At 44.1% G+C, this 72089-nt stretch overlaps 4 protein-coding genes across 4 annotated transcripts; all 4 read left to right on the forward strand.

The window, feature by feature from the left end:
• Window positions 1-3907: 3907 nt before the first annotated feature.
• bdkrb2 (bradykinin receptor B2) lies at window positions 3908-10935 on the forward strand (the record flags this gene model as incomplete). The annotated part of the gene is made up of 4 exons (XM_083634272.1): window positions 3908-3927; window positions 4891-5923; window positions 9382-9743; window positions 10287-10935. The coding sequence occupies 4 exons, from the start codon at window positions 3908-3910 to the stop codon at window positions 10933-10935; spliced, it is 2064 nt and encodes a 687-aa protein (XP_083490398.1).
• Window positions 10936-14832: 3897 nt separating this feature from the next.
• On the forward strand, window positions 14833-15930 carry bdkrb1 (bradykinin receptor B1; the record flags this gene model as incomplete). Its single annotated transcript, XM_083634273.1, has 1 exon — window positions 14833-15930. One exon carries the CDS (start codon window positions 14833-14835, stop codon window positions 15928-15930), a length of 1098 nt encoding a protein of 365 aa, XP_083490399.1.
• Window positions 15931-41376: 25446 nt separating this feature from the next.
• On the forward strand, window positions 41377-42261 carry LOC310773129 (G-protein coupled receptor 4-like; the record flags this gene model as incomplete). Its single annotated transcript, XM_083633044.1, has 1 exon — window positions 41377-42261. One exon carries the CDS (start codon window positions 41377-41379, stop codon window positions 42259-42261), a length of 885 nt encoding a protein of 294 aa, XP_083489170.1.
• On the forward strand, window positions 42223-44206 carry gpr65 (G protein-coupled receptor 65; the record flags this gene model as incomplete). Its single annotated transcript, XM_083633045.1, is given in 3 exon segments — window positions 42223-42347; window positions 43235-43911; window positions 43914-44206. Coding segments are annotated over 2 exon segments (948 nt in total). The 5' UTR covers window positions 42223-42347; window positions 43235-43256.
• Window positions 44207-72089: the final 27883 nt, after the last annotated feature.

A 72089-nucleotide genomic window follows, 5' to 3' on the forward strand; every position in this document is an offset into this window, starting at 1 on the left:
CGGCGCCTCCCTCTGGGGATGGGGTGCGGTTTGCGGGCATTTTTCGGCGAACGGCCGGTGGGAGGCTCAGGAGCTTCACCACATAAACGTGCTAGAGCTGGAGGCGATTCGCCTGGCTCTGCTTCACTTCCAGCGGCTCATACATGGACGCCATGTTCTGATTCGCTCTGACAATATGGCGGCGATCGCCCACCTGAACAAACAGGGCAGTGTGCGGTTGGGGGCGGTGAACCAGTTAGCGCCGGGGATTCACCTGTGGGCGTATCCCCGTCTCCTTTCAGTGTCAGCGGTTTATCTGCCGGGACGGCTGAATTACGGGGCCGACCTGCTGTCTCAAGGCAATCCCCGTCATACGGAGTGGTGCCTCCACCCTCAGGTGGTGGAACAGATTTGGGCCAGGTTTGGCCGCGCCCACGTCGATCTCTTCGCATCGCGGCGCGTGACGCACTGCCCACTGTGGTTCTCGATCCAGGAGGACAGCCCCCCGTTAGGTCACGACGCGCTAGCTCGTTCTAGTGGCCCCGTTTTGGCCCAGGCAGAGATGGTTTGCGGACCTGGTCTCCTTGGCGCACGGTCCGCCCTGGGCGCTGCCGGTACGGGCGGATCTCCTATCCCAGGCGGAGGGGGAGGTGGTCCACCCCTCCCCAAGCAGGTGGAAGCTAGCAGTCTGGCTCCTGAACGGGACCATTTGCTAGCCCAGGGCTTGCCCAATAATGTGGTATGCACTATTCAGAGTGCTAGGGCTGCTTCGACCCGCTCTCAGTACACGTACAAGTGGCGGGTCTTTTCGCGTTGGTGCATGGATAAGGGCGTGGATCCAGTGAACTGCAGTGTGCGACCAGTTCTCTGTTTCCTTCAGAGCCTGCTTGACGCGGGCCAGTCCCCGCAGTCGCTTAAGGTGTACGTAGCCGCGATTTCTGCTTGCCACATGGGAATTGAAGAGAGCCCCGTGGGGGCGTGCCCTTTGGTCTTGCACTTCATGAAAGGAGCGCGTAGGCTGCGCCCGCCGTCGCAGTGCGTCTTTCCCAAATGGGACCTGGTTATGGTGCTGGACAGGCTCATGGGTCATCCGTTTGAGCCCTTGGACTCCGCCGATTTTAAATTTCTGTCTTTGAAGACCGCGCTGCTGCTGGCCTTGTCGTCAGGAAAGAGAGTTGGTGACCTGATTGCCCTCTCGGTGCAGCAGGCCTGTATGGTTTTTGGGGATGATGGGCGCAGGGTTACGTTGCGACCTAACCCGGCTTATCAACCTAAGAATATTAATGCCAGCTTTAGGTCTATGGTCATAGACTTGTCAGTATTCTGTCCCCCGCCGTTCAGTTCGGGCGAGGAGAGGCGCTTGCACATGCTGTGCCCCGTAAGGGCGCTCTCGGCCTATGTGGCCAGGACGCGTTCGTTACGCACTACAAACCAGTTGTTGGTCTGCTTTGGGCAGAAGGCCCAGGGTGGGCCCCTTTCCAAGGATCGCTTATCACACTGGATAGTGGAGGCGATTGCTTTGGCATACTCTGCCATGGGTAAGGTACCCCCGGAGGGTATCAAGGCGCATTCTACGCGAGGCGTTGCGACATCCTCCGCGTTGTTGCGTGGTGTTTCGGTGGACGACATGTGCGCTGCGGCCTCATGGTCCTCTCATCACATGTTTGTTAGGTACTACAGCCTCGACATGTCCGGTTCGCGTTTCGCGCATGCGGTACTGTCAGTGGCAAGAAAGTCGTATCGTGGCCGCTCTAAAATGTCATACGGTCGGGCATGAACGTTTGTCATGCGGCCGTGGTTCACCGATGCCTCTCGGGTCGCTCTGTGGGGTGCTCCCGGCAGCAAGGGCGGTTGAATTTGGCACTAGAGTGAGAGCTCGAGTTCGAAACGAAGTAAAACGTTAGGGTTGTACTACAACCCGGGTTTTACGAGTGAGAAGGAGAGCTCTCACTACCCAGCCTTGCTGCGTCGATGCGTCGTTGGTTGCGTCGATTCTCATCGGGCTGGAAGAACGAGTGGCTATCCTGGGGCTGAGCGGGCGTGACGTAGTCACATGGGTGAGGTGGGTGGCCGCATCAGCCCCAGCACCACGCCACCTAATGGTGGGTGGTCGATTTTATATTAAAGGTCATTTTTGGAGCAAAAATAACAGTCTTCCAGTGTGCTGCGTACGCAGCGGATATGGCACTAGAGTGAGAGCTCTCCTTCTCACTCGTAAAACCCGGGTTGTAGTACAACCCTAACGTTTTCCCCCTTTTGTGTCCGAGTGTAATGTTCGGGGAGGGGAGGGGGAAGGGGGGTGCTGGTGGGTCCCTGCGAGCTTCAGTGCCCAGGGGCCCTGTTAATCTGGCCTTGCTGTCAAGGTATGTCTGTTTCAATTATTTTAAATATACCCATAAAACAATGAAGTAAGCCCATTAATTTGGTTGTTTTGAGTCACTTGACCAAAATAGAATCAAGCTTTTTTATAAGAAATACTGTATGGCATCGACCACACATACATGTACCACACAGTGTGGTGGTATGTACAGTATACCTTGAAAGACCAATAATGGAGTCTCCAATTGGTCATTTGCAAATCCAGACAATACCAGAGAAAAAATACTGCCAAACATAATTTTTTCTTGTTTTGTCATCTACTTTATTAGTAAATGTATTTGTCACTGTACAGCTAAGTACAATGAAAATATGTCTAGAGCGACATTCCATTTAAATTGGAAACCATGTATTTGGGTGCCCTATCATCAGAAAATGCTTCTTTTCCAGATGGTTATTTATTTAGGATTCTGAGTGTGGCTGGCAGGAGCAGCAATTACTAGAAGGTGGCTAAAACCGGACATACCAACAGTGGACGATTGGATTGATATCATTTATGAAATATATAAAATGGAGAGAATCACTTTTTCAATTAGACTGCAACAGGACAAGTTCCTGAAAAGATGGGAAAGCTAGATAATATACATCATAACTATTCAACCATCATTTGTTTAACCTGTAATAGTGTTTTTTTCTCTCTTCTTCCCCCCTGTATGAAAAGGGGTTTGAGTAGTATGAAGGCACACCTCATTACTCGGGTTCGAGTTATTTTAAAATTGTTGTTTATTTCTGTATGTTAGTCACACAGGCTATTTTTATTGTGGATTAATGGTCCGTAACTGCTTATGTATATGTTACAATAATGCAACATCATAACATGATGTTGCATGATGTTCTTAAACCTGGACTTTGAACCTGGATCCGGTCAGGCAACTGTCCACACCAGGGGTTTTCAAAGTGTGAGACTGTGGCTTTCCCCAGACAACTTTTGGAAAAGCAAGAGTTGGAAAAGCAACTTTTGTTGTTCTGCAGCAGATGCATGAAAAATGTCTGTCTGAAGGCATTGATTTGTTTCTGACTCTGGGAAAACAACTGTCAAATTCCCCCAAACTACTGCATCTCTGAACAAATCACACACATTTAGGCTATTCTAATGTATGTGATTTTCTTTTGATAACCAATGTAATATTTTTTTCACTTCCATTCACTGAGCCTCCCCTGAAACTGTTTCGAGCCCCTCCCTAGGGAGGCCCGCCTCCCACTTTGAAAACCTCTGGTCTACACTGTACACTCACTCATTTTCAGCCTTGTCAGAATAAAAATGGGTGCGAACACACTGGAAGGAGGATCCCATAATTTATGTCAGACACAATATAAACTGTACTGTACATCTCGTTTTACACTGTCAAGGAGCAGAGCGAGAGCCATAGGAGGAGCGACAGAGAGGGAGAGAGAGAGAGAGAGAGAGAGTATGCTGGGCTCTTGAGTGACATCACTCCAGTTCTCCTTCCAGACAGTGAGGCAGACACAGTCAGAGGAGAGTAGCAGAAGGTACTGGAACACTGTAGACGAGCATCTAGACACTTCTCATCTGGACTTACACTCAGGCGCAATGACTCTTGAGCCAACAAGGTAACTTATTGTATGTACGAGCTAGATTTAGTTTGTATTTTACTCTGCTTTGTTTCACAACTCCTCTGCTGGGAAATGTTGGTGATATTTTTTTATGATCTTTCTTTAAACTTTAAGAGTGAGTTGTTGATGCTTTTCATTTACTGAAGAGAAGTTTTGCAAAATGTGTAGACTTTCATGAAGAAAGCTGTGTAAAAGATAAAATGGATAAATCTGGGCATGTGGCTGAACAGAGACATTATCGATTAAAACTGGTATCAGCATGTGTTCAGATTTCTGTGACTCTGCTGCCCCGTTCAGAATTTTCCAACGCTCTCGCTGCTAAAAACCAACCAACACTTTGAAACTGGTTTTGGTTGTGCCATGTTCACATTAAAATATATGTTGATATACAGTACATGTTTTTTTTTAAATAGCATTTATACTGAATATAGTGCTTCATATCTGATCAATGTTGTGGCTCCAAAATAATGTGAAGATATACTGAACTTAACCATAAATGTCAATGTTCATCTAGTTCAGGGGTTTTCAATTCCTAGATGCCTATGGGATCGTGATTGTCATTTGATTCCATAGACACTATAATATTATAATATCATATAATATCAATAATTGAGCCAAAATAGCCTGATATTGCTGTTTGACTTCAGACTGCATCAAATGGATAAATTAAAAACGTCTGTCTGAAGGCATTTATTTGTTTCTGACTCTGGGAGTCACACACATTTAGGCTATTCTATGTGATGTCCTTTTGATAACTAATGTAATAACTAGTGGAATGTTTTCACATGCATTCACTGAGCCTCCCTTGAAACTGTTTGGAGCCCCCCTGGCGAGGCCCGCCTCCCACTGTGAAACCATCTGATCTAGTTAATCTAAAGTTCTAAAGAAGTAAATTAACCCTAATTAAATCTTCTTAGTTTTCATGTTTTGTTCAATTTGCCTTCTCATATCTCTCCACAGCTTCCCCGTCGACTTCACCACCACAGCTCCATATGGAGACCAAAACAACACCAATGGCAGTGAGTGTCCTCACGAATATGGCTGGGATTGGCTGGAGACCATGCAACCTGTGTACACTCTGTCCATCAGTGTGCTTGGAATTCTGGGAAATGTGTTCGTCCTGTTGATTTTCTGTCTCCACAAGAAGGCCTGCACAGTGGCTGAGATCTACTTAGGCAACCTGGCAGCTGCTGACCTTGTCCTGGTGTCCTGCTTGCCCTTCTGGGCTGTCAATGTAGCCAACAATTTCAACTGGCCCTTTGGTGTATTCATGTGCCGAGTGGTCAACTTAGGCATCAAGATAAACGTATACTGCAGCATCTACTTCCTGGTTCTGGTTAGCATAGATCGTTACGTGGCGTTGGTGCACACGATGTCCCATGGGAGAATGCGTAGGCCAAAGTATGCCAAACTGGCCTGTCTGCTGGTGTGGGGCTTTGGCCTGCTTATGGGTGCTCCCACGTTCATCTTCAGGGCTGTAGAGTACTTCCCCGAGTACAAAGTTAATGCTTGCTACCTTCACTACCCATCAAAGACCGTTGGGCTGGTCTGTGATGGGATGTTGACCTTTCTCAGCTTCATCATCCCTGTTTCCATCATTTCCTACTGCACCATCAAGATTATCCAGGCTCTCAGGAAGCAGTCAGTGGAGAGGTTCAATGCCGAAAACACAGAGAGGAAGGCCACTTTTCTGGTGCTGGCGGTCCTCCTGGCCTTCCTGATCTGTTGGGTGCCGTTTCACCTGGTCACCATCCTGGAAGTGTTCCTGACAGCTGATCTCCTGAAAGGGTGCGACCTCACCAATGCCCTGGAAATCTGCAACCAGATCTTCACCTACCTAGCCTTCTTCAACAGCGTACTCAACCCCATCCTCTATGTCATTGTCGGGAAGAACTTCCGGAAAAAAGTCAGGGAACTGTTTGAGCAGTTGGCAATCAGGAGAAGATTGTCTGAGTCCACACGCTCACAACTGTCCTCTACACTTAAGACCTCAACATGAACAATGCATTTACAGTAGATGACTGTGCTGGACACTAATACTCTTACTTTGTGAAGATTTTAATTATTTAAATGTGAGCTAAATTAAAGTCTACATTTACAGTAGAGAAGCTAAACGCCATGCCCCTGCCAACCTTAGTCACATGTTCTATTTCTGTCCCAATTTATGTTAATTTTGGAACATATTCTTTAAAACCCTATCCGACATCTTAGGAATCGAGCTGCAGCCGTGTCCCCTGATTGCTATTTTTGGCGTTCCTGGTATTATTTTAAATTTGCGCACCAAACACCTAGACATAATTGCCTTTTCCTCCCTCCTTGCATGAAGGAGAATCTTACTATCTTGGAATCACCTGGTCCCCCATCAGCAGCTTCATGGTTAGAGGACATGATGAGTTTCCTTAAACTAGAAAAAATTTAGTTCTCACTAAAAGGTGCTGTTGGAAAATTTACTGATAGATGGGAACCCTTTTAGTCTGTGTGTGGGGTAGCTGGGCAGGGGGATTATAAAGTGCTCCATTTAATGTTAAATGGCTGTTAGATGCCATACAACACATGTTTTTCAACCTGCTCACAGTTTACCCCTTGCTCTTAAGTGTTGTAAATGTATATGTGTGTGTATGTATTAAAAAAAAAAAATAATAATGGAAAATTACATTTAGAGAAGCTGTAATTTGTAGTAGGGGGACCAAATCACTTTCTCAGTTTATAAGTCAGTAATACTGACTTGTGCACAGCAAACACATGACTGTGAGACAGGAAAGACTGATATGGCTCCCTTCTGCTATGAAACTAGCTTTAATTAACAATGGAAAAATTGACATTAATTGTAATGATACTGCTGGCTTGACTGATTTCTCCCAGACCATGGCGTTGTAATAGATAACACAGCTGTGGTACTCTCTGATGTACAACAATCTAACTCAATCAGCACAGCATGAATAATCACATACGACTTAGCATAGCCCAACTTTAGAGTAGAAAACAACTAACCTGAGAACAATGCTTAACCCTACATAGAGTCAAAACTCTTTTATAATAACAACTAACCTGAGAACAATGCTTGACCCTACATAGAGTCAAAACTCTTTTATAACAACTAACCTGAGAACAATGCTTGACCCTACATAGAGTCAAAACTCTTTTATAACAACTAACCTGAGAACAATGCTTGACCCTACATAGAGTCAAAACTCTTTTATAACAACTAACCTGAGAACAATGCTTGACCCTACATAGAGTCAAAACTCTTTTATAACAACTAACTTGAGAACAATGCTTGACCCTACATAGAGTCAAAACTCTTTTATAACAACTAACCTGAGAACAATGCTTTACCCTATATAGAGTAAAAACTCTTTTATAACAACTAACTTGAGAACAATGCTTGACCCTACATAGAGTCAAAACTCTTTTATAACAACTAACTTGCGAACAATGCTTTACCCTATATAGAGTAAAAAAACACTTTTAGAACAACTAACCTGAGAACAATGCTTTACCCTATATAGAGTAAAAAAAACTATTTTATAACAACTAACTTGAGATCAATGCTTTACCCTATATAGAGTAAAAACTCTTTTATAACAACTAACTTGAGAACAATGCTTTACCCTATATAGAGTAAAAACTCTTTTATAACAACTAATCTGAGAACAATGCTTTACCCTATATCAGTGTTTCCCATACATAAAGGAATTTGTGGCGGGCCGCCACAATAATATTTTGACCGCCACAATAAGATGTTGACCAAAAAAAAAAAAAAAAAATTTTTTTTTTTAAAAACACTGTACAGTAAAAACTCTTTTATAACAACTAACCTGAGAACAATGCTTTACCCTGGCCTATAGTCAAAACTCTTTTATAACAAGTTACGGTACCTGAGAACAATGCTTTACCCTACAGAGTCAAAACACTTTTATAACAATTACCAAGCATGCCACATGGCAGCGCCCCCTTATAACCAAGAATACTGCATAACTATCATAAATATAATGCAAGTTAACTCTGCCTGGCTGGTTTGCAAATACTTATTTTCTGTAAAAAATGTATTCTGTAAATATAATTTACTTAGCAATAATATTTTACATCTTGAATTATTGACAACTGGAAATGTAAATAGTAACGAAAAATATTTTTTGTTGTTTTCCTCATAACATGACCTCATAACATGACCTTCAAATAAAAAGCACACATTTTGTATGTCTTGCTGAATTGTTCTAGTGCATGTTAAGTTGAGCACCAAAACTAAAACTAGAACAGAAGAGAGTCCAGACAGCTCCTGCCTAAGTGATTTCTGCTGTTTGTGACTCAATGTCTGCGCGGATAAAAACAGGATCTGTCATAGAGTTTCCACTGGTGACACACATCTTGTTCCGTTGTGTAGGCTGTAGAGACAACAGTTTTCTTACTATGCATTTTTTTGCAGACTGTGGGCAAGGGTACACCCATAATTGTTCCCAAAATGAAGGCATGTCGTGCCAAACAGGAAATCTTTGTTATGAGTAAGGCTCAATCGTTATGTGGGTGTAGAGACTGTTGTGGAACAAAAAACATTTGGGCAAAGAAAGTTACCTCAAAGGGTACAAATCTACGCCAAAAAAGCAACAAATTACGCCTTGCTACATATAGTCTGCTGTCCTCTACACCCTGTTTTTCACATCTGAAATAAACACTCTTCTTGCATTCAAAGGAGTGAGTTTGATCTGCTTTGCAGTGCATTTTAAAGTTAATTGTCATTTGTGTGCGCGTGTGTGTGTGTGTGTGTGTGTGTGTGTGTGTGTGTGTGTGTGTGTGTGTGTGCACACGCGGTCTGTCATAGGCTACTTTCGGGGACAAATTTCAGAATTAAGACCAGTTAATTGGGGACAGCGCGTGTTCAATTGGTGGCAAAAGCTGTGACCCCAACTTGGAAAAGCTGATTTTTAGGTTTAGGTTAAGGTTAGGCAAGTAGTGGTTATGGTTATGGGTGGGTTAAGTCTCCAGGGTTAGGTTTAGGGAATGAATGTAAGCCCCAAAACGTGACCATGATCTGCTGTGTGTGTGTGTGTGTGCGCATATTCCTGTAAACGTGTAAATGTGTAAGCCTGGAGTTTTTACATCAGAGAGGAGCCATCTGTTGCCATGACTGCACTGTCAGATAACAGCATGTGCAGGCTGTGTACGGTCACTGATAACTACATTTGCCCATTCCATTCTCCTTTCACACGCCATTAAATCCATTATCCCCTTTCTCAACTCAAATGATATGATGAAAGTAGAGGTACGTACTTTGACCAGTGTTGACACAATTAAAAGGTTTTGTGTTGTTCCACAGTTCTGAACGCACACACACACACACACACACACACACACATGCACACACACGCACACACACACGCACACATCTCTCCCCTCTCAAATCACTGTAACTGTGCGAGGGGTTCTCATTGTGATATCGACTCATCGAGTAAGCGACTCATGGAGAGTGCTGCTCCAGCTGAGGAGGTCTGCAACCACACAGACGCATGGGACTGGGTCTACACCATGCAGCCGGCCTACATGTCCATCATCTGCCTTCTGGGTGTGATGGGCAACTCCTTTGTGCTTTGCGTGTTCTGCCTCCAGAAGCGGCACAGCTCCGTGGCAGACATCTACCTGGGCAACCTGGCGGCCGCCGACCTCCTCATGGTTTGCGGCCTGCCGTTCTGGGTGGCGACCATCATCGACAAGTTCCACTGGAGGTTCGGGGAGCCCATGTGCCAGCTGGTCAACATCGTCATCGGGATGAATTACTACTGCAGCGTGCTGTTCCTCACGCTGGTGAGCGTGGACAGGTACCCAGAGATGGGAAATACACACATTCTTTAAGTAGACGTACAGTTGTGTGTAATAAAAAAATTGTAAAAGTACTGATTCAACTTGTTTACTCAAGTAAAAATAAAACTAAAGTACAGGCTCTGAAATGTCATAAAGTACCAAATAAAGTGTTGTTGTTTATACTGGCTGTTTCTGTGCAAAACTAACAGAAACTTGCATCATATTAATATAATTCGAAGACTATTAATCTTAAAATATCCTCTCCAAACATGTATTTAGATGTATATAGACTACTTTGATTACCGTAATAATTGTGTGTGATATGGTGTTTCCACAAAAAAGGTGCACATAATGCGTGAAAGACAAAAACGTTACATCATTTTTGTCTGTCCTGCATTCAAACTAAAGAAACTAGCCTGTTTTGAAAATGTAAGGAGTAGGAAGTACACATATTTGTGTTAAAAATGTAGGGAGTAAAAGTAAAAAGTTGTCAGAAAAATACTTGAAAATACAGTACAGTATCAAAGTATTTGTACTTAGTTTACATCCCATCTCTGCAGGTATGTGGCCCTCACCAGACCGCTGTCCCGGAGGATGGAGAGACGCGCGGCCTGCCTTATATGCCTGAGTATCTGGATTGTTGGGGTCCTGCTCAGCCTCCCTGCCCTCCTCTTCCGCTCCGTCCAGTTCTTCCCGGACCTGGGGGTGGACGCGTGCTACATTGCCTACCCCCATGACGGCTGGAGGCTGCGGTACAACCTCACCGTCAGCGTGATCGGCTTCCTCATCCCCGTTCCTGTTGTATCCTTCTGTAGTTACCACATCACCAAGGTCCTCCAGAACAGCCAGGAGATGAGAAAGAGCAGCAGAGGCAGCATGGAGAGGAAGGCGGCTTACCTGGTGCTTGTTGTCCTGGCTGTATTCATTCTCTGCTGGCTGCCCTACCAGATTCTGATCTTCCTGGACACCCTGGATTATTACAAAGTGATTTCTGGATGCACATGGGCATATGTGTTGGACATTGGCATTCAGTTAGCGACTTACCTTGGCTATAGCAACAGTGCATTGAATCCTTTCCTATATGTGATTGTGGGGAAACACTTTAAGCAGAGGGCCAGTGAAGTGTTCGGTAGGAAATGGAGGAACTGTAGTCACACCAATGCCAATTTCAATTTAACCAGTAAATACACAGACTCCACCCATGTTTAATGTAACCCTATGTGACTAAAAAGGACAGATAAGAATGACTGAATATGAATATGCTATCATACTGTATCATAGATAGGCTATTATACTGTGTAGACCATCATACAGGTACTCAGTCACTCATTCCTTATTGACTTTTAGAAGTGTTGTTGTATTGCAAAAAGATTTAAAAATCGCATTGTTTGCATTTTGGACTGAGATCTCTGCCAAATAGTCCATTGTATTAAAGTGACAAGTAAATTATACATGTAAAGGTATAAAAGGAAATAAAAAGTAAGAGTATACAGCTTCATTGTTTCATTTGGCATAAATTACCTCCAGGTCTTAATTTGTCTAACATTTTACATTTTATTATTCAAACTTGTCCATAATGTTGTATTTTAGAATTTTGAACAGTATTTTCCTGTCAAAACTAATTCTAATTCTAGTTACTAGACTGTGGAGATGATGCTCCATGGGCGTAGTTATAGAAATGTTTGTATGAGTACAGGATTACAGCAGCTCCTTATAGACGATGTCTGTTTTTCCCTCCTCATCACCGTCAATAAGTACTTTCATGCTGCTGCCTTGCTTTCTTTCCCCTGGAGAAGGCTGTGTAGAGCTGGCCTTGAGCAAACACTACTGAGGTAGATGCCAACTTGGTCATTCTCTTGCCCTTGACCTTTGTTGATGGTAAATGAGAAAGCCAATCTTATTAGGAACTGCCGTCTGACAAAGGTGAAGGGAAGCTCATAATTTCTGTCATGGTGAGGAATTCTTGACAGGAAGATCCTTTCACCTTGTTTGTCAGGACCTGCTTGTAGATTCCTACGCGCACGGTGGCGCAGTGGTAGCGCAGTCGCCTCACAGCTAGAAGGTCCTGGGTTCGATTCCCGCCTTGGATGCTGAGGGTGTGCCCCCCATGTCTTCAGCCAAAGATGCCTTTCTGTGTGTTTGCATGTTCTCCCCGTGCTCCCCTGGGGTTCCTCCATACAACCTCGGTATGGACCCCCAATAAAAACATGCAGATCGTCATCTGACCAGTGACGACAACGTTTGAAGATGGTCCCTGGGCGCTGTACACAAGAAAGCTGACCTCCACCAGTGCAAGATTAACAATGATAAGAAAGATAAGATTAGGCTGATAAAGTAATGTCACTCAAGCAATTGTGATGTCATCAGTGATGTCACTCGAGTGACATCATCGGTGACATCATCAGTGTGAAGGCCTAAAAACGTAAAATATCGCTGTAGTGCCCCCATGGGTGTATTCTTTCATGGTTTTTTGCACCAGATTCATTCCAGAACCCTGAAAAGTGTTTTGGCAAATTTTGAAGGCAATCGGAGCAACCGTGCACCAACTCCGGACGGACAAACAGACAGCTCTCCAATTATAGTAGTAAGATGTTGTTCTGGCTAATGAAGCCAAGATAGTTCAATTTAAATTATATTCATTTGGGAGGGTCTCTCTCATGAGTGGTATTCGAGTCTTCTGTGGTTTCAAAGAAGTATGACTTTCTTTTCTTTTTCTTTTGAGAAATTGGACTCGTAAAAAAAATGGTAAAACTTCATTTTTTTATATGAAGTATCTAAAATGGGTTGTTAGTGTGGCTTAGGGTAGGGGTGGGCGATATGGCAAAAATATATAAATTTTCTTTTAGGCAGGATCACGATCCACTATCTTATCACGATTCTTTTTACTTTGAAGGCAAGGCGGCTAATTATTATTATTTCACTCGTTCGAAGATGCCAGCCTGCTATGTTAAGTGTGTGTGTGTGTGTGTGTGTGTGTGTGTGTGTGTGTGTGTGTGTAGTCATCCTCCATGGTGCTCGCACTTTGCCAAGTGAAAAGGGGGAGGGGAGGAAAACTTTGGAGGCGTCTTTCAGACATAGAAATGCAACTGATAGAATGTGCACTGCATGTAGCACGATACTAACAATGTGTCTGGAAAGGCAGATTGTGGAGACATTCTAATCCTCAATGATCTAATATCGTCATATCGCCCACCCCTAGCTTAGGGTTAAGTTTATTTACCCAATGTAAAATAAGAAAGATAGTGACGCCCACGTTATGTATTAGTCAACCAAATACCCATAAAATATTTGTTTATAGTCCAAAATAAATATACAGTAGACATAAACACTAACAAAATAAGGTTATTGGCTGTAACTACTGCACTATTACGATAACAAAATGCTGTGGAGAGGCAGCAAATACACAAGTGACACTTTGTTGAACATTTATTTTGCCACCTGATAGTTCAGTATAAACATTGGACTTTCCAAATAAGTGTTTGCGAACTCTTCTACATCATAATGTTATCATAAGATAATGAAACAATGTATGAGGCTCAAGAAGATCAAAATGTCCTCTCATTATGGAACATTAGGAAGATGAAGTGTTTTTGGCTTGAGGAGATACAAATGTTTATAGAATGGATTAGCCACTTTTTGAGTGGGGGCCCTTCCCACATGTCATGATGAAATCCTGAAAGTGTGTTTCATTATTATCATTTTGACCATAAAAAGGCAAACCACATTTTCAACCAGTTCTTCTCATTTATAGCTAAATCTCTTCATTTAATAGCAGATAAAAGATATTGTTAATCATATTGGTTGTTCATATTATTATTATTATTATTCCACATCAGGGTTGTTGTTGTCATTTTAGCAAAAGTTTTGATGAAACCTAGAAAGAATAGATAAGTATGAGATGAGAAATGAATTTACGATAGATCTGAGTCAGTTTTATTACTTATTTAGTCAAACACTTGGCAAATTAACTGTTTTTATAAACAGTGTAATGTTTAATCTTAAAACATTTTACAGCAAAGAATGAATTATTGACTTATTGAAATATCTCAACAGCAAGACATAGTGATATAATGTTACAAATATAACATGACAAAGTGCTTCATTCATGTCAGTTGGTTGGTTGCATCTGTAATTCAGTCCTATGCACATTGTGCCGTTTGTTCCTAAAGGACTACAGTATATTTTATTATACAATGTATCCATGTAATATTACCAGTACGACATTAAAAAATACTCTTTGCCTTTTTTCTTTTCCCCATTAAATAAAGAGCTATTTGAACATAGTTTGTCTCCAATACGTACCAGGAGCCAATTTTGACTCTTTTATAAACAAGTTGATATAGTGAACGCCTGAACCGAGGGTGTGGAGGAATGCGCCTTTCTGTATACAAAGCCATCTTCTCTGCATCCTGTGGATCTTCCCTCTAACTTACTCTGTCTGTGCGCTCCCCAAAAGCTGTATGTACACCATAGATGTACACGCCATTTTATACGTTTTTCATCATAAGCATTTTGAGCATATAACGGACATCTGTACATAAGGTAAGACAATTTCATGTGACTTATCCTTATCATCCTGCTCACTTTTTTGTATACAATGGTGACTTCAAACACTGAAACAAATTCTAAAACGGTATTTAGAAGATAATCAGTTTGACAAGAAAAGAGTTGATAAGCTATCTGATTACAGAAGATTATTTATGGGTTCTATGTGAAAACTCTACAGGAAGATACTGTATATGGTGACAGTGTATGAGCAAGGATTATTTGGCAAATATCTTTGATTTGCTAATCTATGCTATACATTTTTGTTAAATCAAAGGGTAATACATATACCGGTACATCAACATTACATCATGGAGTTATTTTAAAGCTTCTTGTGGAAAGGATACATCAGATAATTGTAGTTTTTTTTAAATCAGCTCATATTATTTTACTGTATATAAACTGGATTACCTTCTGATCTCTCATTTTAATCTCTGCGCTGTTAACTGATGCAGTAATTCTCAATTTGTATAGCACAACAATATCTATTTTATGAGAACCTGTATTTTGATTCAGTTGAAGATCATTTCATTGATGTATCATTTGCACTTTTTGCAGCCCATGGAGGAGCCGGTGAAGCTTGTATCTGTGGCCATGCTGTGGTCTGAAAACAGCAGTGCCTCTCTGCCTCCCAGCCCAACGGAGTCTCCACTCTCTGCAAACTGGGACCTCGTGGAAGCCATTATCCCCCCATACATCTTCAGCGTATGCGCCTTCGGCCTGCTGGGTAACAGCTTCGTGCTGCTGGTGTTCCTAATCCATAAGGATCGGTTGACAGTGCCGGAGATCTACCTGGGCAACCTGGCACTGGCGGATTTTATCCTCCTAAGCAGCCTCCCTTTCTGGGCAATGTACATCCGCAACCACTTCAACTGGCCTTATGGAGAAGCCTTGTGCAAAATTGTCAACTCCTTGAGCATAGTCAACTTCTACACCAGCATCTACACCTTGGCCATGATTAGCATAGACCGCTACCTGGCACTTGTGAAGACCATGAAGGTCAGGTGGCTGAGACGGAGGCTTCACGCCAAGATCATTTGCTTCATCCTGTGGATATTTGGGTTTTTAATGAGCGTGCCAACCATGGCTCACAGAAAGGTCAAGTTCATCGAGGAAGAAAACCAGACGTCGTCCTGTATACTGGATCACGATGGCTCGTGGAAGCTGGCCCACCAGATCCTGCTGAACGTGGTGGGCTTTGTACTCCCTGTCCTGGTGATGGTTGGCTGCAGCGGAAACATCATCAGGGCTTTGACCAACAGAAAGGAGACTGTTCGTTTGCACCAGGCAAATGACACCAAGGCCACAGCTTTGGTGTATGCCGTGACCTTGCTGTTCCTGCTGTGCTGGGGTCCGTTCCAGCTCTTCACCTTCCTTGACACACTCTGCGATGTGACAGTTCTGGACGAGGAGCTGTGGTTCCACACTCTGGATATCGGACATATGGTGTCCGTGTATCTGGCCTTTCTTAACAGCGCCCTGAACCCCGTGCTGTATGTGTTCTCTGGACAGTACTTCAGGAGGAAGGTTAGCGCCATCTACATTGGGGCTAGACATGGTCGCCGAGGGTCAGACATGACCCTGTATCAGCGTTCTGTCATATCAACATACGTCAACAGAACAGAACAAGTCAAGCCTGTGGTTGTAAAACTACTGTAAAAAACTGTAAAACTGAACTGAACCCCCCCCCCCCCCCCCCCGCCAGAGATGGGGACTTGGACTTGAGTCGCACTTAAGTCTCACTCACAGTGACTTGAGACTTGACTTGAGACTCGTCCTCAAAGACTTGAGACTTGACTTGAACTTGAGTTTTGGGACTTTTTTGGTGCATTAACATTAAGGAACTCTATAGTGATGTCATCCAATCAATGCTGATACTATATGCTAATAGATAAAGGAGTGAGGATAATACAGTGCATGCTTTGAATTCCTTAGTTTTAGTTGTGCAGTGTTCTAAGCAGACTGGATGGCATGCAGCAGATGATAGAACGCTCATCCATAAGAGACTTGAGACTTGACTTGGACTTGTGACCAAAGACTTGTGACTTGACTGGCTATAGTGAGGATTTCAACTAAAAACGTGTAAATAATGTCCTTTCAAGTCAAATTGGCATCTCAGGGCTTGTGGAGACTTGGATTACACTGGGTGAGCAGTAAGGGGGCATCCCCACCTCATTCCATTGGCATGGGGGTGAGTAGATAACGACTGATATTTTCATTTTGGGTGAACCTATCCTTTAATCTCTATACCTTTCAAGGCAAATATGTTTAATGTGTTTTTTTAATAATCTATATGAAGTCATATTTCACCATTTTTGGATGTGACATAAGGCACGAGACTCAAATTATATGGCACTCTAAAACTCATACCCAAACAGTTAGTTACTTACATTACATAGACAAAAGACATCGGTAACATACAGTAATAACATGAAATAGGAATTGTCAGATTGTTTGACTTGTTTGTACTCGTCTGTGTGTGTGTGTGTGTGTGTGTGTGTGTGTGTGTGTTTGTGCGCGCGCGCGTGCGTGCGGTGTAATTATACTTTTTATTTTACACTTTTATGGTAAGATATGCCTCGCCCCTCTCTCTGTCACTCTGTGTATATATACTGTATGTATCTGAATGTGTCTCACTGTGTGTACACAGTATAATGTATGTATGCGAGTCTGTATCTCTATGCTGTTACATGGCTTTACTTATTTATTTATGGCTTTATTACTGATTTGTGTTCTTTTCATGCTGAACACAACAAAATAAAAACTGCTATATATGAAGTCCTATCTAGCTGGCATTGAGCCATGGATAGTTCACATCCAATTGAACCCACAAAATAGTTTACATGCTACTTTGAAAGCAAGGTTTTAACCAACAGGGTCTGGCACTCTTGCCTGATAAAGACCCTGTTGGGTTGAAACGTTGCTTTTTGTAAGTTTGTGTAGTCAATAAATACTGGGAGCTGTATTCCAGTGTGCAGATATCCATTCTCTTCTATCTTCACATGTACTGTTATGCGGCACCTGGCCTAAAAAGAGGTTGGATGTGCACACAACTACTCTGCTGAACTTGAGAGAATGGCCACCCACACACAGTGTGTACATTTGCATGCATAATTCTCTAGATGTTGACATGGTAATAAAATATTTACTCAGAGTTACAGTAGCCACACTGAGAGCCATGCCAGTTTCTCTTTACACTGTCAACACTCTTTCTACTTCTGTGCATTAGTTGTGGAACAATTTGTGTTATCAGCCTCGTGTACCACCTGAAATAGCATACCGGTAATAAAAACCACATTACTCTTATCAACAAAGCCATAAGACTGAATCTGTTGGATGCATTTTAATCAGCAGTCATGGAGAAAAAAAATCCCTACACCGAAACAGTTTGTTTTTTAGTTTAGTTTTAGTTCTAGTTTTCTAGTCTCGCTGGCCAGCCTCCCCTCCCTACCGGGAGAGGAGTCTGGCGCCACGGAAACAAGCAACTGGGATAAGCCCTCCCCTGCTCTACAGCTGGTCCCCATTGGAGCGACTGTTTCAGTGGCTGCCGGATGTCTGCTCCCGGCTTATTACAAACTCTGTCATTGGCTCCGACCATGTCAATCAGAGCGGCTTCCGCTCCCTCCTCCCTGTGTGTCGCTGTAAACAGTGCCCTGCCGCCTCAGTGAAACCAATAACGCTAACTAGCTAGCAAGCTAATGGCAGAAACCTACACGCTAGCTCATTGTTACACGCTGAAAACGGCCAGTTGGATTGTTGGAAACTATTTTCCAAGGGCACTGCTGCTAAGCGCCACCCATCGCAATCCCACTATGGAGACCTGCGGCGCCAGACTCCTCTCCCGGTAGGGAGGGGAGGCTGGCCAGCGAGACTACTAGTTTTCTGGCTGGGCAGAGTCCTGCGGGCCAACACGGAGAACTTTACATGGTAACGGACCAGTAAAATGGAGTGAGTCTGTTCAACTGTAGTTCATATGTAGTTACATGGTACCGGACCTGTAAAGTGGAGTGAGTCTATTCAACTGTAGTTCATATGTAGTTACATGGTACCGGACCTGTAAAATGGAGTGAGTCTGTTCAACTGTAGTTCATATGTAGTTACATGGTACTGGACCTGTAAATTGGAGTGAGTCTATTCAACTTTAGGTCATTATGTAGTTACATGGTACCGGACGTGTAAAGTGGAGTGAGTCTATTAAACTGTAGTTCATATGACAGTTATACTAATGTTTCCACAGAGGTGACTGGTATCGTACGTCACTAAGACATATTTTTGACGTCAGCAATTATGACTGACTGGGGGATTGTTGTCTTTTCACAGTATATATAAGACAGTTATACTAATGTTTCCACAGAGGTGACTGGTATCGTACGTCACTAAGACATATTTTTGACGTCAGCAATTATGACTGACTGAGGGATTGTTGTCTCTTCACAGTTGTGTTTTTGACTTGCATGAGGATTAGACAAATTAAGCCACTTGATACATACGCTCTACCACGAAGGACTGGGGAAATGATTCTGGAAAGTCTCCAATGCAAAGTTTTGGAGAGGCATTCCACAACGATAAACAATATAAACAGTCTGGATGCAAGTTGTTATGATGTTATGATTTTACCCTTAATTAAATGGACAGTGTATGTTTTGAAATATATATACTGTGTGTATATATATATTTATTGATTGATTGATTGATTTGGGGGGGGGGGGGTAAACTGATTATTGCCCATTAATAACCATCAATATTTCACATCAACACCAACATTTATAATCAAATCTCCCTCAGCTTGTCCATTGGGAATTATGATTTTCCAATTCCATCAACAAAAGCCCCCCCCCCCCTTCTCTCAATTGCCAACACAACAGACACAGTATTAAGTATTGTCATCGGTTGTCACTGCCCCCAAATGTCTGTTCTGTTCTGTTCTATTCTATTCTATTCTATTCTATTCTATTCTATTCTATTCTATTCTAATGTGTAACATTCCCATGACATGGAACTAATGTGTAATATGGAAGCCATTTGGTCTGGTAAGTGTTCTAGGTTGATGTCCATTTCCTAGCAGGCAGCTCTTTAAATCTAATAAACTGAACCATCACAGGTAATTATCCGCTTTCATTAGCATAGTTTAACCTTGTTTATGTCTCCCTCTCCCATGTACTGTATCTGTTGAAGGGTGCTCACATTACAGTATACTGTTTTATGTAATGGCAATCCTAACTATAATTGGAGGATCGTCTGTCTCTCTCACTGTCCTTCGTGTATCTTGAGAACTGTTGGTCGGATCGACTTCAAACTTCGGGAGTATGCTAAGGGCGACCTTAGCATACTCGACCAGAGTGCAGAGCACTATTTCTGCGCAATTTTTACTGCTATATATTTGAATATTAATAAATGTGTGTTCTATTCTGCCCCACCCGCCTGAACATAAAAGGAGCGCTCCTCTCTGGAGCTGCTGGGTAAACATCGCGTGACGTCACCAGGTGAAACTCTGGACAGTCACTGCTGTTTTGAACGGACACGGAGACCACTGAGACAGGCATAAAGATGATTTTTCACTGCTAAATGAAGCCTGCGTTAGTTCATTCAAGACATGATGTCATAGGCTACGCTCCAGCTGTACCAGCTGACAGCCTCTGTTTGGTTCATCGTTTAACCATTCTCCAATCACAGTCATTCTCACATCAAGGCGGTCCGTTTAAATATGGCAGCCTCTCACTCACTGATCTGTTCCCCACCTTGCTGATCGTTTGCGGCTGCTGGCAACGCTTTGCCATTTTCGTCAGATATGAGAAAGAAATCGTTTTTGTCATTTTTTGTCACTGTACTCACCATCTCCTTGCTTGTGATGTCTGCATTCGAGCAGGATGATGTGTTTGAAGAAGATCGTTCTGTCGATCCTCATGAAGAAGAGGTCAGGTCCGAGATAGCCGAGGATATTGTCGGCGTTCGTCGTAGTGGCCGCCTAGCTAATACTCCGCCAGTGATCAAAAATTGGCCTGTTTTCAAAATTATAGAGAGACTCTATAATCATGGCATCTCTGCTCCTTTGGGCCTTTCCCACGAGGAATTGTTCGAGTTTTTTGTTTATAATCCCACAGCCGGAGATCTTCTTGCCACTCCGTCAGTTTCTAAAAAACGCAAAGCAAAAAGGAATAACTGCTCCCGCCCTCTTACTAACGTTAGCGCTGCTGCCGCAGATGGGCCCTCTGTCCAAGCTAACGTTCCTATTAGGGATGCACCGATCGATCGGCACGTGACCGGAAATGGCCGATTTTCACGTGATCGGCCTCGATCGGTGATCTGCGCCGGTCACTCTAAATAGCCGATTCTGTGAGCCGATTTTCACATGACGTGCGCGCACCCCAAAGCACTGAGACAGGCACCCAGCCACCACACCACACACGCCAGCATACCTTCCTCGTTGTGGAATTTTTTCACTGTCAGTGAAGTAGACAAAGCTCGCAGTTTGTCACACATGCTAGTCGAAAATAAGCCGTGGAGACAGAGGTGCGGCCGAGTCCCGCTCGGCTGGAGTCCAGTCTGAGCGGCTTGCTTCACCTCACTGGCCCCTCTCTCTCTGCTCTCTCTCCCCGGGAAGCGGTGCTCCAGCAACCCGCCACCGCGCACAGCCGGCTTGGCGAGGTGAACGCGAGCATTGTGTCCAGTATAACCATTCCCCGACCTGCCTTCTCCATTCCACATCAGCGCTGCTGCCTCAGCCTGTCAGTCATGTTGTAACGTGGATACAGGAGAGACTATTTGCTTCGTATTGCAAATAGAACGACGGACATAATAATAAAAATGCATCGGACTCACAAGTGTGCAAGGTTTTCTGTGCGTGACGATCTTTTTTCGGATGGCAGATTAAAAAAAACACATACGAAACCTCGGACTGTGTGTAAACTCCGCCTGATATTCAGACTGAAGATCGTTACTGTAACTCATACACTCATTTCCCCTCTACTCAAGAGGACTGGTCTGGAGCCAGTCTATAAACTCCTTGTCCATGGATCATTTTGATGTTCTGTTGCACCTGTTTTCTTTTGGAAAAGTAAATGCATGATAGCTGTGGGATATAGGCTATTGGATTTAATTTAATTTTTGTATTCATTGTATTTGCACAAAAAAGCTCTGTCCAGTAGCCTAACCTGGAACAGTTATTTTGAGATGTGTTTGAGTGAGATGGTCCTACTTCATGCAAATGATAAGAATTGTTCTATGAATCTTAATTTTCAAACAAAGTTACAAAAACATTTGTGTAAGCTGTCAATTGTTGTTCTTAGAAAGAAAATCGGAATCGGCATTAGACTGGGCCGTGGTGGATCTGGCTGTCATCAGCAGACTGTTCACAGGGCACCAAGCCCTCTCCTGTGCTGTGTGCGGGTCCTTCACGCACACGTTGAGTCTCTGCCCCAGAACTGTGACTCAGCCCAGTTCTTCTGTTAAAAGAAAATCTGGCGACAAGGTGAATTCTAAGTTTAATAACGTGTCATCTATCCAGACACCGCTTTGTATGAATTTCAATGAGAATGTATGCAGATACGTTAATTGTAAATATATACATGCTTGCAGCTTCTGCGGAGACGGACATCCCCGGTCCCTGTGTCCCCGCCGCACCCGAGTGGTGCGAAATAAGTAAAAAAGAATAAACCTTCTACTCCAGTCAACATTCCAGAACTGGGGAAAGCATTGGAAAAGCATCCAAATCGTTGTTTCGTGAATTATTTAATTACTGGTCTTGTTCAAGGGTTTTTTGCCGGGTTATGTTTTCTGCCTAAAATGTCTCATGTCTGCGATAATCTGCAATCTGCTCTGAAGGAACCTGAAGTAGTCGATAAACTGCTAGCTAAGGAAGTAGAGAAAGGCTACATGCTCGGGCCTTATATTATGATAGCCCCCCTTTCCTAAATCCTGCATCAATCCTATCGGCATAGCAACTCGGAAGTACTCGGGTAAAAAGCGTTTGATTATAGATTTATCAGCTCCTCATGACAATAGTGCTCAAAGCATCAACAGCCTTATTCCTCTTGCGCCATTCTCTTTATTTTATGCAAGTGTTGACAACGCAATCCAGTTAATTAAAAATGCAGGTAAAGGTGCATGGCTAGGAAAGGCAGATATCACGGATGCATTTAAGGTCATGCCGCTCCATCCATCGCAGTGGCACCTTTTCGGTGTCAAATGGAGGGGGAAAATGTATTTTTCCGTCAGGTTAACTTTCGGCTGTCGCAGTAGCCCCTGTATATTTAACACTCTATCAGAAGCACTTTGTTGGATTCTATTAAATAATTGTAAACTGCCATTCGTTCTTCATCTGCTAGATGATTTTTTAGTGGTAGATTTTCCCAAGTCCAATCCAGGTAGTTGTATCAACGCGCTGAAAGATGTTTTTAACCGTCTAGGAGTTCCTCTTTCGGCAGAAAAAACCCAAGGTCCTCTTAAGGTGATTGAGTTTTTAGGCATCTGTTTAGACAGTGACCTCATGCAGGCTTCCCTGCCTCAGGACAAGCTGTTAAGGATTAGGCAAGTTATGAAATGCGCGCTGGAGGCGGTGGCCTTGTCAAAAAGATAATTATTATCTTTATTAGGCCACCTCAACTTTGCAATGAGGATTATTCCGCAAGGCAGATCTTTTATTTCTCATCTATTAGACCTGTCTAAATCTGTAAATAATCTTCATGATCTTGTCACCTTAGATGCGGGCTGTAGGTCAGACTTAAAGTTCTGGGGCTCTATCGTTGCATCGGCCTATAAACTGCGCCCACCGCCCAGTGCAGCGCAGATTAGTGGGCGTGGAGCAGCCCACTCCATATTTTGGTATTGGCGCTACATGCAGCCTTAAGCATTACAACCACGCCTTTTAAGCGTAAAATTATGCACAGTCTGCTCATTGGAGAAGTGCAGTAAACGAGTCACAAGCTTGCCTTTTAAGCTCCAATTCCACGGAGCGATCCAGTCCGGCTTCAGAAAAGCCGAGGGCTCTGATCTCCCCCCCTCCCTTTTATCCCCGTCTGTCTGTCTCCATATATAGGCTATTATTCCATATTATTATGCTTCTCAAACCAATCTAACTGCAGTTTAAAGCCCCAATCAGTAAGATTTTTGACATTTTTTACTGTAATATAAGAGCTTTTTAGTCACAGGACATGGTAGATTGACTTGTAATAGGGAGACCCTCGACTTTATTTATCCCACACCGCCCTCCATTGGCCAGCCCTGGGACTATGAGAAATATCTGCCCAACCGATCATCGACCGATCACCGATTACCGATTACCGATCACCGATATATATATATATATATATTTATTTATTTATTTTGTAAGCAGCTATAGCAGTCTATTATAGAACAGTTTCCATTTTACATATAGGCCTACATTTCATGCATCAAATTGAAAGTGCAGCACATTTTCTTTTTTTTCTACATCAATATTTTATATTTTGTAGGCTAAAGGAAACCGCCAACATGATTTTTTGTGTGTGAGATAATTGGAGCACAAGACTGTGTTGAACTAAATGGCTAGTAGTTCAGTCCAGTTCCCTCAGTTCAGTTTATAAAAGAACAAAACTCATTCCACTTCGGGATTTCCATGTTACCAGTTCAATGCAGTTCAGTTCACTCAACAAAAATACTAAATTTTCCGGGATTTCCCTGTTACACAAGAAAAATAACTTCGACCCAAGTTAACTATTTTATCGATTAAGCTAAAGCGGCTAAAGCTAACCGGAGCTATTAACGTTAGGAGGATACACGCAAATATGGATCAAACACGGACTTAACAGCATGCAAATGCCTCGGTAGGCGGGAGGACTGGAGGTAACTTCTCTCTGCTGAGTCTGCTCTAATCACCAGCTGATTTGTGTGATTCAAAGACGCAAGGGGTGTGTTGACAGTCTGGTGTGGTGTGTGGACAAAAAATGTGCCTCGCGACCTGCTTGGAGCACTGTGCCACTACGCTCTCTCAGCCACTACTGTAAAACACCCTCCCTCCTCCCACCCTCCCTCGCTCGGGGGGAAAAAAGTCGGCGATTGAGCCAGAAACACAGTCTGAATGAAATTGAATGTAACGTTCCCAATTCTATGTATTACATTCTAAAAACTTAACGGCAACATTTTGGAAGGCTAAGCCACACAACTAGCTCGTTGTAATCTAACATCATGCTTCAAAAGATGGAGAACTGGCTGTGTTACGACGATGAGGATGCAAAACATGTAATTTGCATGTTTCGTTCCACCCATGTTTCGTCCGCGCTGCCAAATTCAATGGAATGAAACGAATCTTGTAGCCTTGGACGTAGTGAAGTGTTTTTGATTGATTTGTTCATCGGACTCAAAACGGTCTCCGCTGATAAGACACGGAGATCTCTGTTACAGGCAGGCGCTACGCCTCCTCCTGACCAGTTTTAAACATTAAAACACCTGCGGCTTAGTCCAGTGCGGCTTATATATGTAACAATCATTCAATTTAGCTGCTGCAGCTTATATTCAGGTGCGCCTTATAGTACGGAAAGTACGGCTGACGAAAGCAAAGCGTGTGCTTTGCAACACAATGATATAAACGTTAGAGCACAATATGAAAGTTAAACGATGGACATTGAAGACATGAAAATGGGCTGCCTCATGTTTCTCACGTGCAGCATGATCGGCTATGCGATCGGCGACAATAAAGGAATATCGGAAACAGCAGATCACATATTTGAGGTCCAAATCGGCCGATACAGATTGCGTGCCGATCGATCGGTGCACCCCTACATTATTTCTATCTACCTTTCTATCTATTTCGGCTCATTTGGTTGCTATTTATTATCGAAATGTATTAGCCCAATGCATGCTGGGAGATTTCACATTTGTGGCTTTGGTAGGGAAGCCAGGCAGTGAACATTTGTTTGGGCAGAATGATCTTGTTTTCTCTCGCCTTTTCTTCTCCCCCACTGCACAGGTAGGATGATGCAACAGCCTCTGAATGTCACGGGCTCAAAACTGTCATGTTATAAAAAACTGTCATGTTGTTATACTACGTACGGTATAACAACTTTTTTTTCCCATCGGACTTTGTGCCTGTCTGAGCGCACGAGAGAGGGAGTGAGAGAGAGAGAGAGAGGGGGACAAACTGTGAGATCAGCAGAGGAGAAGCTGTGCGTGGAATATCCGCGGCGCCCAGCTGCAGGGGTGTTTTCTTGCAACTGACTGGAACGTCTTCAAAGACTCCTCAGCAGATCTTCATGAGCATGTAAGTGCTGTCACAAGTTACATCAACTTCTGCACTGACTTATGCATCCCAACCAAGACTGTGTATTTCTATCCAAATGAAAAGCCTTGGATGAACAATGACGTCAGGAGCAAGTTGAGAGCTCGCTCTGCTGCTTTCAAGTCCGGCGAGCCCTGCCAGTACAAAAGGGCACGCTATGACCTGGAAAAGGCCATAAGAGAAGCCAAGCGGAGGTACAGCTCCAAGCTGGAGCATTTGAGCTCTGACACTCGGCGGGTATGGCAGGGGCTCCAGTCCCTTACTGGCTATAAGGCTAAAAATAGCATGGCCACTACTACTGACTGTGCCTTACCCAATGACTTGAACTCGTTCTTCGCCCGTTTTGAAACGAGCAATGTTGACCCGACTGCCTCTAATAGTAATGATTATAATGACAGTAGCGCTGTTTTTAATCGCAATGTTTTTAATGATCATTCTAATGATAACAATGCTGTTACTGACTTGGAGATTTCAGAGTCTGAAGTGAGGAGGGTCTTTGAGAGAGTGAACATCCGCAAGGCAGCAGGGCCAGATGGCATATCATCACGAGCCTTAAAACTGTGCTCCTCTGAGCTGGCCCTTGTGTTTTGTGAGGTGTTCAATCTCTCTCTAAAGTCCTCCACTGTCCCTCAATGCTTCAAGAAATCAATAATTGTTCCCGTACCAAAGAAACCTAAGATCACCTGTTTGAATGACTACCGCCCAGTGGCCCTAAGGCTGGGTTCACACCGACGACCCAAGCCTTGCCTATGCCTTGCCTTTACCCACGCTTTTTAATAGGCGTCCGTTTTAGTCAACGAGGCTGTGTACACCGGCCGCCTGAGCGTGAACCCTGCGTGTACCCACGCCTTGCCTGTGCCTTGCCGATTTTATCGAATAGGCGTGAGTTCTATTTTGAAGCCGACAAGGCGCGTGCAGGCAGACTTCTTCTGTCAAGCCATGAAAGAAAAACGCACAATATCCGTCGGAAATGGAAAAGTCAACTGAATTTCAAAATAAAATGGAGTTACTACAACATGTTGAGCAGAGAGACAGAGAGATTGACGGGTGGCTATCACGTGGGGCTTTCTCCCCGTCGGCAAACAAATCTTCATGAGAGAGAATAGCGACCGAAGAAGCAAGATGGACAATGTGACACACCCATCGGAGTCCGGCCTGGTGGCTCCGCTGCGAGCTATAGGGAAGGAACTGTCCGGCGTGCTGAACCGGCCAAAGCACGCAGAGACCAAGCCGATGCTGTCCGTGGTACTAGACAATCTTCCCGCGCCACTAACAGGAGCGGGAGAAGGCAGCCTATGAGTGATCAATGATGTAATCCTGCTAATCCCACTGTGATGGTCTGCACCTGGTTGGCACACTATATAATCACTTCTGCTTTCAGAACCCGTTGCTGATCCTAACCTTCCTGAAGCTATGCCTCTCCTTGCTCTCGTCTGATGGGAGAGACTCCTTGGACTGTCCCTACTCCTGGCTCCTTATGGAAATTACTATGCGGAGAGATTCCTTGGACTGTACCTGCTCCTGGCTCCTTGGGGAAATAGTGACTTTATCCGTCGGTGCTCCCGACACAGTTTAGGCTATCTTTGTTATCCATTTTCACGATATTTCCTTGTTTGTTTTTGATGCCTGAAAGTCTCAGTAAAAGACGTAAACCTGCTCCTTGTGTCTGTCATCTCTGCACCTGGGTCCTAAGTCACAGCATTACAGTAGGATCAGCCATTAAATGGACCCAGCAGAGATGGAACAATTGCGCACCGCATTTCAAATGCAGACATTAACGCTGGGCGAACAACAGACCCAGATCCAATCTCTGGAGGCCAATCTACGAGCCCTCTCCCAGTCCATGGCGGGAGTAGGTCCTTCACTCCGGCAGATCCAGCAGATCAGCACTCACCAGCAGGAGATGAGGACTACGCTCGCTACTCTCACCGCCACGCTACAGACCCAGGCAGCTCCAAGCTCCACCCCGTCCGCTCCCGCTACCAGTGCGCTACTCGGCTCCGCTCGTCTTCCAGAACCGAACCTGCCACCACCTGAGAAATATTCAGGCAACCCAGAAACATGTAGACAGTTTTTGGTTCAATGTGAACTTGCCATTAGTGCTCAGCCCATGAAATTTTCTAATGAATTGGCTAAAGTTTCGTTTGTCACACAGCTCCTGACTGGACCTCCACTGGCCTGGGCAACAGCTTTATGGGAGCAGCAGGCGGCGGCTTGCCAGAACTTTCACAACTTTGTTTTAGAAATACGCAGAGTGTTTGATCATCCCGTGACAGGCCAGGAGGCAGCGAAACGGCTGTACGCCCTCAGACAGGGGAGCGAGACGGTGGCAGAGTACACAATTAAGTTCCGCACACTGGCAGTGGCGAGCGGCTGGAACGTTCCCTCTCTTCTCACCGCATATCAGCAAGGCCTTTCTGAAGAAATCAAAGATGAACTAGCCGCCCGGGAGCAGCAGGACGATATGGAGGAACTCATCAAACTGGCCATCCGGGTAGACAACCGGATTCGGGAGCGGCGGCGCGAGAAGAGAGGAAGTTTCCTGGGACAGCAAGCTGGTCGGGTTGTGTCTCCCACGCCGATCTTCCCTGCAGATGAGCCCATGCAGATCGGCGCGGCGAGGCTATCACCAGAGGAGCGGGCTCGCTGCATGAAGGAGGGCTGTTGCCTATATTGTGGAGTAACAGGTCACTTCATTACTCGTTGTCCAAAGAGGCCAGTAAAAGACGGGGCCCGCCAGTAGAAGAGGAGCTACTGACGGGTCGTGTTTCTATACTCCCCTCTTTCCCATCTCGAATGGTCATACCGGCCACGTTATCCTGGGGCTCCAACACACATTCTCTAAAAGGTTTCATTGACTCTGGGGCTGCGGGGAATTTCCTGGATAAGACCTGGCCAAAGCAGTGGGGTGTCCCAACACGCCCACTGGAGGAATCAGTGGATATTACAGCTCTTGACGGGCGTCCCTTGGGGTCTGGTAAGATACATCACTGCACTGTTCCCATCACATTAGTGTTAGAGGGAAAACATCATGAAGAGATTTCTTTCCATTTAACTGACTCACCAGCGTTGCCTCTAGTCCTAGGCTATCCATGGTTGGCGCAGCATAATCCCCGCTTAGACTGGGCAGTAGGCCAGGTGGAGGAGTGGGGTCCATTGTGTCAGTTTTCATGTCTAAAAACCCCAGAAGAAGCAGCTCGGGGCGTGGAAGTGAAAGAAAGTGAGTCTATAAATGTAACCAATGTTCCCTCTGAATACTTAGACCTCAAAGAAGTGTTCAGTAAAAGACGGGCTACTACTCTTCCTCCCCACCGGTCTTATGACTGCCAAATAAAGCTGTTAAAAGGGACAAGTCCACCCAGGGGACACTTATATTCTCTTTCGGCACCAGAGACTGTAGCCATGGAGAAATATGTAAAGGAGGCACTGGAGTTAGGTTTCATCCGGCCCTCCACATCCCCTGCCTCAGCCGGGTTTTTCTTTGTGGGAAAAAAAGACGGATCACTCCGCCCTTGCATTGATTATAGGCAGTTAAATGACATTACTGTTAAAAATCGGTATCCTCTTCCCCTGTTAGCAACGGCATTTGAACACTTGCGGGGGGCCGGCATCTTCACCAAGATTGACTTACGGAATGCATACAACCTGATACGTATCCAAGAGGGGGATGAATGGAAAACAGGATTCATCACGCCCACTGGTCACTACGAGTACAGGGTAATGCCTTTCGGACTGTCAAATGCCCCTGCGGTGTTCCAAGCATTCATCAATGACGTGCTACGGGACATGTTGAATAAATTTGTATATGCATATCTCGATGATATACTTATTTTTTCCCAGACCCGTCAGGAACATGTACAACATGTGCGTCGTGTCCTAAAGAGACTGCTCCAACACCATCTGTACGCCAAGCCAGAGAAATGTGAGTTCCATCTAAACACGGTACCTTTTCTGGGCTACATCCTCTCCCCCTCCGGAACATCCATGGATCCTGAAAAGGTGCGTGCAGTATTGGAGTGGCCCCAGCCTGCCTCCATTAAACAAGTGCAACGTTTCATGGGGTTTGCAAACTTCTATCGCAGGTTTATCCGAGGGTTCAGTTCCATCGCAGCCCCCATGAATGTTCTCACTAAAAAACTGCCCGTCCGGTTTAGCTGGACTCCCCAAGCAGCTGAAGCATTTGCCAAACTGAAACAGCTATTTACCACAGGCCCCGTCCTCATCCACCCAAACCCAGCTCTGCCTTTTGTAGTAGAGGTGGATGCATCAGAGGTGGGGGTGGGCGCCATTCTGTCACAACGTTCCCCTGCTGATAACAAGTTGCATCCATGTGCTTTTTTTTCAAGAAGGCTTGATCCGGCAGAGAGAAACTATGACGTGGGCAACCGGGAGCTTCTAGCGGTCAAGGAAGCATTGGAGCAATGGAGGCATTGGCTGGAAGGCGCGGAGCATCCGTTTGTGGTGTGGACCGACCACAAGAATCTGGCCTATATCCAAAGTGCCAGACGCCTGAACTCTCGCCAAGCCAGGTGGGCTCTCTTCTTTAATCGATTTGAATTTATTCTGTCATATCGGCCGGGGTCTAAAAACACCAAAGCCGACGCACTGTCCCGTCAGTATGATTCTGCAGATAAGGGTGCTGAGCCGGAGCTCATCCTGGCACCATCTCGGATCATCGCCCCAGTCATGTGGGGGATTGAGACGGAGGTGAAGGCGGCGCAGCATGCTGACCCAGGGCCAGAGGACTGTCCACGCAACCGCCTGTATGTCCCTCCGGGGGTGCGGACCCGTGTGTTGGAGTGGGGGCACTCGTCTCGGCTGGTGGGACATCCAGGGGGGAGGCGCACGCTGGACTTTATCGCCCGGAGATTCTGGTGGCCCAACGTCCGCAGGGACGTACTTCTATTTGTGGCAGCCTGTGTCACCTGTGCACAACACAAGAGTCCTCGTCAGCGTCCAGCAGGTTTGCTATGTCCGTTGCTTATTCCACGACGTCCCTGGTCTCACATCTCTCTTGACTTTGTCACGGGTCTCCCTCGCTCGGGGGGAAAAACGGCTATTTTGGTAGTGGTGGACCGTTTTTCTAAAGCAGCACGGTTCATCGCCCTGGCCAAACTCCCCTCAGCGAGGGAGACTGCAGTGTTAGTAATGGATCACGTGTTCGGTGTGCACGGCATCCCACGTGATGTAGTGTCTGACCGAGGTCCTCAGTTCTCTGCGCAGTTTTGGAAAGCCTTTTGCAAACTCCTTGGTGCCACTGCCAGTCTCTCCTCAGGCTTCCATCCTCAGTCAAACGGACAGACTGAGAGGGTAAATCAAGAGTTGGAAACTACATTACGCTGCCTGGCCGCTTCCGACCCCTCATCATGGAGTTTGCATCTCATGTGGGCAGAATATGCACATAACTCTCTGAAGTCCTCCTCCACAGGCATGACCCCGTTTGAGTGCCAGCTGGGCTATCAGCCGCCCCTGTTTCCAGATCAAGAACCTGAGGTGGGGGTACCGGCGGCAACAGACTTTGTGAGGAGGTGTGCGCGGACCTGGAGAACAGCCAGAGCAGCTCTATTACGAGCAAGGACCAGGCATTCCCAGCAGGCGAATCGGCGGCGACGGCCGTCAATCCCTTTTCGGCCAAGGGATAGAGTCTGGCTGTCCTCCAGAGACCTTCCACTAAGGGTGGAGAGCAAGAAATTGGCCCCGCGCTTCGTGGGCCCGTTTGAAGTGGCATCACAGGTTGGTCCAGTATCGTACCGATTAATACTGCCTGCTGCCATGAAAATCCATCCTGTATTTCATGTGTCCCTATTAAAACCTGTGGTGTCCAGTCCTTTGTCTCCTCCTGTCCCACCCCCCCCTCCTCCTCGCTGGGTTGAGGGAGGACCTGTGTACACGGTCCGGAGGATCATGGATTCACGCCGGGTGCGCCGCAGCATGCAGTACTTGGTCGATTGGGAAGGATACGGGCCAGAGGAGAGGTGTTGGGTGCCGGCTCGAAATATCATGGACCGCACCCTGATCCAGGATTTCCAGCAACGTGGTCAAGCCGTGGGGTCGCCAGGTGGCGTCCCTAGGGAGGGGGGTAATGACACACCCATCGGAGTCCGGCCTGGTGGCTCCGCTGCGAGCTATAGGGAAGGAACTGTCCGGCGTGCTGAACCGGCCAAAGCACGCAGAGACCAAGCCGATGCTGTCCGTGGTACTAGACAATCTTCCCGCGCCACTAACAGGAGCGGGAGAAGGCAGCCTATGAGTGATCAATGATGTAATCCTGCTAATCCCACTGTGATGGTCTGCACCTGGTTGGCACACTATATAATCACTTCTGCTTTCAGAACCCGTTGCTGATCCTAACCTTCCTGAAGCTGTGCCTCTCCTTGCTCTCGTCTGATGGGAGAGACTCCTTGGACTGTCCCTACTCCTGGCTCCTTATGGAAATTACTATGCGGAGAGATTCCTTGGACTGTACCTGCTCCTGGCTCCTTGGGGAAATAGTGACTTTATCCGTCGGTGCTCCCGACACAGTTTAGGCTATCTTTGTTATCCATTTTCACGATATTTCCTTGTTTGTTTTTGATGCCTGAAAGTCTCAGTAAAAGACGTAAACCTGCTCCTTGTGTCTGTCATCTCTGCACCTGGGTCCTAAGTCACAGCATTACACAATGTTGTTGTGCCAGCACATATTCTTGCAAGATCACCTCTCTAAAATGTCAGACTATAGTCAGACCTGGTTATACATATCCAGCATCAATAGAACATTAAATATATCCGATTTATTTTACCTAGAGGCTACCCATGACAATTCTGGACAACACGTGAAAATATACAGTCGGGAGAGAGGAGAGGCGCTTGTGACTCGGCTCCAGGTTCGGCGTGCAAAGGCGTGCGGTGTGATCACAAAAGCGTGTAACAGGTTCACGCCCAGCTCGGCATAGGCGTGGGTTGAGGCAAGGCAAGGCGTAGGTTGTCTGTGTGAACGAAGCGTAACATCTGTGATAATGAAATGCTTCGAGAGGCTGGTTTTAAAGCACATTCAATCTGTCATTCCTCACTCTATCGATCCATACCAATTTGCTTATCGCTCAAATAGGTCTGTTGAAGATGCCATTTCCATTGCTCTGCACACTGTGTTAGAACATGTAGACAGACTCAATGTATACTGCAGAATGCTGTTTATCGATTTTAGCTCTGCATTCAATACAATTGTGCCAAGCAAATTGTTTGTCAAACTGAGAGACCTGGGCCTACCCTCCTCCATCTGTGATTGGATCCTGGACTTTCTGCTGGGGAGGGAACAGGTAGTGAGGATAGGAAGCCTCACCTCTTCCACAATTAGAACAAATGTAGGTGCCCCCCAGGGTTGTGTCCTTAGTTCTTTTCTTTATCTACTCTTTACTTATGATTTCTTTGCAAAGCATGAAATGAACCGCTTTATTAAATTTGCGGACGACACCACCGTAATTGGGAAAATCCAGAACAATGATGAATCCGCCTACCGACAGGAGGTGAGAGATCTGGTAGAGTGGTGCTGCAACAACAACATTTATCTAAATGTGTCCAAAACTAAAGAGATCATTGTTGACTTCAGGTCAAACAGGGGAGCGCACACTCCCATCAACATAAATGATGCTGATGTTGAAATCGTGGACAGCTTCAAGTACTTAGGAGTGCACATATCTAAGGACCTTAAATGGTCTCTTAATTGTGCCTCAATTATAAAAAAAGGCACAACAACGTCTATACTTTCTGAGATGCCTAAAGAAAGCTGGTGTATCCATCAAGACACTGATCAATTTCTACAGATCCACCGTTGAGAGCCTCCTCACGGGGAACATAACGGCTTGGTATGGAAGCTGTTCCATAGATGACCGTACTCTTATTGACAGAGTAGTGAGAACAGCTCACTGGATCATTGGTGCTGATCTGCCTTCAGTAAAAGGCATCTATAGTAAAAGGTGACGTGACAGGGCCCTGAAAATAATCAGGGACCCCAGCCACCCTGGCAACGGTCTCATCACCCAGCTACAGTACCTTCAGGTAGACGCTACCGCTGGGAGCGCTGCCCTGACAGAACAAGGAAGCACAAGGTTCGTACAAGTAGGCTGGTAAACAGCTTCTTCCCAGAGGCGGTACGTTTCCTAAATAAATGATGAGTAGCACCAGTGCACCTTATATTATTGTTTGAAGTATTTTGTTGTTTTTATTACTCTATTTTATTCTTTTTTTATATCTCTTATCTGGGTCTTAATGTGCAGACTTGCTACTCGGAATAGCACTTAGGCACATTGCACTTTATTGATCTGATCTGATTTTATTGTTTTCGCTTACTTTTATTTAATTTTATTCCTTTTACAACCGATGCACTGAGCCGACATGCTGAATGTACCCATGTTTTACCCTGTTCTTTTTTTTTTTGTACTGTCCTATGTGTGCTGCTCTTATATTTTGTGTGTGGCTTGTGAACAAGAAATTCCAATGCATTTTGATGCAAATTTTAATGCAAATGGCTAAATAAACTTGAACTGAACAACTTTTTTTTCCCATCGGACTTTGTGCCTGTCTGAGCGCACGAGAGAGGGAGTGAGAGAGAGAGAGAGAGGGGGACAAACTGTGAGATCAGCAGAGGAGAAGCTGTGCGTGGAATATCCGCGGCGCACTGAATAAGGCTTGGTTTTCAAAAGCGCAAAGCGCTAAATTAACGCCAGGGGGGAAGATATCGTTAGGCCAGTATTTAAGGCCGAAACGCCCATTCTGGCCTATTCTGGCACTGCGCCACGCGTTTGGCGTGAAGCGCATTTCGTGACCTAAAACCATGTTGCTATCTTCCCGAGGCAGGCGCAAGGCGCGTTTTTTTGCGTTTAACGCCAGTTTCTGCGCCTAAGGCCTGTGGGAAAATAGAGCCCCAGGTCTCTGCTATGCAACAAGTGGAACGGCATATCTTTCTTCTATAATGATCATGCGGAAACGTCAGTCGCCCTTAAATTATTTACTGATGCGGCTCCTTCCATTGGTTTTGGGGGGGTTTTCAATAATCAGTGGTTTGCAGAGGTTTGGCCAAAATAATTAATCTCTCTTTCTGCAGATGTCCAATCTATTGCTCTGTTAGAAATGTATCCCATTGTTATAGCTTCCATTCTTTGGGGAAAGTTCTGGTCCAGGAAACAGATTGTTGTGTTTTGTGATAACGAGGCTACTGTTAATATTATTAATAAGGGGCGCTCTTCTGTTCCTTTCATTAACAGGTTTGTTAGAAAATTAACATGGTCATGTGTGATGGGGAATTTCACTCTCCGTGCAGCGCACATTCCTGGCCTGGACAATAAAATGGCTGACTCTCTGTCACGTTTTAAATTTCAGGAGTTCCGAACCCTCTGCCCTCATGCTGCGCCTCAGGGCCTGCGTTGCCCAGCCTTCAACCAAACGGTGCTAGATTAAATAGCAATCTGCAGTCCTACATGAACTCTGCTGCTAGGTTCATGTGTGTCGGACTGGCAAAGTCTACAATAAAAATGTATGACTCCGCATGGTTCCACTTCACTTCCTTTTGTGCTGCTTTTTCTGTCCCAGTCATGCCTGTTAACATTTCCATGATATGTGCATTTATTGTCCATTGTTTTGAATCTCGTAAAATGCATCCTTCTTCTATCAAAGCATCTGTAGCAGGTATTCAGTTTCATTTAAGATGTGTAGATCCATCAGTCTGTAGCCTGCTCGGAAACCCCTCCATGAATCTCCTCTTCAACGGCCTTAAAAAAGAGCTTCCAGCAAGCCAGGATAAGCGCCTTCCATTCTCTCTTCCTTTAGTTCACAAACTGGTGTCTCACCTTAGGCAGGGGCGTTTCGGTCCTTATGTCGATACTTTATTAGAAACTGTATTCCTCACAGCTTTTTTCAGGTTTCTTTCTCTGGACGCATTGTGCACCGAGATAGGAGAACTGCACTCCAGCTGCAACAGGCTCAGAGAGCTGTCTGCTGAGTGTGAAGGGGGCCATGAGCAAAAACATAAAAAACCACAGAAATAATACATAAAGTGCTTCCATACTGCTCACCTGGCATAATCCAAGTCTCCACAAGCTCTGAGATGCTAAGTTGACTTGAAAATATGTAATTTACACCCTGTTTTTAGCTCAAATCGTCACTATAGCAAGGTTGTACCCTAGTTGTTGTAATTTCAGCTGCTAGCTCCAGTGACGAATAGTTCCGTGAAACATCATTTTCGTAGCAAATCCGAATCGAGTTACTTCCTGGTTTTCAGGAATACAACGCTGCCGCTGTAGAGCGCATGCGCAATTTTTTTTTTTTTTTTATTGCCACGGGACGTGGCAGACAAACTGCTTAGTCCCAGGGCTGGCCAATGGAGGGCGGTGTGGGATAAATAAAGGCGAGATTCTCCCTATTACAAGTCAATCTACCATGTCCTATGACTAAAAAGCTCTTATATTACAGTAAAAAATGTCAAAAATCTTACTGATTTGGGCTTTAATGCCTGTAATAAATAAACAAAAGAACGAGGTGAACAGACTTTGCTGTGAGGAGCTGTCAGAAAGTTTCACCTGTCTCTCCTAACTATCCACACATCTCCTGTGCTGCTGACGTATCCCCAGTCTCGCTCCCTTCACGTCTGTGGACGGTAGAGATAGAAACAAACCACGGGGACTTTATTGCTGTCATTACTGACAACTTTACAACTTTTTAACTTTTCAACTTTACATTACTGACAATTATTGACAACGCTGAAGAAGGCCTGTTGCCTGAAACGTTCGTTGTATGGTCTCGATGACGGAATAAAAACTCTGAAAGGACATTCAAAGCGTGCTGGCGTTCCTTGTTTTTTCACTGTTACTTTTGTGCCGTGCACCTGCATTTTCATTCTTATTTGGTGAGTGTGCTCACTACCCTTGCTAGCAAGGAGTGTGTTTGGACGGTAGAGATAGAAACAAACCACGGGGGGGGGGGTACGGTGGTGCAGTGGTAAGCGCTGTCCCCTCACAGCTCGAAGGTCCTAGGTTCGATTCTCACCTGGGACGCTGTGAACGCTGAAGGAATGCGTGCCCGTCCGCATGTCCTCGAGTGGCCACCGCCCGGGTGGGGTCGTCAAAATGGCCTTTCTGTGTGGAGTTTGCATGTCCTCCCCGTGCCTCCCGGGGGGTTTCCTTCATATAGGAACCCCCTTCACCAAAACATGCAATATCCTGGTTGCTAATGTGGTTCCTCCTCTGGTCGTTAAGGGCGCCTGTTCGGAGGGAGGGGAACCGGTTGGAATAGCGTGAACCTCCCACGTGCTATGTCCTACCGCCTAAGCTTCCCCTGTCAGGTGAAAAGAAGCAGCTGGCTAACTGCCCATGTCTCGGAGGAAGCATGGAGCCAGTTTCGGCTCTCCCCAGATCGGCAGAGGGTGGAGTAGCAACCAGGATAAATAAAAGTAAATTAGCACTAAGGGGGATAAAAATGGGATAAAAAAAAATCGGGGGGGGGGGAAAAAATCAAAAAAAAAACACGGGGACTTTATTGCTGTCATTGCTACAGCCACGTGTAACGCAGGTCACCATCCGAACACAATTGGAACGATACAGCAGGGCTCGACATTAACCGCTGCCCGGTTGCCCCGGGCAACCCAAAAAAAAATAGGGCAACCATTTCTTGGCCTTTGGTTGCCCCAGGGGCAACCACGTTTTAACATGCAAAAAAATATGTACAGCAGCAAACAGTAAAATATACACCAAATAAATATGTTTTAATACTTGTTGTGAGTGACATATATGTGACATTTTATTGCTGTTACAATCGGAACGATGTTACTAATTACCAGTCGGAACCTGTGTCGCATGCTGCACGTGCGGTGTGTTTAACGAGTACTGACTCGGACAGGTGGCTGCTCGCACACAATCACAGCGGCTGCAAGACGCACCGTGAAGATATCAAAAGCAGATGAAGTCTGGCTGCATGGGTCCAAGCCCCGACTAATAACGCTGTCGCTAACCTTGCTTCAGCATCCACATCATAAATCGAGCTGCAAGATGATAATTCAAAGAACAAGAACGAAGAACCGTGTCCGCCCACACCCCCGCACAGAAACAAAGGACGAGGAAATTGTCATCGAGGTGAAATACCCGTGCGTCTTTGAACGGGACGGAAAACTAACGCTATACTGCAAAGCATGTAGCCTACAACAAGCCTACAACATACACCTCGACCAGGACATCCTTCAAAAACGTTTTACCACCGCGTATGTGCTGAGGAATGCTTTGCATCCCTGCCTCGTCTGCCTGTCAGCCTGTCACATAATGGGGTGAGAGAGAGGGAGTGCAGGGCCGCTTCTAGGCCTTTTGGGACCCTATGCAACATCTTAGAGTGGGGGCCCCAAACCACTGTCATCATAGTATCCCTGAATGAACATGAGGAGGCATACTGTAGGCTACTTCATTATCAACAACGCTTTTAATTAATAAATTAAGCACAAACTGTAAAAAAAAAAAAAAAAAATGAAAATGAAAGTTCACAAATATTAGTTAAACAAATCCTTTCAGTGCAAATGCATTATAAAAAGAAAAAATAAGATTTGTTTCGAAAACGAAATTACACAAATTTATTATTATTATTATTATTATTATCATTATTACTACTACTACACCCGGTGCGCACACTGAATAGGCCTATTATACTATATAATATAGACTATTATACTTACTTTTCTGTCACATCGTCAATATTAAGCCGGCTTATGACTGCATAGTATCTTAATTACTTAAAATGTAAGGCAACTAAAATTGGGGAACCATATTTTTATTCGGGCAACCAAAAGCTCTTGCCAGGTTGCCCCTCCGGCAACCACTTTTAAAAGTTAACGTCGAGCCCTGAACGCTAACAGCGGCTAGCTTCCTATAAACGCTGCTCCTATAAACGCTGTTCTACCCCATTTCAACCAATCATATCACGACATGCAGCTGTCAATCAAATCTTCATTTCAGGATAATTTTCTCTTCCAAATGAAGTAGAAAATGGCGCCTAGTGCCTGTCATCTGGTAGAATTCCTATCCCATAAACTAACTACTAACTTGGCCAATTGTTAGAAACATGAACAACAAACAAAAACTATAATCTCTAAGAATGCAAAGAAATGTAACTGGCTCGTTAAAACGCGCATTCCAGGGATATCGTATTTACAGCAGCGATAATGGCGCGCGCATCTGAGAGCTTGGTTGTCAGGGGTCGCACTTCGGAGATTCCAGGCCGACGTGCTGCACTCTCTGCTCGGTAACACTAAGGCAGCTGGTTGCCTGCGGCTCGCTGAGCTCCACTCAGCCAGTAACCTCCCGTCAAAAGGCTCTTCCCGAGGGGAGCGCCACAACACACTGAATCCCACTCGATTTGGAGGCGGAACAGCCAGGATTGGCCAAAGCCCAATCCAGTCCCCAGAATTGTCAAATAAAATCATCGACATGATACTATGACCCGCCTCTCAACCTGTCTTCTTAGACAAACTATGTTTTCAGTCTGAAACGGACTCATATGCACGTGACGAACGGGTTCAGTTCGACTTTAACACCTACTAATGCCTGATACTGATAGCTGTAGCCTAGGCTGTCACTATTTATTTTGCAACAAATTGAGAGGCAGCTGCGGTGACAGTGATGACACCAGGCATGCTCACAAGTCATTTTTTGCAAGTCAAGTCTCCCTCTCAAGTCTCTTATGGACAGTGGTGGAAATGTGTGTGTGTGTGGGGGGCGGGGGGGGCATGACAGTAGCAGAGAATAGTAGGAGAACATGTATTTGTAAGCTGAATAAGCCGCATTAATATTAATGTGTCATCAAGTCTGTCATGAATAAAATCAAGGGGAAATAATCAGTAGAGCTCGGTAATCTTAAAACACTGCATAGCTAAAACTCACTCTCTCCTCACTCTGTTATCTATTAAAATACAGTATCAGCATTGATTAGTTGAAATTATTATTATTAGACATTCCCTTAATGCGTCAAATAAAGAAAAAATAAATAAAGATTGTTCACAGGTCCCAAATCTCAAGTCAAGTCTCAAGTCTTTGAGGACAAGTCTCAAGTCACTGTGTGTGCACGAGTTAAGTATGACGCAAGTCCAAGTCCCCATCTCTGGATGACACTGATTTAATATGATGATACTGTCTATTGCACACACGCGGTATTTTGCGCATACAAACAACGTAGCAACATGCCCACAGATAGAAGTTAGACCAGGGGTGAGCAATTATTTTTTCCTAGGGGGCCACATGAGAAACCCAGATTTTTGCCGGCGGCCAATTTTTTTTTCTCATGCCGTAACCTCTAATTTTATCACTAGATTAAATTATAGAAAACATAATGGGCACTTATTCTTCAGAATGTATTATATTTAAAATCACTCAAAACAGCCAATTTAGGTCATCTCATTGGATTTTTCTAGGTTCATAAGTAAATTGGTGTGGTTTGTCTTAGGCCTCCCGGGCCAGGCAGAACCACCATGAGGGCTGCATCTGGCCCCCGGGCTGCATAATGCCCAGGTCTGGTTAGACACTGTCTACAACTGATTGAATGAGACACAAATAGGGGTAGCCTCAAAAAGCACAAGTCACTGGTATACAATAATTCCAGGTCTGTATGTCTGTCCTTCACGTATCGAGAACCGTTTGTCGGATTGACTTCAAACTTGGGGAGTGCGCATAGGGGGACCTGACGGAGTACAGTGTGGGGGGGAACGGGGGAGCGCCCACAGGGTGGTGCACAGGGTGGTGGTGGAACGGGCACTGCATTAGTACCACAAACCAGAAGAACATAACACGCCCACATCAGAATGAAGGAAAATGGGTGATGAATTATATTTTATATAAAGCTTTTCAAGTCCAACTATTTTTGCCAGAATATTTAAAACTAACTTCCAGTCTCATCCATGTTCTTGGTACACACATTGATTGCTGCACTGCTCTTGTTTTGTCTATCAAACCTTGTGGGATTCAGTGGTGACTTTTAACAGCCAGTAAAGTGAATAAATGCTCTGGCAGACCTATCTTCAGCAACCACATTATTTCTTCTTAATTAAAAAGAAAGAAAAAAACAGTTGCATAATGGAAAGAGTTTCAGATGAAAATATAGCTACCTGCTAGACTGTTGACCAGACATTGACCACCAGTCCCCTCCGTCCTCTCAGTGGAAACATAGTTTAAATAGGCTATCAACAGACAGAAAGACCGCATCACTTGGGCAATGTGGTGCCACTTACTTATAGGCTGCGTCTGCTTTGTCTCAGCAGCGCTGTGCTGTGTCCACAGTTCAGCCTAATGAAACACAGCTGAACTAACAGAGTGATTCACTGTATCGCATAATTTGTCTCAGCCAAGTCTGGGCCTGGGACTCCCCTTTCATTTTAACATCTCATGAGAGTTAAAAAGAAAAATTTGTGAAATAATGAAACGTGTCATACACATACATAGAAATGTGATGTCGTTGCCTGTTAATACCACTGCTAACACTTTGCAACTTTACAATGAGTTGACACCTAACCAAACATGCCAAAACCTCCCTTGTAACTTGTAACAAATGTTCAGCTGAAATTTAATCTTTCAGATGACCTGGACTGACCGCACAGTAGCCTATTATATAGCCAGGATTGTTTATAGCTTGGCAGAGAATGAATGGGAAGTATTTGCATTGCAGAGAAGCATCACAAACATCCTTTTTTTTTATCACCGGACCATGAACACAAATATGCCAGTTGAACACACAGCTTCCCTGTCTGTCACTCTGGGTACATTCATCACCGGGTTAGGATGGACTTACAGGCGTCCCTCAACCAAACCAAGGCCAACATATCTTCCTGTGCAGCAGACAATTGGGTAGCACAGCACATGTATCCAGCCGCCTATTCTCTCTTCTTCATCGTGGGTTTGCCAGCCAACTGCCTGTCTCTGTATGTGGCCTGGGTGCTGATGAGGAAAGGAAACAACCTGGCTGTGTACCTGGTGAACCTGTCCATCTCTGACCTGCTCTACATCATCTCCCTGCCTGTGTGGATCGAGCTGTCCCTGCGCCGGCCCGTAGGGGACTTTCTCTGCAGCTTCGTGGCCGTGATCATGTACAACAGCTTCTACGTCGGCTCCGGCCTGCTTTGTTGCATCTCGGTCGATCGCTACCTCGGCTTGGTCTACCCTCTCCACTTCCACAGGGTCCGAGAGGTGCAGACATCGGTGGTGGTGAGCGCTGTGGTGTGGTGTGTGGAGATAGCCGTCCACATTCTCCTTCTTGACCACACAGGGGCGCTGCAAGATTTCTCCTCGAGATACATGTGTGAGGAAAAGATTCCCATGAGCCAGGCGGACGCCGACCTGGCCCTCACGCGGGTCATTCTGAGCTTCTTGGTCCCTCTGCTCATTATGATCTTCTGCTACCATCAGATCATGGTCTCGCTGGGAGAAAGCCCCTCCCTTCTGGCTGAGGAGCGCAGGAAAGTGGGGCTGCTCCTGGTACTCCTCCTCCTCACTTATGTGGCGGCCTTTGTCCCCTTCCAGACCGTCATGCTGCTCCGGGCCATGAGGGAGCCGTCGGGCGGCTGCATGTGGGGCCAGAGACTCAGACATCCATACATGGTCACGGTGGCTACCACCACGCTCAACAGTGTGTTGGATCCTATCATATACTGTCTAATCAGCCCAAGCGCTCGCACAGAGATGAAGAGAGCTCTGGACAAAGTATGGGACGTTTTTAGGCAGAGAAGTCCGAAGAGCTCTCATTAATCCAGTTGCCTAAGAACTAGGTTTTATTTTTTTATTTTTTTTACTACTGATGCCAAAAACATGGTTTGAACATGCCAACTAACTGAGTGAGTACTGAATGTTCAAAATACTGTCGTGTTTTTGTTTGTTGTTGTTTTTTGTTGATGTTTCTTGTGACTCTGTGTTGACGTTTTATTGGATGAATCATTTCAATTACATTATTACTGCAACTTTTGTATGTGCACTGCAAACAAATCACAGTAACACAGCATCTCATTCTCTTCAAATAGTGTGTCTAATATACTGTAAAAAAAATACATATCTATCTATTGGTAGATTATTTTACTTCAATAACAGAAAATAATAATTAGTAATACAAGTTCATTTTATGTTGTTTTTGTGGGTGAATAATTTCGCATAAATTCGGCTATAACAAGGTTAATATGTGCTCCACTATATGGAAACACAAGCAGGTGTCCTTTATCACAAGACAGACAATAATGTCAACATCAGCTTAACTTGAGCCTGTGTCTGTATTGACACACTGACAATAACGACTAGCACTTCTCATATAGACTCTGTGGCAGAATTCAATCTGCCTTGTGCTTCACGGCCTGTCACCTACTAAGTGACCAGCGGCTGCATGGTAGTCAGGAACAACGACGAGGCGGCAGTGGCTGTCTCTTCCTGTTTCTTTAAGCTGGTTGAGGAAGCAATGCAAGACGAGCCAACTGATTAAATTTGCTCTGCGTCTCGATTTTAACATTTTTAATAACAGGCATGAATTTTACATGTGGAATTTGGATTAGCCGAAGCGCAACTGAATAAAGTGTGAGTACAGCCTCATTTTGGAGATTTGTTCCTGAAATGTGCTTATTTTGATGATATTCTATAGAGATAACACTTGGAACAAATCACTAATTTGACCTTTCTTGTCTCAACGTATTGTAAAGATATTCATCTGTATTCTTTCATTCCTTTGTTTCTTTACAAGGCGGGTGTGCACCTGATCTGTTATGGAAAACTTCAGCCTTGCCACCAATCAGTCAGGGTGTTTCCCGCATGAGGGAGCAGAGACGAGGAAGCCGTTTCTATTCTTCTACCTGGCTATCATCATCATAGCCATCCCCTCCAACTCCTTCTTCCTGTATGTGTCCTGGCAGCACATCAGACAGAGGAACGAGCTCGGTGTCTATCTATTCAACCTGGCCCTCAGTGACCTGACTTTCACAGTTGGCCTCTCTCTGTGGCTGGACTTCCTCTGGCAGGGTGTTTGGGTCCATGGAGGCTTTGCGTGTTTGCTGTCCGTCTACTTTCTCTTCACCAACTTTTACACTAGCGATGCCCTCCTCTGCTGCATTGCCATCGACCGGTACTTGGCAGTGGTCCACCCGCTAAAGTACATGTTCTTGCGGAAAGTTGGCACTGCAGCAGCCGTCAGCGTTGCCATTTGGGTCTTGGTGGTCTGCTTCAACGCTGCCACCATCACCTGGGAGGACTACTACTACTACAATGAACGCAACATGGTGTCTGTGTGCTTCGACATCTTCCAATTGTCAGAGAATTTGGCTCGGGTAAACGCAGTGCGTTTCGTCCTGGGGTTTGTCGTCCCTGTTCTGTTGGTGGTCTGCTCCACCTGGGGGATCTCTGAAGCGGTGAGGTCCAACCGGGCCACGGAGAAGAGGAGCGAAAGCAGGTCCAGAGGCTGCTGGGGACGGTCCTGCTCTGCCTGGGGCTCTGCTTCGGGCCCGTCCATGTCATGATGCTCCTCCGCTCGCTGCTGGATGACTGCGGGAGCGCCGCCTGGCTCCTCTATCCCTACAAGATCAGCTTAGCCATCTCAAGCCTCAACTGCCTTCTAGACCCGCTCCTTTACTGCTTCATCACTAGAACAGGCAAGGCTAATGTCACGCAGGTTGTTCTCTTTGTTCAGGGAAGAAAGGTCAAAGGTCAAGGCATGGTGTAGCAGGATATATATATATACAACACATGCTTACACCTCTATCATGAGTCATGCTGATCTGATGCAACTGTCCTCGGGAAGTGTATTTGTCATACAATCTTCTTAGTGACCTCATCAACAATTTAAAGTATACTATATAGATAGATAGATAGATAGATAGATAGATAGATAGATAGATAGATAGATAGATAGATAGATAGATAGATAAGGAACCATTTAGGAAGTATTTTATGTTCACATTTTCCTAGCACAATGGAACTACAATGTTTTATTTTATTAAACTGTCTCCATGGCCCAAGCAAAGAAAAGAAGGATTCTTTGGCGGGCAGACTACTAGAATGCCCTACTCGAGTATTATTCCTTTGCTGATATTCTACTTATGTAGAAGTAAAAGTGCTGGTGTTCAAATCTACTTTAGTAAAAAGCAAAAATAAGCTAATTTAAATGTACTCAGAAAAAGTAAGTTTGTTTTGAGAAAAGAGAGTATTAGTGATCATTTCCATGCATTAGGACAGACTAGATTCCATTAATTGAAAAATTTGGAAACCTGCCAAATAGTGCACACAGAAAGTAAAGCCAGATTACTCTTCTCTTCTTTGCTGAATGGTTCCACAATTTGTCAATGTTCAATGGTCTGACAGTTTCTGCTGCTTATGGAGATATTCTGTAATGGATGTGATTTAAAATGTAGCTAAGTACAATAATAATTATAATTCAATAATAATTATAATTATAATAATAACAATAATTCAGTAAAAAAAAGTAAGTAAAAGTAAAATTACTGGTTTGTTTACAAAACCCATGCCTCTTGTCATTGGACACTATAACACATTTGACTGTGGTGTCACTTCAGCTTTTTTGTCAGACTGCTTTGTATTTTTGCACAGACTGTACCCTAAATAACACGCATAACACGCAAATGACACACATGCAAGGGCATTATTTGCATTTATTTCCCACGGTAGATCAAGATCATTTGTCTGCATTTTTCTTTCATTAAAATATGTTTCTGACAGTTACATGAAGTAGGCTTACTATTCTTTCAAAGTGAAAAGAAAATCCAATAAAATAATTAATCAATAGGTAGCCATTCTTCTTTATATAATATTTTATATTACCCTATACAGTACATTTTTATAATGCTTTTCACAGTTGCAAGTTGTAACAAGGCTTGACTGCACTATAGACAAACCTGGATATCTGAAGCTCTCTAGTGGACAGTTATGGAAGTGCAGAAAGCTGTTGGTCCATTTCATAAAACCAGACTACCTCATAACGTTTACACTCCTATTGGATTATATCTGATATAAATGTTTGATCTTCAGTATAGCATTCTAGTGATTAGATTTGAAAAATACAAAGCACTTCAGAAATTGTTTGAATACATAACAACAGAGCAGTATTGCCCTGTTTTTGTACATTGTACTTATCTTTGTCATTATCACTGCATTGTACTGGATTATTGATACTGCAATAATACATGTATCATTTGATTTGATTTGATTTGATTTATTTGACACATTTTCATAAAAAAACTTTACAAAAGTAAGGTGTAATAAAAAAACAGTCAAGGATTACATAAAAAAGCTTACGCTTATTTCCATTATGGTCCTTGTTGGTAAAGGGGAAAGGGGAGGAGGGAGGCACAGATGTACTCAGACAACATAAGTTCAACACAATTCACTAGCAACACATAACATACATTAATCAATACAACTACCTTAAAACAGACCCCAGCCTATAACTAATGTCCCCCACTGAGCCATTTTTTCACATTTGTCTTAAATCTGCTTAAGTTACTCACTACTTTTATCTCTGTTGGTAAGCTGTTCCAGAGTACTGCAGCAGAGTAGACAAGAGTCCCTGTATACGTGCAAGTTGTACTTTCCTGGTACAATGTCCGTGGGGCTCCCTCTAGTGGAGTATGTGTGTGTGTCTTTAACCCTTTTAAAATAATCGCTAAAATAACTTGGGACTTCTCCATACACTGTCCTGTGTATGGAGGATCATATGTCACCATCATATGTCCTCTATTATCTCTATGAATAGCAGCATGGCACCATTCCCAGTGTACTGTAGCTAAAAGATGGTTGATTAATGGTAGGCTATATGTACAAACTTTCACAAAAAACAGGAATACAGACACACACAGATGCACACAAACAAAGACACACTACATACACACACACACACACACACACACACACACACACACACACACACACACACACACACACACACTTGTATCAACATTCTCTAACACTATTCAGACTAGTATCCATGTGATGCCTTGATATACTATCTCACTCCTGAAGGATGAAACAAACAGATAAGAGAAGCCAAAGACTGCCCTTATCACACAAGGGGAAGGCCATATTCAATACAAGATGTTTCATATATTCAAATGCCCAATGTAGGCATGCTCTACTTGATCTTGACTTATTTTGACAGATACTTGGAACAGCTTCAGAAGTGGGTAAACTTGCAAGTTTACTTACTTTTCTCAGGTATTCAGAATGTGTTATGAGAGTGATGTCAGTAAGGGGAGAAAGAGAGAAGAGGACATGTGCTGCTCCAAGTGAGTCTTTGTCCTGCCTCCCCATGTCAGATAATGTGCTACAGTGTGAATAACCTGCATCAGCAGAACTGGAGGCTATAAAGCTAGCCTGAATGCCCATCGTCTCACCTTACTCTGTCCTTGACTGTGTGAAAGACAGCTTTCTTTATATGTAAAGTCAACGTGCAGAGATGGAGATAATTGAAGATCAATAGGACTCCTCTCTGTCTCGTCATCCCAGTGTCTATTGAGTGCTGGCAGAGTTTCAGCCGTGGCACGTGTGAGAAAGTCTGCTCCAATGATGGAGTAATGGGACTGTTATCTGTACAGATGATCAGACTGCTTCAAACTGCTGTCTATCCCCATAGATTATACCAACAGCTTTTTGGAATAAATAAAAGTGATCCCCCCCTGCCCGTTTTCTCCCCAATTTTATCCTGTTTTCTCCCCAAATGTACTTGGCCAATTCCCCCTGCTGTCCCGGGCGTTGCGCCACCTCCTCTGCTGATCTGGGGAGAGCTGTAGACAAGCACATGCTCCCTCTGATACATGTGCAGTCACCAGCCACTTCTTGTCACCTGACAGTGAGGAGTTTCACCGGCAGGACACAGCATGCTATTCCCCCCAGTTCCCCTCCACCCCGAACAGGTGTACTGACCGACCAGAGGAGGCACTAGAGCAGCGACCAAGACACATACCCTTAATCCGGCTTCCCACCTGCAAACATGACCAATTGTGCCTGTATGGACACCCGACCAAGCCGGAGTAACACAGGGGCTCGAACCTGCGACCCTCCCCACTGAGCAATATACGTCTTTAGACCTCATATCAACCTTGCCTCTATGGTTTAGCTCTGATATAGACCAGGTTAGACCAGTATTTTGGGTCTACGTTTAGTCGAGTTTTAGACAATGTTTTAACAACTTCAAAAGACATTTAAAAATGCATTTCACCTGTAAATGTGTAACAAAAGCACTGTATACCCTTTTTTGTTTACACTATAACTTTTTATTTTTGGTCGTACACGGATTCCCCACTGAGCAGTGGTTTAGCTCTGATATAGACCACGATTAGACCAGGATTTTTGGTCTACGTTTAGCCGAGTTTTAGACCATGTTTTATAAAATGCATAAAACCTGTAAATGTTTAAAGCGCTTCACACCCCCGCGTGTTTCCAGTAGGTTATAACTTATATACTAATAATTTTTGTCATATGATTCTGTCACTGCAACCCAGCAAGCACGGATGGACCCGTGCCTGGACCAATCAAGAGAGCCCGATACTAGGGATGGGGCCGATCCGATCCAATATCGGTATCGGGTGTCGATATTGGCACTAATTCCCGGATCGGATCGATCCACATTTTTTCACTTCCGATCCGATTCCGATACCTGAATTTGGATATCTGCTGATACCGATATTATGCCGATACCAATATTTTTCTTGAATATACAGTATAGGCAAAGATTTGGCCAATTAAAGATTTTTTTTAAAATATACCTTGCAAAAAGCAGACAAAATTAAGAAAATATACAAGGCAAAGAAGGATACTATTATACATGGTAAAATGATGGCCAGCGGGCCTATGCGGCCCGCGCTGGAATTGAAAAAAAAAAAAAAAAAAAAAGGGGCGAAAAGAAATGGAAAAATACGATTCCGATCCAATCCGTGAATTAGTGCCAATATCGGCACCCGATAGCGATATTGGATCGGCCCCATCCCTAGTATCAGTCCAAGGTGCCATTCTGTTTGAGTGAACAGATAGCGCAGTGGTTAAGGTGTTGGCTTGCCACGCTGGTGACCCGGGGTTAAATCCAGGGTCCAGCAGTATTTTATTTTTACATAGATGTTTATTCAATGTCTAAAAACATCTAATAGAGACGTCTATTAGACGTTGAAATGACGTCTAGGCTAAGACTAGACGTCTACTAAACTTTCAATTTAAACCTTCAATAGCCTTAATCTAGAGTAGACTATCCATCTAGAGACAAATAGACATTGAATAGACGTTTTATAAACGTCTTTTAGACGTGAAATTGCTGTGTTGGTAGGTAGGGAATCTATCGCTGCACTATTTTTTATAACCGACTGCAGCACTCGGTTGTTATTTATTTATCCAGGAATGGCATTTATATTTAACACGCAATGCCATTCCAATGCTATGCTAAACCAAAGTTATGATTTCTGTTCATGTACTTGTTTCATTTTCAGGGTGCAGCATGACGAGCCTTTGAAACTAAAAGTTTGAACTAAACAGGGCTTCAGTTAGGTGTAGGGATGAAACAATTACCGGTTTAATGATAAACCGTGATCAAATTCCTGGCGGTTAGTATTATCCTTTAAAATTTTAATTATCATCATTAAAACTGTGTTACCGTGATACTGCACTTTGAAAAACACGGTAAATACTGTCCATCATCAACCCAAGTTAACAACAGTCGCATGCAGGCATGTAGCCTTGGGGAAATGATTTCAGTGAGTGTATCAGTACTTTTTGGGTCTGAGTTTTCAATGAAATTATTTCAGTGAGTGTTTGTGTATCAGTACTTTTGAACATTTTCAGCACATTTTAACACATTCACTGCCAGACGTTTTTTACGTTTTTTTTTTACTGTAGGTAGGTTCTGCCAGAGGGTTTTTTTGAGGATTCTGGCTCATCTTTCAAGACCCGAGGATTCTTTTCTGCTAAGATTTTGTGAACACACAATATCTCAAAAGAACTAATATAATGTGTGCTTTCTCTGTCTAAAAGAGTTAGTTTGTAGAGTTAGTAGTTATGTAAGCATTAGCAGTTGAATACAGCATGGTTTCAGCGTCAGAAAAAATATTCTGAGATAAACGGCTTTTTGTGAAATTCGATAGAACAGTCACTTTAACCATTCATTTTTAGCATCAGTAAGACGTCAGACATCTAAACAATAGTTTTGAACAGTAATTTCCTCCATAACAGCAGGAAACCCCCCTCTGCTTCCAACTCCTCCCTCCGTGTGTGTCTTCTTGGCTGCAGCGGCCGTGTCACAAGCTCGTTTCTGCTGCTGTAACCTCGCGTCACCAGTCTCATTGCTTTGCTGCTGCTGTGCCTGTCTGCGCGGCCGCTCTTTGAGGAAGTCTGGATGGGCTCGCTCGCTTCGGTTGAGAGCTTTGATGAAGCTTTTGCGATTCTGGTCATATTTATGCTGCGTGTTTCAAAGTGTGTTCCACCCGTAATCTATTATGCAAATTTGCAATCCCGCACCGCCAGCAATCAGCGCGAAAACGAAAGCGTTTTTCGCGCAGTGTCAGGAATGGCTTCCTGACACTGCTTTTTGCTTGCCTTCCTCTAGTCAGGAGAGCACTGTCGCCACTCAGTGGGTCGGTAAAATAGATTATACACATTCAATACCTCCAATTCTGGCATAGGAGACGTAAAAGGGTTAGATCAACGTCCCACCGTCAAAAAAAAAAAAAATAGAATTTTCAAATTTTTTACGTATTAACACATTAAGTGCCATAGACGACCTAACTCGTCTTACATAATCCAGCGCTTGAGTGCCAAGGACGAGCTAACTCGTCTTACATAAACATTTTTTTTTTTTGACGGTGGGACATCAATCAACCCCTTTTACATCTTCGAGATAACTATTGGAGCAAGAGAATGTGTATAATCTATTTTACCGACCACTAAGTGGCGACAGAGACAGAGAGAAAGCCACAGCCACGGACCCGTGGACCAAAAGCAGCCGCCTCCCGCGGAAATGGCTTGGCGATTTTACAGTCAGAAACGAAGGAGCCTCATTCTCATACTGTAGGCGGGGACGCTTCGCGCTGCTGCGGTGGGGGGTTCCAGAAATGGACTGGGTGAGCAGCATAAAGCCTAGAGTCGCACGGGGCTTAATCGGGGCTCTCAAACCCAAGAGACAGTGAGACCTATCCACACTCGCTGCCAGGGAGAGGCTGCTCAACTCGCTGGAAACTCGGAGACACACACACAGAACGGACAGAGATCCCCTCCCCCCAGAGCCGCGGAGCAACGCGCGAACACACACACACACACACACACACACACACACACACACACACACACACACACACACACACACACACACACACACAATACAGTATACAGACTCGCCCAAAGGCACCCACAATCACAGGCAGGTGACTATTCTGCTGAATTTCACAAAACTGCGATTATCTCAGCTTGCTGTCTCATACGCTAAAACCATGCTGTACTCAACGGCTAATATCTACATAACTACTAACTCTGCAAACTAACTCTTTTAGACAGAGAAAGCACACATTCTATTAGTTATTTTTAGATGATTGGTGTTCACGAAGTCTTAACAGAAAACAGATCCTCGGCTGTTGTAAAATGAGCCAGAATCCTCAAAAAAAAACCTGGCACAACTTACCTACAGGATTGAAAAAATGGCTGGCACTCAATGTGTTAATACGTCATTGGCAGTGAACCGTTGGATTTTTTTTGACGGATTAATACGTCATTGGCAGTGAACGTGTTAACAATACCGGGATAATAATACTGACAAGCGTGTTCATTTTGGTAATCGTGATATGAAATGTTTATACACAATTTACACATACAGTTTCATCTCTAGTCAGGTGGCACAGCTACATTTGGCCTGATCCGAGCCCTGGCAGCTGTGGCCAGCACTGGCTGCTAGCAGGCTAGCAGGCTAGCAGGCTAGCAGGCTAGCAGGCTGTGGGAACAGTCTCAATCAGGATACTCCTACACAAACACGTGCTGCAGAGAAAATCTCACCCAAATACACACACGCGTGCTAAAAATGGAAACAGATGGACACATATAGCAGTTTAGTGAGTAGTGTTGTAATAGCATTACATAAGCTTTATCTCGTGTAAATTAAGAATAGAATGCGAGAGTTTGACTAGAGTTTTATGGATAGACCAAGCTGTCAGTATAGAGTCCTTTATTTGCTTTAATTAATGCCTTCACTCAATTTAGGAATTGCAATCAGCAATTTGCTCCGACCATAAAATGTATTTACTGCATTGAACATAGAGCAGCAATTATAGTGCACTAATATTTCCATTCTCATTTATGGTCCTTCAGACATTTTTGTCTCCCATGTAATTATTAATTACGTTAACGGCTTTATGGAGTCTGCCTTTGAAGATGTATTTTCCCACAAAACATGTCTCCTCAACTATCTTCCCATCTGTCCCCCCCAAAAAACATCTCTTGGGAACTGTGTGTGTGTGTGTGTGTGTGTGTGTGTGTGTGTGTGTGTGTGTGTGTGTGTGTGTGTGTGTGTGTGTGTGTGTGTGTGTGTGAAGGGGGGGGGGGTGCCTTATAGATTGGAAGAGCACTAACTTGTTTCTTTCTCACCTGCCAGAAGTGCTTTTAGCACAGTCTGACTCAGCGATAATGACAGTTATCTTTGTCATTGGATAGGAAGCTCCTTGATTCACTGCGACTCCCTCCATAGAATCTGAATTTCTAACACTGTCAGCTGTTTGTGCAACAAAATGTTTCTGTGACAAATGCAATGTTAAGTCATCTATGACCTTTATCGACCTCTATAGGCGGTCAGTAGGAAGTGCGACATTATTGGACCTTCTCAACACAAACTCTGAAACGAGGATTACGTGTTGTGGACACAAATTATGTGAAGATGACTTTCCTCCACCACAAATTGGATTATTATGTGACAACAATAGCAATACCATAACTGCATGCACTGCACTTTTGTCTTTTTGTCTTTGTTAAAACACACACACTCCAGTTAAGTATAGTGGGATATTCCACTTCTAGTGCAATTTTGCCACTTGTCTTTAAGATCAGTCATTTGCCACTGCATCAGTATAACAGAGAGAGAAGTAAAAAATAAAATGAAAAATGAAAATACCGGTAAGCAAATAAAGTAAGAAAAAAGTGAACATGTTTTTTTTTAGGGTTTGTTAAGCCCTCCCAACTCCAGGCATCTTATTTCTAGGTTTGTGTGTTTGTTCGACGATTGCATTAAGGCCCCCACTGAGAAGATCAGAGAGGCGTGGCAGGGGGAACTTGGTGTGATCTGTCTGAAATCATATGGGACAGGAGTCTGTGGTCCAGCTTTGCTCAGTTAATAGCAGACATCAACTGATCCAATTTAAAGTTGCTCACCGTTTTCATTACTCCAAGCATAGGTATATACACAAGATATATCCTTCTGTCTCACCACTATGTGATAGGTGTTGGGTGTCGGAGGGCACACTGCCCCATGCTTTTTGGTTTTGCCCTTCACTATCAGGATTCTGGGCTAAAATATTTGACTGGTACTCTAAGGCCTACAAAATAACCCTCCAACTGGAGGCGGAACTCGCCATCTTTGGCTGCTTGGAGTCCTCTTTGCTCCTCCCAACGGCCGTGCAGCAATCTCTGACACAGAGGATGACTGTTGCCAAGAAACTAATTCTGAATTAGAAAATAAAATATTCCTCCTCTCCACCTTCTTTTCAGCTGTGGCTGACAGACATGGTCTCAATTATACGTATGGAGAGTCTCAGGTTCCAGAGGGCCAATTCATTGAGGAAGTTTTTTGTTATCTGCGACCCGTTCCTGATCTATTTTGATCAGGCTAAAAATGATAATTGACTTTCTTTTGGATGACTGGTAGCGCCACTTTGTAGCATTGTAATGTTGAATGTACTGTATGTATATATGTATTTTTTTCCTTTTCTTCTTTTTTCCTGTTCTTGTTTTGTTTTTTTATGTTCTGAAAACGTAAAATAAAATATTGGGAAAAAAGAAAAAAAAGTGGTGTTTCATGTAAACGATGCTGTCTTGAAGGTAACAGAAAAGTTGGATTAAAAATGGAGAGGGAGAGGGTTTGGATTTAGGGGCACCATGCATGCTTGATCTAGGGTCCCAAAAACACTAAATCCACCCCTGTGTTAGGATTAGGGTTAAGTTTAGTTAACAATACACCTATTTGACAAGTTATGCCAAAACATGTCATGCTTCTTGGAAAATAGAGAATGTTTTGTGACTTGAGGTCAGGAGTACATAAAAACTCTAACCAATAAAACCATCACAGATTGTTTCAGGCCAGGAGTACATAAAAACTCTAACCAATTAAACCATCACAGATTTTTGAATAGTCCCACCCTGCCGCTTATTGTTCCCATCCAGTATTGGTGCAACGGCATCTCCCCCCGACTCCTGGTTTGATTTAAAACCGTCTATGTCATATGGGGCTTCAAGTTTGTGAGACACAGTGTGACACAGATGTTGAGCGGTTCAACATCACATTACAACTCTCCTCTCCTGTCCTGGAGTTTGATGCCAACCATGCTGAGCTTCTGCCGGCTACCATCTGACACTTCCTGTCACCGTCGGACACTTCCTGTGACCTTTCCTCTTCATCAGCCATCTTGTCGCTCTCAGCACTCACACCTCCTCTCTCGTTCCGGCCGCAACCTTTGAAATCTTGAATGTGGTGAAATTATAATCATAAGCCGGCCAATTTGAGTCAGGCTTGTTATCTGTTGGGGAGGGGAGGAGGGTAACAACTTTTGACATATTACACTCACTGTCTGAGATTCACTTTGCCAGGCACGTGCATGGCCAGCTTGATTAACGTTATGATCAATAGGAGATTCTGTCTGTCTCCAATTTCAATGTGTCTACAGGTTAGGGATGTCACGATACTAGAATTTCTACTTCAATACCGATACCCAGGAAAACGACACTGACGACACATCAAAAATAAAGTTAGACAGATGGACAGACAGATGCACACTTCTCCATAATAATGATAAAACTCATTAAAACTTTGCACTGACAGCAGATTAGCCCTGCTAAAAATGCCTGCCGTTTGCGCAGGCATTTTGGGGCGCAGATGATTTTGGCATGGCTCTAATTTGCGCTTGCGACAGGTGCCGTGAACCTTTCCACCGAGAATTGCATCCCCAACATATTTCGGGGCTGTTTTAACTTAGAAATCAGGGAGGTCACATCTACCAGACAATTATATCACTTTTAAACAGTTACATTTCTGTATAAATCATTACAAGTATGCTCCTGGCGCTGTTCAATGGCGACCCGGTTTTGCTCTCCGACTCTGAGAGGGAACCAAGCAGAATTTCGCTCGTGATACTTGTACCATGTAGTGACAATAAAGTTTATCTCATCATCAACTCATCTCATCTCCTGTGAGGTGGGGATGCTTTTTTTTCCTCTGCTGGGCGGGGGAGCAAAACTCGGCAGAACACCTGGCGGACGGCGCAAGGCGGAATGCTATCTTCCGTGACTTACAGTACGGCAAGCGCAAACAAGTGCGCAAGCACTATTAGGGGATAGCGCCTGTCGGAAGATAGGGGCCGATGTTTTTACGTTGCTGCATATACGTCATTTCCACTTTGGAGAAATTTGTATTTTTTTCGAAGCACATCTTGATTTTACTCAAGAAAAGAGGCAACAATTAACATGATCAATGCAGGTGTAAAATCACATACAATACAATTGTACTCTAAGGATTTTGTTTAGCGTCTGAAAACATTAGTTCTGCATGTGCTGTTCCTACTTGGTGCTTGTCTACAAACTGTACGATAGTGCTATGTTAGGTGAACGGAAGAAATGCAAATTGAATTTGCTTGATTAACCAATACTGTGTGGAGGGCCACATATAGTATATTTTGAGAGACAAGCCAAGGGCCACTTAGAAATCAGTCTGCGACATCTTAGTTTCTGGCACCATCGACTCATTTCCGATTACCCTACTCAATATTTATGGCCCAAACATAGACGACCCTAGTTTTTTTAAGAAAGTTTTCAATCTACTCCCCGACTCTAATAATTCAAATATAATAATTGGCGGTGACCTAAATTGTTACTTAGATCCATATTTAGATAGGCTGTCTTCACGACCACCCCCAACAATTTCATCAGTGACGGTATTGAACAATTTGATTAAATCTAGGAATGTGGTGGATATCTGGAGGGTTCAGCACCCCACAGATAAAGACTATTCATTCTATTCCCATGTCCACAAATCTTACAGTAGGATAGACTACTTTTTAATAGATTCTCAGCTAATTCCCCATGTCATCAACACCAAATACCACAACATATTGATCTCTGACCATGGCCCTCTGACTATGTCCCTGAATCTCTCTCTCCCTAAACAAACGTACTCTTGGCGTTTTAATCCAACCTTACTCGCCGAAGAGAGATTCATAGAGCACATTGAGACCAAATTAAAACAGTTTATGGAATTTAACGATAATGGTGAAGTTTCAGACTCCACGCTATGGGAAACTTTAAAGGCAGTTATTCGTGGGGACATAATCTCGTATGAATCTACTGCCAAAAAAGAAAGACGGAGGCGGCTATTGGAGATCGAAAATGCCCTTTCCGCCCTTGAGATGGTATATCAGGCTTCAAAATGCTCTGACGATTATAATAAGATATTAAGATTAAAATATGAATATAACTGCATCTTAGGTGGCCAAATAAACACTCTTCTTTTAAAATTGAGGCAAAAACAATTTGAATTGGGAGATAAGCCTGAGGGGCTCCTGGCGCGGCAGCTCAAGGGCGCTCAGGCTTCTAGATCAATCCTCTCCATTAAATCAAAAAGGGGCGCCCTGCTGACTAACCCTAAGGAGATAAATAACCGTTTTAGGGAGTTTTACAGTGAACTCTACTCATCTAAGTGTGATGCCGCCCAGTCGGATTTGAGTGACTTTTTCGACCCTCTGGAAATGCCCAAACTTAGTGATGATGCCAGAAAGGACTTAGACTCTGATTTTACATTGGAGGAAATAACATCTGCTATTAAGTCATTCCCATCAGGCAAAGCAGCTGGCACGGATGGATTTGGCGCTGAATTTTACAAGAAATTTTGCAACATTCTCGCTCCACTCCTCCTCAGAATGGCATCTAACTCGGTGAAGGACAAAATCTTGCCTAAAACATTGTATGAAGCTAACATCTCCCTCATCTTAAAAAAGGGGAAGGACGAAGCCGATCCGGCTAGCTACAGACCCATAGCGCTTCAAAATTTTGACAGAAAAGTAATCACTAAAATGCTGGCGACCCGGTTAAATAGACATTTGTCATCTATTATTCATCCTGACCAGACAGGGTTTATCCCGAGTAGGTTTTCTTTCTCCAATGTCAGACGTCTCCTTAACACCATATACGTGGATCACAGTAAGACCAGTGGTGCTGCGATTTTGTCACTTGATGCACAAAAGGCGTTTGATCAGGTTGAGTGGCCGTATATGTTTGAGTCACTGCACAGATTCGGGTTCGGTAATTCATTCATATCCTGGGTAAAGCTTATGCGAGTCCGGCATGCTCAGTTATAACAAATGGCGACAAGTCAACCAGGTTTCCATTATTTTGTTCGGTCCAGCAGGGTTGCCCTCTTTCGCCGGCCCTCTTCGCCGTCGCGCTTGAGCCCCTTGCCTTAAAAATACGTAGTCACGCAAGCCTTGCAGGCCTTGAGGTCGGAGGTGTCGAGACACGTATCAGTTTGTATGCCGACGACGTAATAATATACCTGCATAATTCAGAAAAATCTATCCCCCCTCTCCTAGAACTAATCACTTCCTTCGGTAAGCTGTCTGGATACACAATTAATTGGACAAAAAGTGACTTCATGCCTCTCTCTGATCTCTTTACTCCTGGGTTCCTGGAGAGTCTCCCATTCAAATTAGCAAAGGGCCACCTCACCTATCTTGGCTTGACCATACCCAGAGATCCTAAGCTAATATTTAAGTTGAATTTTAGGGATTTTGTTTCAAAACTTAAACAATGTATAGAAAGCTGGAAAATCATCCCTTTGTCCATGATTGGTCGTATAAACTCAATTAAGATGGTTTCACTTCCCAGGTTCCTTTATTTGTGTCAAAGCCTCCCCATTTTTCTTACATCGGCTTTCTTCAAAGAGCTGGACTCCATAATTTTGTCCTATATTTGGAATTATAAGAACCATAGAATTTCTAAAGTTCATCTGCAAAAACCTAAGTCTGCAGGGGGGCTGGCCTTACCAGTGTTTAAGCACTATTACTGGGCTGCCAATGTTAGGGCTCTGATGTTTTGGCGACAAGGAACTCCTGGCAATTTAACTCCCGGGGCCCCTCTGTGGCTAAAAATGGAGGCTGGCTCTATCGACAGGTCCTCATTGCCAGCCATGTTGTTTTCTAAGCTAGAGGAGCCTGGGACTTTGAAAGGTTTGAGTTTTGTTGTGAAAAACTGTCAGAATTCTGAATCAGGTTAAGAAAGTTTTGAATGTACCAGATGTTTCTGTTCACACACCAATCTGTTTTAATCATTCTTTTTTGCCCTCATGGTCAGATAGAATTTGCCATGCCTGGAGTGAAAAGGGGCTGGTCTCCATCAGTGACCTATATATTGATGGCCAATTTGCATCCTTTGATCTTCTGAAGAGAACATTTGAGTTGCCCCAAACACATCTTTATACAAGCTAGACATTATGTCCGATCCAAGATTCGCAATTTTGAAGTTCTCCCAGATGAACATGTTTTTTTTTAGGTTTTGTTAAGCCCTCCCAACTCCAGGCATCTTATTTCTAGGTTTGTGTGTTTGTTCGCCGATTGCATTAAGGCCCCCACTGAGAGGATCAAAGAGGCGTGGCAGGAGGAACTTGGTGTGGATCTGTCTGAAATCATATGGGACAGGAGTCTGTCTGTGGTCCAGCTCTGCTCAGTTAATAGTAGACATCAACTTATCCAATTTAAAGTTGCTCACCGTCTTCATTACTCCAAGCATAGGCTACACAAGATATATCCTTCGGTCTCACCACTATGTGATAGGTGTCGGGTGTCGGAGGGCACACTGTCCCATGCTTTTTGGTTTTGCCCTTCAATATCAGGATTCTGGGCCAAGATATTTGACTGGTACTCTAAGGCCTACAAAATAGACCTCCAACTGGAGGCGGAGCTCGCCATCTTCGGCTGCTCGGAGTCCTCTTTGCTCCTCCCAACGGCCGTCCAGCAATCTCTGACACAGGGAATGACAGTTGCCAAGAAACTAATTTTGAAGGAATGGAAGTCCTCCTCCCCACCTTCTTTTCAGCTGTGGCTGACAGACATGATCTCAGTTATACGTATGGAGAGACTTAGGTTCCAGAGGTCAAATTCCTTAAAGAAATTTTTCTTTATTTGGGACCCGTTCTTGACCTATTTTGATCAGGCTAAAAGTGGTATTTGAGTTTCTTTTGGATCCTTTACACAGTATATATATATAGATATATATTTTTTTAATTGTTTTGTAAGCACATTTTGACATTTTGTAGCATTGTAATGTTGAATGTATGTATATATGTTTTTTCTTTTCTTTTCTTTTTTCCTGTTCTTGTTTTGTTTTCTTTATGTTCTGAAAAAGTAAAATAAAATATATAAAAAAATAAAAAAAATCAGTCTGCGGGCCGCAATTGACCTATCACTAAGCCCCACCCCCCGTGCTCACTCGGACAAACACAGGGCGCGCTGACTAGAATAAATGGCAGCCGTCACTGTCAAAGTTATATCCCAAGACGCTCTTCACAACTTTGAGGCCTGATATCGTCTAGAAGCCATCAGAAAGTACTTCACTATGTACAACATTTAAAGCTATCGAAAATAAGAAATGCGATAATGCATGGGAACGGCTTTAGCTAATCTAAAACCAAACTCCATTCAAAAACATGCACTTTTAACGGAGGAAGACAGCGAGATAACCAGTGGGGATAACAGGGGACTGACATCCAGAATTGACATTTTATTCACTTAGAGTAACCTCTCCGTGGATTATATATTATGCAGAATTGACGAGTGGCGCCTGGTAATCTATTTCATGTACCTCTGTATAATCAAGAAATAATAGTGTAGATGTTTTTCACAGCGAGACAACGGCACGCACGCATGGGTGTAGTGTTAGTGTGTAGCAGATCAGTAGAGGCATGGCTTACAGCAGACCACTTTTTCCATCATGTTTTCCTCCTGGATGTTTTCTCTTTAGACTATCTCACATTTATTTGGGGAACGGGATTAATTCCCTCATTTTAGGGTTTGACTGGTGTCTGGCGATGTTTTAATCACTCAATCAATGCGCCTCGATCCTCGATCTTCACCAACTCCATTACGCACATAATGTAATGGCTGGAAACTTGCATAATTCAGCATTTTCTTTTGCCGACTTTCTGAATACCATGATGATTTCATGATACCTTTGGATCATGGAAGGCAAATGAGGGAGAAGACTCATCTCGCTGTCACCACGATTGCAGATTTAACGTCCAAAACAGCAGCATTGTGGATGTGAGTGGATCTACGTTTACTAATTTATTATTATCCATTTACTTATAACTGTATGAAACACCTTAGAACCAGAGAAGAATCCAGATTTCTTCTGCTTTTCTATGCTTCTCTATGGAGCTCTAGGCTCAGGTTGTCTGAGTGTATTGTGGAGCTGCACGCGCTGTGATTTGCTCGTCTGCGTTCGGGGCGGGACTTAGCGATAGGTCAATTGGCTCCTGGGCTGGACTTTGGACATGCCTGGATTAAATCATTCCAATGCAGTGTATGACTCTTATGGCAATATCTGAAAACCACACAAGACAGCAGCACACCAAGGAATAGGCTTAACTTACAACTGGGGCTGCCACTAATGATTATTTTCATTATCGATTAATCTGTTGATTATTTTCTCGATTAATCGATTAGTTGTTTGGTCTATAAAATGTCAGAAAATGGTAGCAAATGACGATCAGTGTTTCCCAAAGTCCAAGATGAGTCCCTCAAATGTCTTGTTTTGTCCACAACTCAAAGATAATAATATCAGTTGACTGTCATACAGGAGTAAAGAAACCAGACAATATTCACATTTAAGAAGCTGGAATCAGAGAATTTAGACCTTTTCTCTTAAAATTGTACTCAAAACGATTAATCGATTATCAAAATAGTTGTCGATTAATTTTCTGTCGATCGATTAATTTTCTGTCGATCGACTAATCGATTAATCGTGGCAGCTCTACTTACAACAATGCCATCATAAGGTAATCAATCACACAACTTCAGACAGAAATGCAAAAGCTTGACAAGCCGACTCCAACATACAATTCATAATATTCCCATGATGTCACATGCATTTACTACCAATATGGCCCTTTACAATACACACAGCACAGCTCTTGTTGGGAAATTGTTTCAATAGCCACATGATCTTGCAATAAAATCGACAGTGCATGTGAGAATTGTTTCAATTGTTGGGTCTAAAATAAAGAGCATGGTCTTCGACCTGCTCTATTTGTAATGCACATTAATTAACATGAGCACCTGAGTCCATCATGTAAATGTGCCAGATTTAGCCATACAGGCTAATTTTCATCTGCAGTCCCTGACAGGTTGATGTTGTATATCAAAACATTAATAAACACATGCAATAGTACATGAACACATAAGCACAGACAAAAGCATAAAAGCACTATGCTTTTGTTTCCTATAATACAAAAGCATACAGACAAGGCACAAGCAGACAAAAGCAATTTAAACACATGCGGGTTAATGGCATATAAAAACATGCAAGAGTACATTAGCATATCCTATAAAATACATGCCAGAGCACATAAACATATTAGAAACATGCACCAGCACATAAGCACATAAACACAGACAAAAAGCACATAAGCACAATTATATAGCCCCTAGTCTACAGTAAGCATAGACAAAAGTACAAAGCAGACAAACAATGGCAAACACTATCCCAGGATATGATAGCAAGTTTGATTGTCCAGTAACCACTGTTTTATGGATTTGGAGAAGGAGTTGAAAGGTGATATTTCTCAGTTCTACGGGTAGGCTATAGTGTTCCAGGTACGTGCTGCTCTATAGACCAAATCACCGTGACGTCACCATGTAAACAAATTTACTTCCGGGTACCACTTGGGGAAGGCGGCAGGTTTAAATGTGCATGTTGTCAAATAAATGCTGTCAAACCCTCTCGTTGTTTTCGGCCGACTACTTTCAATTTAAATGGTTAAACGGTTGGTAAACATGCTTGTCCGACGTATCTAGCCTTTCTTCTGTGTTTGTTTTATGTAGTGTTAGCTAGCTAATAATGTTTGTTTGTCTGTCAAACTCGCTGTTTTTTTGCAGACTCGTAACCTCGCGTCACCAGGCTCTTCTCGGCGAGAGCAGACTCGTTAACGTTACAGACAGAGCTACCGACGCCACGTTAATTTAATTTAGCGAAGTCTACTCTGGTCTGGTCCAACAGGTAAATAAGCTAGTCTGGTCTCCACTAACGTTAGTGAAAGTGTTGTTATGAATGATATTAAACAACAACACAACACGGACGAACCATTTTTGTCTTCTTTGTCTGTTTTTGTCTTCAACACGTCAGTTTGTGCCGTTCACCGCCATTATAATGTGTGGACCCAGGGGTACCCGGAAGTAAATGTAAACATCCCGCTGATTTGGTCTATTGGAGAAGGCTGACTGCCCAAAGCTACTTCTTTTATATAAATATAAAATTTATTGATTGATTGAATGAAATTGATTGCTTGACACAGCTCATTGGCTTCTTGTCTTTTGATTGTAATCGCCTGTTAATTGATTAGGCCTACAATAACTTTTTTCTTTTTTCAATCACCTGTTATTGTCCTACCCACTGGTCCTACCAAGATGGCCGTGTAATGATGTAACTACAATGATGAATAGCAGCAGCAGCATAACAGTAGGCCTACATATTATGCAAGCAGCATCAAGTAAATGGTAACCCATACAGCAACACACAATCACAACAGATAATACGGCTCAATGCACAGCCGCATAATCGGTTCTTACCTTTAGCAGTTCTTCTCTTTGACTTTTTCTTTGCAAACTCTGTGAAGGTCCTCAAAATCCAGCTCCTTTTATTAGGCTGTCGTCGACGACGTGTCCAGGCAGTGCAGGCTACCTACTAGCTAGGCTACCTACTAGCCTACATCATCTTCTTCACTTTGTTTAATAGCTTTAAAAAAAAAAAGAAGCTACTTAACGCTATATTAGCGGGACATTTTAGCTAGCCTGGGTAAACCCAGCCTCCACGTGACCTCTATCTATGTGCTATCCATTGAGCTAAATAAAAAGGGGTGCTATCAGTCACTAGCTAGTGGGTTTACCCAGTTTACACTTGAGCAGCTTCTTTCTTTCTCGTCTTTTCCCCTTTCTTTTTTTCCACACACTTGACGACTTGACCTCCTGACCGACCTGATCTGATGCTGCATTCAAGTGCTGTCGGAATAATCGGAAAATGTGTCGCCAACTCGCAAAATCAATCAGACAAGACATCCAATAGAGTGCCAAAGTCACGCCCTCTTCCGCGTTTAGCAAGGGATTTCATCCGCCATTCATTTTCCCATCTACATTTCGTAAAATGCTTATAAAAATAGTTTTACTTGGTCATGGGTCAAACCAAGTGATTCAGCTATATTTAGAATATAATCTGGGGAGACCATATTCACTTGGGCCAAAACTAAAACAAAAATGTTGAAAAACTTTTCATAAGCAGTTTACAAAATGTAGATGAAAAATGAATGGCGGATTATAGTAAATCCCTTGGTTCATATCTGAATGCAGAAGAGGGTGTGACTTGACACTATAACAATCAATCATGAGACTTTATCTTCTTGGAAACAAATTTTATTTAATTCTGATTGGTCATATAGGCCTAGCTTATGTCATATATTTATGTGGAGCCAGACATATATTTTATTAATTTTTCGCTCTCCCATCGCGGGGGGCCCCTTCGCGCTGAGGGCCCCATGACCATACCAAATAGCCTTTTGTTACACCATAAGGGGTATTGCTTTAGAGAAACTAACAGCCACGGATCTGGACAGGCCCGGTCAGGGACCTGTCATGGATGAGCCAGCATTCCGGCAATTCAAGGTGCATGTGTATGACTTCATTATAGCATCATGAGGACGAGTAGTCATTGCTAAGAGCTGTGAAAATGATGCATCACAGGTCTGTTCACCCAGCCAGTGAGGTCAAACTCTTCCACATGCTCCCACACCTCCCACTGTGGTGTGTCATGTGAAAGTGCACCTTTGGGTGCAGCTGGGACCCTTTATTCCTCCTCCACTCCACCTCCACTGCCTCCCTGTTGGTCAGAGGCAGAGAGACAGCTGACAGGTATGAGGCTCAATACTAAGCAAGCACACACAGCAATGGGAGAAAGCAGATACAGACAGATCAGGCAGGCCTTCAAGGGAGCTTTGGTTATACGGTAGAGGCAATTAGCCAAGGAAGAGAAATGGGGAGGTATGGGAGCATGTAATCAATCAGGGAGACAGGTAGACAGGAACAGTGGTGAACAGGCAGATGCAGATGCTGTTTGCAAAGTGACCACATACAGATACAGGCTGTATCATGTTTTCACAAAGTGATCTGATGCTTCCTCATTTTGTTCTGTTTTCTTGGTTTGATGTAGTTGGTGTGTTGTTTAGTCCTTAGTTGTAGTAAATAAATTGTTATAACTTTGGGGGAATAGGGCAATTACCTAATTAAAAAATCATGGGTGCTCTTTACACTTCCTGAAAGTTTCAGACCCCAACCACCAGGCAGGAGAGTGGGAGGGTCGTCACACTAACCACCTGGCAGGAGAGTGGGAGGTCTCGTCACTCTATCTAGTTTGCCCTTGCTGGCTAGTTGGAAAGCTCATAAAATATCATAATGATATTTCATAATCTTTCCCTCCCATGCTACACAATGTCATCATGTTTGTCAGCAGAGCAGAGAACCTTTTTCCTGAGCTGGAACACCTACGCTCCTGCCACTATATTGATGACATTGATTGTAATGAGTAAACAGACTAATGGAAAACCCACAAGTAGTAAATCAAGTGTGAACATGCGGGGAACTGTCAGGGGAGAATCATGCACAGCCATTATGTGCCATGAGTGGAGGAGGCACAGAGATAAGGACAGAGGGGGAGCAAGAGAGAGAGAGAGGGGGGGGGGGGTGCGGCAGGTTGAGGTCACTTCCACCTTGAAGGGCCTGCCCTCCTAATTAATTTCTTTAGTGGTGCTGTCAGCTGGATTTTTTTTACTGGGTGCCACACACACTGACACACACGTGACTGTGGCTCCCAGCTAGCCTCCACGTGACCTCTATGTACTATCAGTCACAAAGTTACATTACAGGCATAGTCTGTGACGTCACGTTGAAGGCTGGGTTCACCCAGGCTAGCTCCCAGTAAAGCCCTATGCCACCACAGCATCCTGCAACACGTCAGCAGTCAGTTACATAACAATGAATTCAGTTGTTTTATTTGCCAGAAGCTGCATTAAGGCAAACATACTATGATAATGTATGTAATGTTTAAACGTTGATATGGATAAGATTTTGAGAGAGGGGGGAGGGAGAAAAATACAGACGATGGGCTCTATCGTTGCAGCGGCGCAGTTTCTAGGCCGAGCGCCAGCCGCAGCGCAAAGCAGTGGGTGTGGAAAGGCGCACTTGATATCTTGGTATCGGCGCTAAACTCAGCCTCAACCATTATAACCACGCCTTTTAAGCGTAAAATTATGCATTGTCCGCTCATTGGAGAATTGCAGGGAAGAGACACACGCTTGCCTTTTAAGCTCCAATTCCTGGACAAATCCGGTAAAACCAGACAAAGCCAAGGGCTCCGCCGCCCCCCCCTCCCTTCATCCGGTCTGTCTATCTCCATATATAGGCTATTATTCCATATTATTATGCTTCTCAAACCAATCTAACTGCAGTTTCAATACTGCAAGCATGTAAATACGCTACACTATAGCAAGATCAAAGTGAAAATAATGTTCTAAAGGCATCAGCTACAAAAATATAGCCTATCCCTATATGATGAGATTAATTTTATATTGGTGAAAGTTTGTTCAGAACGATATCGTTTTCTCTCCCCTGCTGCAGGTAGAATGATGCACATAAATATACCCTACATTATGTAAAGTCATTGCATAAATGTGTTTTTATTGTAAAACTAAATGTGAAGTTGGGCCGGACATCACAGTATAGCACATGCGCGTTCTGAAGCGCTTCCGCTGACACTTATCTAAATGACGTTAAATCGACAAAGGATATAGGCCCAGGAGGACATATATGTTTCACTTAGGGTGGTGTTTTAATTTCGATGATTTATTTGGTCCAATATTGAAATGTTCTACAATTGCAGGCTGTGTTACCATTACACATTATTTTAGATCGACCTTTTATATCTATTTCGCCTCATTTGGTTGCTATTTAGTAGCGAAATTTAGTACCCAATTGCATGCTGGGGCATTCACAGGCAGTCAGAGAGAGACAGTCGTATTGTGCCTGTCAGACTGCCTGCAGCCTCAAAGCGGTACGGACGGAGTTGTTTTACCCAGGCTGGAAGCGTTGTCACACAGGCTTGTGACAGTAACTCAACGCGGAAGGATTTATTTCCCAATAAACTGGTAAACGCACACCAATGCCTGCTCCTGTCAGTAGGAGAGAGGGAGAGAGTGACACAGAGAAGGGTGACAGAGGACTGAATAGGCCTGCTTTTCAAAAGCGCAAAGCGCTAAAAGTAGGCCAGGTCGGAAGATGGCTGGAAGATAGGAGTACGCCGTATTTAGCGCCGACACGCCCACTTTGGCGCATTCAGGGACTCCGCCACGCCCATTCGGCCTAAAGCGCATTTGGCAGCCTAAAGCCTATTGCTATTTTCCCGAAACAGGCGCAAGGCACGTTTTTTTGCGTTTAAGGCCCGTTTTAGCGCCGAAGGCCTGTGGGAGAATAGGGACCGATAAGTCTACAGAGGAGCATTGAGATCTTATTTCATATTTGATTGCAGTGTGCAGACTTTGATGGTGCAATGGGGTGAATGGGTGACGACCCTCCCACTTTGCTGGCCCTGTCTTGCAGGAGCCTGGTGGTTGGAGTCGGTGATCTGTTCTTTGGGGTTTTAATAATAATTAATAATTTGGGTTTGTGTTGTTTAGTCCTTACTTTTAGGTAATAAAGTATGGCTTTAACTTTGTGTAGAACTCCATCCTTTTGTTACTTCCTTGAGCCAGGTTGTAACATGCCAAAGTAAAGGGTATAACAGCAATGTATTACCTAAACCTAAGGACTAAACAACACAAACTACTCTAAACAAATAAAACAAATTGTGCACACAGGTGAGGAGGGAGAGAGACACTGAATGGTCTGCAGGCTTTTAGGGCCCTATTCTCCCACAGGCCATCGGCGCAATTACGGGCCTTAACCGCAAAAAAACGTGCCTAGCGCCTGTTTCGGGAAAATAGCAATAGGCTTTAGGCTGCCAAATGCGCTTTAGGCCGAATGGGCGTGGCGGAGTCCCTGAATGCGCCAAAGTGGGCGTGTCGGCGCTAAATACCGGCGTACTCCTATCTTCCGACCTGCCGTTAATTTAGCGCCTTGCGCCTTTGAAAAGCAGGCCTATTCAATGGGCCAGTCCGTCCCCTCTCTCCTCTGTCACCCTTCTCTGTGTCACTCTCTCCCTCTCTCCTACTGACAGGAGCAGGCATTGGTGTGCGTTTACCAGTTTATTGTGAAATAAATCCTTCCGCGTTGAGTTACTGTCACAAGCCTGTGTGACAACGCTTCCAGCCTGGGTAAAACAACTCCGTCCGTACCGCTTTGAGGCTGCAGGCAGTCTGACAGGCACAACTGTGAATGCCCCAGCATGCAATTGGGTACTAAATTTCGCTACTAAATAGCAACCAAATGAGGCGAAATAGATATAAAAGGTCGATCTAAAATAATGTGTAATGGTAACACAGCCTGCAATTGTAGAACATTTCAATATTGGACCAAATAAATCATCGAAATTAAAACACCACCCTAAGTGAAACATATATGTCCTCCTGGGCCTATATATACCCCTTGTCGAGTTAACGTGATTTAGAGAAGTAAAGCTTCTGGCATACTCTTCGCGCCCAGCCAAGCGCATAGGGCGCACGGCGATTATGACGACATCGCACGGGGCGTGTCGGGGGGCGAGGCCTGAGCGCAGCGCGGCGCGTCCATGGAGATTTTTCTATCAGCGCGTCGGTTTTGCTGCCTGTGCCTGTGAGATCTCCGTGGTAGGCTATCAGCGGATATCTGCTGTGATTGAGTCCTCACCGTCGTAAAGTCGCCTTCAAAGCATGCTGTTCGATTATAACGAACTAGTTGTGTGGCTTAGCCTTCCCAAATGTGGAGGGGTCGTTTTTTATAATTTAATACATAGAATTGGGAACGTTACATTCAATTTCATTCAGACTGCCTGGAGCCTGGAGCTGCGCACTGAGTATGTTCTGTTTTGGCCCGCGCAGAGTGCGCGCGCCCTCCTCTGAGCCCCGCCTCCAGCGCGTGCGCGAAGAGTATGCCAGAAGCTTTAACAGCGGAACGCGCTTCGGAACGCGCTTCTAATGGCATCTGCTATACTGTGATGTCCCTCCAATAACTTGGCCCTATTTCACATTTAGTTTTACAATAAAAACACATTTATGCAATGACTTGACATAATGTAGGGTATATTTATGTGCATCATCCTTCCTGCAGCAGGCGAGAGAAAATGATATCTTTCTGGACAAACTTTCACCAATCTAATAGGCTATATTTTTCTAACTGATGCATAGAACATTATTTTCACTTTGATCTTGCTATAGTGTAGCGTATTTACATGCTTGCAGTATTGAAACTGCAGTTAGATTGGTTTGAGAAGCATAATAATATGGAATAATAGCCTATAATGCAGACAGACAGGCTGGATGAAGGGAGGGGGGGGGGGGGCAGAGCGTTTGGCTTTCGTCTGGTTTTGCGGGATCACTGGAATTGGAGCTAAAAAGGCAAGCGTGCGATTCGTTTATTGCACTTATCCAATGAGCATGACGGTGCATAATTTTACGCCTAAAAGGCGTGGTTGTAATGCTTTGGGCTGCATCTAGCGCCAGCACGACGATATCAAGTGCGCCTTTCCACGCCCACTGCTTTGATCTGCGCCTGCCGCTCGGCCTAGAAACTGCGCCGATGCAAGGAGTACACTGGGTCCAGGTGCACTCAATCAGCCTAACGACCACAACCACCATGCAGGCTCCTGCAAGACAGAGTGGGAGAGTGACCACAAATCTATCTGTAAATTAATTTAGAGTATTTGATCATATAGTATTATCTAGTATGTGTATGCGTAATGAAGGATGCAACACTGTGGTGATGTATGGATATGATATAATGTAATTATACTTATTGTGTTTCTACCACTTTTCACACTCTTGAGCTTGTTTACCACAATAGCAAAGTTATACAATCACAATTGTTTCATTCATTTTCTAATATTTATTACTGGAAAAAGGCACTCACTACATTTGATGTGATCTTTTCACAAAATAAACTGTAAACAACAAATAGTCTGAGCAAGATCAACTTGTCACTGATGATAGTCATGGACAGATTAATGTGATTCATATCAGAAAGACAGGTTATGGGTACAACCAATATCTGTAATTCACCATTAGAAATGCATGGAATGCATGCCAATGGTACATTTTCAAATTTTGTAAAATTACAAGTATGCATTGGACAGCAATATCAGTACCTGTTTTCACAGTGCGGATGATAGTTAAAGTAGTAAAAAAAATAGTCTAAAATGTCACAAGTTTTAGAAAATTAGTAAACACCTCAGTGAATAAAGCTTTACAAAGTATAGAAAAACAAATTCAATGTGAAGATACTGAGATCTTTTACCCTCTATGAGGAAAATTCCTGATGTTATTCAATATCTCAGAACTGTGTTTAGGGCAAAGAAATGACATACATGACACAGACATGGCATGACATATTCACTTCATATTTTCCTTTACAGCTGAATGAAAAATTCAGTTGAAGTGCAGGGTCGATATAAAAAAATGAATAAACACAGATGGAAACATGCCTGATGAATACAAATCAGCATCACATTCATTAAAGAGTCAATCATTTACAAAATAATGTTCACCATCTCAAAATGTCAAATTAACCGTGGTTCTTTCAAGTGGAATCCAGCCCTTAAAAATTATATCATGTTGATTGAGATTTAAGAAATGGTGCCGAATCATAACTGAAATAATTGTTTTGTCCATTCCTTTAGTGAGCAGTAGAAAGTATAGCCTAAATGAAAGCAGTATTTTTCATTTAATTGAAATGCCAACAGACATTAGTTCAGCTATAACTCCAAGCCTTCAAGTTAGTACTCGTCAATAAATTGCACTGGAGCTGCAGTTTTGTGTTTGAATAACCATGCACAGTCAATGTGAATAGTTGTTTCTTTTGAGCTCTTATAGCATACAGAGATTTATATCCTAAGGATATTTTCAAAGTCGCATACCACGTAGGAATAATTGTACATGGCAGTTGGGTAAATGCTCTCGCTGTCTATTGATCCAGCAGAAACACAACTTCTCCACCTCCATTCATTAAAGGCTGGAGTCTGTAGCAGTCTGCTCAGCTAAAAATAGCCACCACAGTGAAGTGCAGATCAATATGGTTTCTGAAGACGGATGGCGTGACATTGGCTCTCTGGATCTCCTGCACACATTGTTAAAAAAGAAGAAGAAAAAGAAGAAGAAGAAGACATATTCGACATTGTCAGGCAGTCTTTGCTTTTTCTTTTCCGTCTTAAATAAGAGCTGTCAGAGGCAACAGAAGAGGGTGTTGGCAGAAGAGTTGTCCTTGCCTTGGCTTTTTATAACTACCCCACAGTATCATCCAAGACTTGAGGTAGGCCTATTTAACCATAGCCTCTTCTATTCCCTTTCTTTAATTTTTGGCAACACATTTTCTTCCTATGGCTATGGCACACTGTCAACGCTCCTGTTTTCTCCAAGTTTCTCCTGTATTTTCACCCCCTCTCCCACCGCGCTTGCATTTGGTAATTTTCCCCGTAAATCTCCCATATTTTCCTTTTTTCTTTTTAGTTATACAGACAGAGCAAGGGGGGGGGGGGGTGAGTGAGTGAGAGGTGAGTGAGAGAGAGGTGAGTGAGTGAGAGAGAGGTGAGTGAGTGAGAGAGGTGAATGAGTGAGAGAGAGGTGAGTGAGTGAGAGAGAGGTGAGTGAGTGAGAGAGAGGTGAGCGAGAGAGAGGTGAGCGAGTGAGAGAGAGGTGAGCGAGAGAGAGGTGAGTGAGAGAGAGGTGAGCGAGAGAGGTGAGTGAGTGAGAGAGAGGTGAGTGAGCGAGAGAGGTGAGCGAGAGAGAGGTGAGCGAGTGAGAGAGGTGAGTGAGTGAGAGAGGTGAGTGAGTGAGAGAGAGGTGAACGAGTGAGAGAGAGGTGAGCGAGAGAGAGGTGAGCGAGAGAGAGGTGAGCGAGAGAGGTGAGTGAGTGAGAGAGAGGTGAGTGAGCGAGAGAGAGGTGAGCGAGAGAGAGGTGAGCGAGTGAGAGAGAGGTGAGCGAGAGAGAGGTGAACGAGTGAGAGAGAGGTGAGCGAGAGAGAGGTGAGCGAGAGAGAGGTGAGCGAGAGAGGTGAGTGAGTGAGAGAGAGGTGAGTGAGCGAGAGGTGAGCGAGAGAGAGGTGAGCGAGTGAGAGAGAGGTGAGCGAGAGAGAGGTGAGTGAGTGAGAGAGGTGAGTGAGTGAGAGAGAGGTGAGCGAGAGAGAGGTGAGCGAGTGAGAGAGAGGTGAGCGAGAGAGAGGTGAGTGAGTGAGAGGTGAATGAGTGAGTGAGAGGTGAATGAGAGAGAGAGGTGAGTGAGTGAGAGAGAGGTGAGCGAGAGAGAGGTGAGTGAGTGAGAGGTGAATGAGTGAGAGAGAGGTGAGTGAGTGAGTGAGAGAGAGGTGAGTGAGAGAGAGGTGAGCGAGAGAGAGGTGAGTGAGTGAGAGGTGAATGAGTGAGAGAGAGGTGAGTGAGTGAGAGAGAGGTGAGCGAGAGAGGTGAGCGAGAGAGGTGAGTGAGAGAGGTGAGTGAGCGAGAGAGAGGTGAGCGAGAGAGAGAGGTGAGTGAGTGAGAGAGAGGTGAGCGAGAGAGAGGTGAGTGAGTGAGAGGTGAATGAGTGAGAGAGAGGTGAGTGAGTGAGAGAGAGGTGAGCGAGAGAGAGGTGAGCGAGAGAGAGGTGAGCGAGTGAGAGAGAGGTGAGCGAGAGAGGTGAGCGAGAGAGAGGTGAGCGAGTGAGAGAGAGGTGAGCGAGAGAGAGGTGAGTGAGAGAGAGGTGAGTGAGAGAGAGAGGTGAGTGAGTGAGAGAGAGGTGAGCGAGAGAGGTGAGCGAGAGAGGTGAGTGAGAGAGGTGAGTGAGCGAGAGAGAGGTGAGCGAGAGAGAGGTGAGCGAGAGAGAGAGGTGAGTGAGAGAGAGGTGAGCGAGAGAGAGAGGTGAGTGAGAGAGAGGTGAGCGAGAGAGGTGAGTGAGTGAGAGAGA

Source organism: Poromitra crassiceps (assembly GCF_964638095.1).
Source record: "Poromitra crassiceps genome assembly, chromosome: 3".
In the NCBI taxonomy this organism is placed as follows: domain Eukaryota; kingdom Metazoa; phylum Chordata; class Actinopteri; order Beryciformes; family Melamphaidae; genus Poromitra; species Poromitra crassiceps.